Source organism: Xyrauchen texanus, chromosome 39 (genome assembly GCF_025860055.1).
Source record: "Xyrauchen texanus isolate HMW12.3.18 chromosome 39, RBS_HiC_50CHRs, whole genome shotgun sequence".
NCBI classification, from domain to species: Eukaryota; Metazoa; Chordata; class Actinopteri; order Cypriniformes; family Catostomidae; genus Xyrauchen; species Xyrauchen texanus.
The window spans coordinates 10,248,955-10,311,286 of NC_068314.1; the positions used below are offsets into that span (position 1 = coordinate 10,248,955).

At 43.1% G+C, this 62,332-nt stretch overlaps 1 protein-coding gene across 1 annotated transcript; it reads right to left on the reverse strand.

Moving 5' to 3' along the window:
- Nucleotides 1-5,559: 5,559 nt before the first annotated feature.
- pmela (premelanosome protein a) lies at nucleotides 5,560-57,526 on the reverse strand. Its single transcript, XM_052111697.1, has 12 exons — nucleotides 57,430-57,526; nucleotides 55,734-55,829; nucleotides 55,346-55,492; nucleotides 44,191-44,331; nucleotides 43,475-43,636; nucleotides 42,245-42,565; nucleotides 19,141-19,710; nucleotides 17,435-17,614; nucleotides 11,527-11,629; nucleotides 8,758-8,963; nucleotides 7,287-7,374; nucleotides 5,560-7,141 (listed from the first exon to the last, which is right to left on the reverse strand). The coding sequence occupies exons 1-12, from the start codon at nucleotides 57,482-57,484 to the stop codon at nucleotides 6,991-6,993; spliced, it is 2,220 nt and encodes a 739-aa protein (XP_051967657.1). The 5' UTR covers nucleotides 57,485-57,526; the 3' UTR covers nucleotides 5,560-6,990.
- Nucleotides 57,527-62,332: the final 4,806 nt, after the last annotated feature.

Below are 62,332 nucleotides of genomic sequence, written 5' to 3' on the forward strand. Positions count from 1 at the left end.
ATTCTTCTCCTCCTCCTCCGGACGGACGAGGCTGGCAACGTGGAAGGCTCAGGAGACAGAGCAGTGGAATTCAGAGCAATGGAAGGCTCTGGAGACACGGCGTGGAAGGCTCAGGAGACATGGCTGTGGAAGGCTCAGGAGACGGAGCTGTGGAAGGCGGAGCCATGGAAGGCTCAGGAGACAGGGCCATGGAAGGCTCAGGAGACAGAGCCGAGGAAGGCTCAGGAGACAGAGCCGTGGAAGGTGGAGCCATGGAAGGCTCTGGAGACGGAGCCTTGGAAGGCGGAGCCGTGGAAGGGTCTGGAGACGGAGCCGTGGAAGGCGGCGCTGTGGAAGGCTCAGGAGACAGAGTCGTACATGGTGGAGCCGTGGAAGGCTCTGTAGGCGGAGCCGTGGAGGGCTCAGGAGACAGGGCCGTGGAAGGCTCAGGAGCTTAATGCAATTATATTGAATAATAATTTTTTATTCAGCATTATAAATCAGCTGTAATGTCTATATCTGTAATGAGGCAGATGAGGAATGAGGATCTACATGCAGCTTTTAATGAAAACAAAAGATGAACCGTGTATGTCAGAATACACAAAAACACAGGGAACAAAATAAGACATCCACGATGGAAAACAAAACATAAATGGGCAAAAACATCCAAGAAGGGTACAGGCAGAACACGGTAGGTCAAATACATTCAACTACATTCAACAACTGACAATACTGAACAGAAATCAGAGATAGAGCCATGGAAGGCTCTGGAGGCGGAGCCGTGGAAGGCTCTGGAGGCGGAGCCGTGGAAGGCTCTGGAGGCGGAGCCGTGGAAGGCTCTGGAAAAAAGCCGTGGAAGGCTCTGGAGACGGAGTTGTGGAAGGCGGCGCCGTGGAAGGCTCTGTAGGCGGAGTCGTGGAAGGCTCAGGAGATGGAGCAGTGGAAGGCGGAGCAATGGAAGGCTCAGGAGACAGGGCCATGGAAGGCTCAGGAGATAGGACCATGGAAGGCTCGGGAGGTGGAGCCCTGGAAGGCTCGGGAGGCGGAGCCCTGGAAGGCTCGGGAGGCGGAACCGTGGAAGGCTCGGGAGGCGGAGACGTGGAAGGCGGAGACTGGGGAACAGAAGCCATTCTCCTCCTCCGGACGGACGAGGCTGGCAACATGGAAGGCTCTGTAGGCGGAGCCATGGAATGCTCAGGAGACGGAGCAGTGGAAGGCGGAGCAATGGAAGGCTCAGGAGACAGGGCCGTGGAAGGCTCAGGAGATGGAGCCGTGGAAGGCGGAGCCATGGAAGGCTCGGGAGACAGGGCCATGGAAGGCTCAGGAGATAGGACCATGGAAGGCTCGGGAGACAGAGCCGTGGAAGGCGGAGCCGTGGAAGACTCGGGAGGTGGAACCGTGGAAGGCTCGGGAGGTGGAACCGTGGAAGGCTCGGGAGGCGGAACCGTGGAAGGCTCGGGAGGCGGAGACGTGGAAGGCGGAGACTGGGGAACAGAAGCCATTCTCCTCCTCCGGACGGACGAGGCTGGCAACATGGAAGGCTCTGTAGGCGGAGCCGTGGAATGCTCAGGAGACAGAGCAGTGGAAGGCGGAGCAATGGAAGGCTCAGGAGACAGGGCCGTGGAAGGCTCAGGAGACGGAGCCGTGGAAGGCGGAGCCATGGAAGGCTCAGGAGACAGGGCCATGGAAGGCTCAGGAGATAGGACCATGGAAGGCTCGGGAGACAGAGCCGTGGAAGGCGGAGCCGTGGAAGACTCGGGAGGTGGAACCGTGGAAGGCTCGGGAGGTGGAACCGTGGAAGGCTCGGGAGGTGGAGCCCTGGAAGGCTCTGAAGACGCAGCCATGGAAGGTGGAGACTGGGGAACAGAAGCCATTCTCCTCCTCCTCCGGAAGGACAAGGCTGGCAACGCTGGCTCTGGGACGGACGAGACTTCCAGCTCGTTGGCCATGGCAGGTGTTGGCTCCTTGGCCGTGGCAGGCGTGGGCATTGGCTCGTTGACCGTGGCAGGCTTGGGCGTTGGTTCGTTGGCCGTGGCAGGCGTGGGCATTAGCTCGTTGGCCATGGCAGGCGTGGGCGTCGGCTCTCCATCAGTACTCTTAGAAGCGAACATCTCTGAAATTAAATCCACATACTTCTCCCACGTGTAGTCACCGGTCTCTGGCAATTCCCTCCATTCATGGACAAGAAGGTCGATCCGGTAAATGGACTTCAGGTGACTATCAACAAATCCAGTACATCTGGCAATGGTGCTGAAACTACGTGAGTACTCAATTATAGAGAGGTTCACTTGGCTCAACTGGAGGAAGACCGCTGCTAGATCCATCTTTGGTCAGTTGTTCTGTGACAAGGCAGACGAGGAATGAGGATCTACATGCAGCTTTTAATGAAAACAAAAGATGAACCGTGTAAGTCAGAATACACAAAAATACAGGGAACAAAATAAGACATCCACGATGGGAAACAAAACATAAACGGGCAAAAACATCCACGAAGGGTACAGGCAGAACGCGGTAGGTCAAATACATTCAACTACATTCAACAACTGACAATACTGAACAGAAATCAGGGCATTAAATACACAAAGACTAATGAGAACATTAAACAGAGGTGAGGAACAATGAGGGACAGCTGGCAGTGATGAGAGCAGGGAATTATGGGAAGTGTAGTCCGGGAACAGATGATAGGGGAGAAACACAGGGCAGACAACAGTGAATCGTGACAATATCGTCTCAAAAACATGAATAACCAACACTCCTGGAAACATAATAAACAACTTTCTATAGCTTGGTATTATATACAATTTCAAAACTTAGTCCCTCTGTCCAGATATGTAATGATATTTGCTCTAGACATTTTTTTTTTTTTTTTACGTTAGATGCTACTAGTTACTAATGAAAAACACAGCAGTCACGCTCGGGTCTCAGGAGGTTGAACAATTTGCCCTTAAGTTTACAAATTTTATACCATGACTTGCACCACATATAATTAACTAATATTGGCATTATATTCATGCTGTTTAGCCACAGGGGAACTGGCCCCCACATTGAGCCTGGTTTCTCCCAAGGTTATTTATCTCCATTAACCAACATCTTATGGAGTTTGTTGTTCCTTGCATTCGGCTTGCTCGCTGGGTTCCAAATACAATTATTATTTACTTTTTTATTATTTATTTTAAAACAAAATTTATAATCAAATTTTTATCAAACTGCACAATGACTCTAAGGGGGCTTTCACACTTGGTTCGATTGCCTGTTCCGAACCCGAGTTCGATTGCTCCCCCCTCCCCCCTGCCCCCGATGAACTGTGTTCACAATATATATTTGTATTCGAACCGCGGTACGCTTGCGTCATCAAGCTGCAGCTGGTGCGCAATCGTGTTGCTTGATAACCGCGAAATGAAAAGGCGTCAAAATTCAATGAATAGACTTGCTCGGTTCACATTTGTTCTTCTTTTTTTTAACCTTTGGTTTTGTTTTCAACATCAAGATACAGAAACACACTTGCGTCTGTCTGCCGCAAAAATACTGAAATCGTTCAAAAGACAGCGGGCTGTCCGCCGAAGACAATTTTTGCGAAGGCAAGCAGAAATCATCTCTCTGCTTGCAGTGCATGTGCGCGTGTGTTTAGTTTTCACTTTGATGAAATGTAAAATATGTACTGATATTATAATACATAATTTAATAAATGAGCTTACATATGATTCTAAATTCTTGTTTATAGAATAGATCATGTAATGCTTTATTTTCTTTAATGTCATAGGCGAATTTGGATCCGTCATCGATCTGGTGTGTGGTGGGAGCATGTCCTAACCAGCTGGACAGACTATGAATGGTGCAATAATTTTAGGATGAAGAGGACCACATTCATGCAGCTATGTGATATTCTCAAGTAATATATTTAAGTAAATTGTGCATGTTTGAAGGAAAACAGTGTGATGCCATATTTCATTACATGAAAGAACATCTGACACCAAAGAACAAGTCAAACTTTTGCTAACAGCATTTGGCTAATTATTCTAAAATTATGCATGCCTCATATAATGGCTCATGGCTCATATAATCAGACAATAATAAACTGTACTTTCTATGCAGAACTAAATGCAGTAGTAAAGACAAACGTGATTTAACAGTTAACAAGACAAAGAAATGGTGTCCATTAACTGAACCAACACATAATTTCCCTGTTGCGTTTTAAATACATTATCCAGAAATATTGATGATATTGATACATTATCCAAAACGTGTCTGCTACTTATATACAGATGAAAAATTAATTACCATTCTTAAAAAAAAAAAACTCAATAAGCTGCTTTCAGCTACTAACAAAATTAAGAATAGGATTATGCATTCATGATTAATGTTTTTTACATTTTATCAATTGTATATTTTGCTAATAATATTACCAATAACATAAGCCATAGGTTAAAGCAATATAACGTTACTCACTGCTCGTTAGCTCATTTGTAGTTTCGGGTGATGGTTCTGAAACTGACAAATCTTCGTGCTGGTCGTCGTGGGTTGCATGGAAGGATAGTGTAGGTGGATGTGATTCAATTATGTTTTGAGGGTCACTTGTGGGCCTAGAACCAATAATGTTGTCAATCGCATCATACCACGGAAACTTCTCCTTCTCTTCCGTTGAGCTTCCAGTCTTTCTGAGGGAGTCACGTATTTTCAGATATTGCTGTCGGAGTTTTTTTACCTTCACGCGACATTGATCTGGCGTTCTTGTGAATCCCCTCGTTTTCAGGTGCTCGCTAAACATTTTGAAAATGTCAGCATTTTTATGTGTTTTCCAGTTGCGTTTGAATATTTTCATCAGCCCATACAGCTAACAAGGTTTCAATTTCATCGGAAGACCAAAGTAAACCCTTTCCGCTCATTTTGAAAGTGACGCGTGTGAGACTGACGACCACATTATACGTCATCAATAGCGGTTCACTTCCGCGGTTTGGTTCGATTGCGTTCATATCAGCAGCGAACCGTACTGGAGTTCACATGAACCGTACCCCAGACCACCTTTTTAAGCGGACCTGAGTACGGTTCGCGGGTGCGCACCCGAGTTCGGAAGACAGCGTTCACATCATCCAAACGAACCGAACTCTGACGTCATTCGAACCCGGGTGCGCACCAAAAGTGCTAGTGTGAAAGCCCCCTAAGACATTACAGATATTACAGCTTAATTTTCTGTTAAAGCATGACTTTCTGTAAAGCTGCTTTGAAACGAAAGTGCTAAACAAATAAAAATGACTTGACCATAGGCATTTAATTCTCTTTTAAGACAACAAGAGTAAAATAATCTACGAGCTCTTGAAAGTCTTGTCTCTCCTCAAGCTCTCTTTCTCTCTGTTTCTCTGGCTTGCCCTCTTGCTTTCTTTCTTTATTTCTCTCTCTCTCTCTTTTTCTCAAATTCAAATGAGCTTCATTGGCATGACTGAATACAATGTACAATGTTGCCAAAGTATTAATGTAGAGCCAGATTTGTGCCAAATCTAAACAAACAAATAGAACGTTTTGCAAACAAGCACAATCTGCTTTGCAAAGGAGAACTCAACTCTCAAACAAACAGAAAGGGATTTATTTAAGGTAAGCTATCTACTCCTGATACAAGGCACTGTAGACTAGGTGAGTTTGAGTGGTGTTGTGTTCATAAACTGATTTCCGGTTAAAAAACACTGTGGCAGGGCCTAATACGGGACCGGGTGTGTAGTATCACGACCCGGCCCCACCCTCCGCCCTGCCACAAACACATAACACATAACACATAACACAACATCTCTGATGATGCGATTTCATGTTGACAATAACAGTATAATTGTTCACATTTCAGACACAGGGTTTTGAGGAGATAATGTTGTGATGAGTAATTAATTAGTAGTTCTTTTAATTTACCCATATTTAGTTAATAGTTCTCAATGAGGCAAATAAAATGTAATAAATGCTGATTAGCTAACAGTGAACAACCACAGTCATGATATCGCTAATACTTACTGATTAGTTAATTGTGTTTCTAAATTTGTTAATAGTAGTGTCTGAAGTGTCCTGCATTATTTCTTGCATAGTTACCTATTATGTATGAAACAGGAATTCTAAAATGTTACCAGAAAATCGTAAAACATTCAATAGGGTTCCAGCACCTCCAGTGCTTGGACTCCTAAAATGCTGTATGTTTGATGATGTCATCGTAGAAATTAATATTCACTGTCTTCATGTCTTTAGGATCTAAACTTTTTTATCGAGGAAAAAATACTGAGAGCACCTTTTAATATAAATTTGTTAAATAGAGACATCATATATCTTCATGTTGTGTTACATGTTCAATCACCTTCGGCTTGCTCACTGTGGTTATTAATAAAATTATTATATAATTACTTATTTTTAAACACGATTAACAATCGTATTTTATCTAATTACACAATGATGATTCATCGACATTATAGATATTACAGTTTTATTATCTGTTAATGCCTGATATTTTATAAAGCTGCTTTGAAACAATTTGTGTTGTGAAAGGCTCTATACAAATAAAATTGACTTGACTTACTGCTATAAATGTTAATGTTTGTCAAGAAATGTTAGCTCAACATTCTGTGAAGAGCAATTCATATTTTGATATGGACTGTAATAAAGTGACTATTCTCTGATTATTCTAAAGACAGCTTTCCTATTAAGCTCTTTACATGGATTGCTTATAGAATTATCCCATTCACAATCCAAATTAATAACTGATGATACATTCCACCAGCCCCATTATGCATATTTCAGTCAATTTTCAACAGTAATGTCAGGGAATAAAAACACAACAATAAACATCTGCAGCTCTATTTGTATGACAATACACACAGAACATATACAGAGTAGTGTATAATTATGCTGTGAATGTGACACAAAATAGCATGTCATTAAGATAATGTGAAGATTGTTACAAAACACATTTATTTTTAAATGAGGCCCTTTGTCTGATATCTAATTCTCCTGTTGGAAGACTGTATGTGCAGAAGAGTAAAGCTGTTACACCACTTGTCCCTGCAGAAGTGGATGGCTCTCTCCAGCAGACTGACGACTCAGAAGGTTCCACAGCATTAAAGGCACTGATCTCCTTCCAGAAGCCACGCTGCTGCTTGTATAATCTTCTCTTAGTGGAAGGTATTCTTTAAAATGTCTGTATAATATATACATTGAGTGATATTTAAATATCCATTTACTTCAATATTTAATTTAATTTAATTAGGCAGCCTATATGCAAATGTTCTTTATACTGTATGCTTTTTTTAACAATTCCATATGTGTATTGGTGTTTATCTTACTTGTATGTAAAAGCAATGGCCCCCACAGCACAAATCAAAACCAGGACCCCCAGTACAGCTCCAACAGAGTTTCTTGATGAACTTGTGTCTGTGTTTATAAGTTATACAATACAGTAAGTTATACACAAAAGTGTTGTGGGCTTGGGGTGAGATCAGGAAGAGTATTGTTTATTATTTTTGATATGCATTAAGTTGTTCACTGTATGATGATTTATAAACACCAAAATTATGCCACTATTAAACAGTGGTAGAAAGAGTACTGAAAATCTTTACATAATTAAACTTATTACTACTGAAGAAATTATTCTCTTGAATACAAGTAGATGTATTGAGAAATAATCTGACTCTAGTAATAGTAAAAAGTAATTTGCTGAAAACTACTCAAGTAATTACTTTACAAATTGAAAATAAAATGATAAATACTTAATTTTTTTTAAACAAAAAGTGCACCTACTATGCATCAAATTGATCACAAATACTGCAAAAAAAAACATTAGTAATGTTGCAAATTATTATTTCTCTTTAAAAATAAGTGTTTTAAGTGGTATTTATCTAAAATTATATTGTTGTTTTTTGCCAATGATAGCAAAGACAATTTCTACTAAAAATATACTGACACCTAATCTTTACAAAATCATTCTGATGTGCTAATTTGGTTCTCAAGACAATTTTCTTCTTATTAGAACATTTAAAAAAAGGTTGTGCTATATAGTATCACAATACTGTGTGTGTTTTTTTTTGTTGTTGTTGTTGTTGTTTTTTCTGGAGGTATTGCATTCTTACAAGTTGCTTCATACTTGCAAGTCTTTTTTAAATGGGCAATAACATACTAAATTTGGGGGAAAAAAAGGACACAACCAATATGATTACTGTCTCTTTAAGAAAAGCACATCATGTCACATTGAACATGGTTCTGCATAGTTTTGTGGAATTTTTATTTTGATATTTCTTACTGTTGTGTGCTAAATCATACTGTCAAGTATTGTTTTATTTTGTTACAATAAAGATAACAAAACTTTTTTTTATCATCCAATGTGGATTTTAGTTTTGTGTATATTAGGACTGTTAAAGATTATTTAATTAAATGTTGCTTTTTTAAATAAAATGTAGATTTTAAGTAGAGGGAGATGGATTAAAACTGAATGCATTACATTTTAAAGGAAATAAATTTAGGCTACATGTTAAGAAGTCAATTTCAGCAAATTCAGAATATTAACTCCCTCCCCCATTATTTATCTATATAATATAAGTAATTTTATATATAAGGTCTGTATAAGTAATACTGTATTATTAATAACGTTAATAACATTATGGTTATTTAACATATCCAAACATTATTCAGCAATACAAAAAGTAGAAAAATTTGAAATATTTACTCAAGTACTGGAACAAGAGGAGTTGTAATTTGTTACTTTCCACCTCAGCTATTAAATTGTTTTTTTACAGCAAATTGAATGTAGATGACACTCACTGATAGTCACGCTGACCCTGGCACTGGTCACAGCTAAGCTGACGTCGTTGGTCAAGGACACATTGATACAGAAGGTGCCAGAGTCATTGAAAAACTGCCGCAGCACCATCTGACACTCTGGGGTTGGAGTCACTGCATTACACAGGGTCTGTACAGGGCTTGTACAGTCTGCATCAGAGACCACAGTACACACTTGTTTGGGAAGGCTGCAGAGAAAATTATTATTCAGCTTTGCATAATCCTTGCATCTTTCAACAAAGAAACAGTGGTGTCCCAGTCCAACAACTTAAAAATAATGTCTCCTACAAAACAAAACAACAAACAAACAAAAAACACACATGTAACAGGTAAAAGCATGGGCAAGGAGGAGGCGGGAACCGGCTGAGCAATAAACATTAGGTTTAATGTAAAACTCAATTTAGAACAACATAATACATAAAGACACACAGATACACATGCAGCACGGCTGCGTGCACCTCTCTCTCTCTCAAACTGGCGTCTCCGGCCTCCTTTATCTCGCTGTCCCGCTGATCATCTGATTCAGCGCAGGCTGTGCACCCTCACGGCCCGGCCACACCCTTCCCATTACACTCCTCCCTGCCTGATTCAGATGGACCACTGGACTGACTTACTCCCCCCATCTCTGGAGGGTAGACACTGACGTCGCGGATGACTCGACTGGGCTGCCGCCTTCGGGCCAGAGCGCCCAGTCTAAGGCTCACGCCCAGATATCCGACATGCTTGCCTGGGCCGCCGTCAACATGGGGCTGGACTGGAACCCTCCGTCCTCCCCACAGCCTTTGCGGCTGGATGATTGGTTCCTCGGGTCTGTGCACCGCTCACAGCCACGCTAACCCCCCCCCCCAGGTTCCTTTCTTCCCGGAAGTGCATGATGAGCAGACAAGTTCATGGAGGACACCCTTCTCCCCCGTCACAAAGCCTCTCGCTCATGCGCTCTCAATACCCTCGATGGCAGAGCGGCCCACGGGTACACGGCGGTCTTTCATTCCTGCAGGAGAGGTTGGAGGGGAGGCTGTCCCCCTCCACCTTGAAGGTGTATGTAGTTGCTATTGCTGCCCACATGACACAGTAGATGGCAAGTCTTTGGGTTTGCACGACTTAATTATCAGGTTCCTAAGAGGCGCCCGGAGGTTAAATCCCTCCTGGCCAAGCCTGTTCCCCTCCTGGGAGAGGAAGCCACTAGAATCAGTCGGACTCAGGGCCCTCTCCCTGAAGACGGCCCTCCTGATCGCGCTCACCTCCATCAAAAGGTTCGGGAAACATGCAAGCGTTCTCTGTCAGCGACACCTGCCCAAGGTTCCTACCACTCCCTTCAGGGACCAGGTAGTGAACCTGCAAGCGCTGCCGCAGGAGGAGGCAGGCCCAGCCCCTTCGTTGCTGTGGCCAGTACGTGCTCTGTGTATCTGCTTGGACCGCACGCTAGAGCTTTAGATGTTCTGAGCAGCTCTTTATCTGCTTTGGTGGACAGTGTACCCGCATCTCCCTTGGGCAGTTTCCACTGCCCCCTGGTCGCCATGTCTGTAGCAACTCCTCCCTCCCAATGAGGCAGGATCTACCACCGCGCCACTTTCCACATGTGACCTAAAAACCCATGTGATGCATTCACCACGCTTTACCTCCCCCAGTCTGGGAAGGTGTGGTCTCCGCAGGGTCTTTTCCCCCTGAAAGAATAGTAACTGGAAAAGATCGCCTTCCCCGATGCATAAGATAGCGTTAAGATGGCCCCAGCCCCTTTAACTCTATGCGAGAAACATAGAGAGAGAAAAGGCGCGGCTGGCGCGGCCTGTTCCCATGCTTGGCACGTCACCTTGTTCCCCCTGTTGGGGGTAAAGAACCAGAAGGCTTTGATGACTTTATGGGGCGTTGGGGAAGTTTACATGCAGTAAAATACCTGCCCGCTCCTGTGTCAGCAGTACACATACACGGCTCAGCGCATGGCGTGATTTAAATTGGACCCCTAGTGTCGCTTCTTCGACAGAACGTCGAAGTGAGCGACAGATGGGGAACGTCTATGTTACATATGTAACCTCCATTCCCTGATGGAGGGAACGAGACATTGTGTCCTCCCGGCCACGTCGCTGAACCGAGCCACTGTTGCGGCCGAACTTCATTGTTGGCTCCTCAGAAAAATCCTGAATGAAACAGACGCATTTCCCTCCCTTTATACCTGTTTGTCCGGGGGCGTGACATGCAAATTCTGTCTGCCAATTTCTCATTGGCCTTTTCTCATAGATCAGAGATGCGAAAGGCTCTCAAGCGAGACCCCTAGTGTCGCTTCTTCGACACAACGTCTCGTTCCCTCCATCAGGGAACTGAGGTTACATCCGTAACCTAGACGTTTTTGATGCTATTTTGTTTTTTCAATTAAAGGAGCCGTTTACCCCAAGGAGCCTTTAGGCCTGTTGTACCCTATTGAATTTTGAAGGTGTTATGAACAAGCAAGTGACTTTTGATATATGTTTCCTTTGTACGGTTTACTGACAAATTGTCTGAAAATCTGACGGTTTGTCTGGCTACTGCCAGACTGGCACCCCACTTTTTTTTTTTTGCAAAATGTTACATCTTGTCAGTACTTGGGTCAAATGGGACTAATTTCAGGGTGCCAGAACATTCAGAAATTTTGTTTTGATTTCCAGTATGAATATCTTAATAGGATTTTGTCTGTTTATGTTGTCATTTGAATAAGCATAGCTTATAGGTTAAATTAACCTCTTCAACAATAAGAGAGAATAACAGACAAATATTTACCTTCCCTGGCATGTGACTGTGAAATCTACTGCATTCTGTTCCAGCTCTGTGGTCAGTGACAACACATTATTCACCTCCACAATCTCAACACTCTCTATTCCATCTGACAGAAGAAAAAAGAACATATGTAGAGAATACTAAATTTAAATGAAACATTTTATTTGCCAATGCAAGAGAATAGTGGCTTTTGTCTTTTAAGCTTGAAAAATGACAACAGGTCTTCTGAAGCAATATGATCACTTTGCGTGATGAACTGAATGAAAAGATCCAAACAAAAGTTTGGGAGGAGCTTGTTCATCTAATCCTGTCAATCATATTTCAAGGATAAATGAACAGCTACTTACCTCACCCTGGTGACAATTCTTCTGGCATCCCTCTCTTCCCCATCACCTCCTTTGTTTTGACAGCATCATTTATAATAATAAAACACTATATTCACATGTATTATTTGTATTATTATATGTATTATTTCTAAATATATATATATATATATTTTTTTTTTTTAACTAGGGGTATTATTATTTGGTTACCACGAACAATAATCATAATCTTCAAAGTGAAATAAAATGGATTAGCCTATATTAGCAAATACTTGTGTAGGATGGGAACTGTTTCTTCTTCCGCTCATCTTAACAGATTTCAAACAAGAGGGATCAGTGCCTTGTAGAGGTAATGATACAAAATCTGAGAAACAGCTTCTAGTGTGTAGTCTAGGGCATATATATACGTTGTATGTCCTCTTATCAGTTTCATGATTTTGCATATGCCCACATGAAATAACCGATGATACGTTAGATACAGCTAGAACATCGAGCATTTGACCCAGAACTTTTTCAATCTAATAACTCGATGCGATGAGTTGTGTTTTATTATTATTATTTACAAAAATGTACAGAGATTCTCTCTAATATATAATATTACACAAATAAATGAAAAAACATACATTTTTATGTAGGCTATATATGGTAATACAAGATAAAGTGGTAACGTGAACATTACTACACTCATATTAATACTTAACAGTTTATTGCGTATTATGAATTTGTTTATTAGTTAGAATAATAATCAAGTATTAACAATTTTCATAGTAGCATAATAAAAGGAACAATAATGACACCTATTAATTTAAATACATATTTAATATGAAGTTACTGTACCATTGAACCCATTGATTTACTACAGTAATATTGTAGTAGTAACCATGGTTAATTGTGTGGTAACTATGGTTTAACTAAATACCATGGTTAAACTATACTGTATTACTTCACTCATCTGCTCTCACTACCCTCGACCGCGGAGCGGTCCCGGGTACTCGGCGGTCCCCCAGGTGGACAGAGCGGTTGCAATCCACCTGTGTACCGAGAACGCCGCCACCTGGCGGGATCACCCGGTGCTCCCCTCCATGGCCTGTAGGATGACATCATCACTGACCTCCAAAGCCTACAGCGCCGCCGGACAGGCCGCTTCCGTCTTGCATGCCATGGCCCTCCTGCAAGTCTACCAGACTAAGGCACTTAAAGATCTGCACTTGGGTATTCCTGACCCCGACATGTTGCAGGAACTGCGGTCAGTGACCGACCTCGCCCTCAGGGCCACGAATGTCACAGCGCGGACACTCAGGTAGGCAATGTCCAGGAACGACATCTGTGGCTGAACCTGGTCGAGATGCTGGACGTGAACAAAGCACGTCTCCCAGTTTGGTCTCTTCGGCGACACCATCAAGGACTTAGGCCAGCAGTTCTCAGCGGTTAGGAAGCAGACGAGGGTGTCCGCCGAGGGTGTCCTGTTTTCTTTGCTGCACCCCCTTTGGGCTGCGGTACCCACATTCTCAATAAAAGAGCAATTTCCTCTTTCTCTGGGTTACCCGGCCCGCAAATGCTGTTCTCACGGCATCCCAGTGCCACACCTTAACAGTCCCGGCACACCGGACGCTGCAAAGCCCTGCTGGGTACGTCAAAAACGATCGTCCCCTTAGTGCCCCTAGCATGGAGCTTGGATTCACTTCCCAACCCGTTACGCTGGCTGGCCAGGACCATCCGACTCGGTTATGCAATTCAGTTTGCCAGGTCCCCGCCCCCTTTCGGATGCATCCGCTTTACCCCGGTGCACAGCGAAGACGCCAACACCCTGCGTGCGGAGATCGGTTTCTACAGCCCTTTCATCATCATACCCAAGAAAGGCGGCTTACGACCGATCTCATACTTGAGAGTTTTCAACCAGGCTTTGCACAAACGCCCGTTAAGATACATCTTAACTTGCGTCCAGCATCAAGATTGATTCGCAGCGGTAGACCTGAAGGACTTCTACTTCCACATCTCGATCTTGCCTCGACATCGACCCTTTCTATGGTTCGCATTCGACGGCCAGGCATATCAGTACAAGGTCCTCCACTTTGGCATGTCCCTGTCCCCTCGCATCTTTACGAAGGTCACAAAGGCAGCCCTCACCCCGCTAAGGGAAGCAGGCATTCGCATACTCAACTACCTCAACGACTGGCTCATCCTGTCCCACTCCCGAGAGTTACTATGCATCCACAGGGACCGGGTGCTCAGGCACCTCAGCCGCCTATGTCTTCAGGTCAACTGGGAAAAGAGCAAGCTCGCCCCGGTTCAGAGCATCTCTTTTCTCAGCATGGAGTTAGACTCAATGATAGCATGCCTCACCATCGAGCATGCGCAGTCAGTGCTTAAATATCTCACTTTGTACAAGCCAGGCACAGCTGTTTCTCTAAAACATTTCCAGAGGCTCGGGGTTGATGCATATGAGACCGCTTCAGCACTGGCTCCAGACTCGAGTCCCGAGATGGGCATGGCGCCACGGCACGCACCGTGTGTTCATCACCCCCGCCTGCTGCCAGACTTTCAAACCCTGGACAGACCTCTGTTTTCTACGGACAGGTGTCCCTTTACGATCTGGTCGCCACAGACACCTCCAAACAGGGTTTGGGCGCCGTGTGCAATGGGTACGCAGGCGCTGGCCTATGGAAAGGGACCCCCACTGCATTGGCCAATCAACTGCCTAGAGTTGCTGGCTGTATTTCTTGCCCTTCAGAGATTCCTCCCGCTATTTCAGGGCAAGCACGTCTTGATCCGTTCAGACAGCACCGTGACGGTAGCGTACATAAATCGCCAAGGCGGCGTGCGCTTGTGTCACATGTTACAACTTGCCCGCCATCTCCTCCTTTGGAGCCAGCAGCGACTCAAGTCAATGTACGCCCAGCGGAGAGTGGAGGCTTCACCCACAGTCGGTCCAGCTGATTTGGGAACGGTTTGGCAAGGCACAGGTAGACCTGTTTGTCTCCTGAGAGATCTTCCACTGCCCGCTCTGGTACTCCCGAAAGGAGGCTCCACTTGGGGCAGACACGCTGGCACACAGCTGGTCCAGGGGGATGTGCAAGTATGCATTTCTCCCAGTGAGCCTTCTTGCACGGGTGCTGTGCAAGGTCAGGGAGGATGAAGAACAAGTCATTCTGGTGGCCCCCTACTGGCCCACTTGGTTCTCGGATCTCGTGCTCCTCGCGACAGCCCGCGAATTCCCCTGAGGAAGGACCTTCTTTCTCAGGGATGGGGCACCCTCTGGTATCTGCGCCCAGACCTCTGGAACCTCCACGTCTGGCGCCTGCACAGGATGTGGAAGATCTAAGTGGCCTACCACCTGCCGTCGTAGACATGATCAACCAAGCCAGAACTCCCTCTACCAGACAACTTTACGCTCTGAAGTGGCGCTTGTTTGCAAATTGGTGTTCTTCCTACTCTGAAGACCCACGGAGGTGCACAGTCGGGTCAGTGCTGTCATTCCTGCAGGAGAGGTTGTAGGGGAGGCTGTCACCCTCCACCTTGAAAGTATATGTTGCCGCTATCACGGTCCACCACAACGCAGTAGACGGCAAGTCTTTGGGTAAGCACGACTTGATTATCAGGTTCCTTAGAGGCACCCGGAGGTTGAACCCTCCCCAGCCAAGCCTGTTCCGCTCCTGGGATCTCTCAGTGGTCCTTTCAGGCCTTCAGAGATCCCCATTCGAGCCGCTAGAATCAGTTGAGCTCAAAGCCCATCTCCCTGAAGACGGTCCTCCTTATCGTGCTCACTTCCATCAAGAGGGTCGGGGACCTGCGAGCGTTCTCTGCCAGCGACACTTTGGAGTTCGGTCTGGCAGACACTCACGTCGTTCTAAATCTGTGACCGGGCTACGTGCCCAAGGTTCCTACAACTCCCTTCAGGGACCAGGTAGTGAACGTGCAAGTGCTGCCCCGAGAGGAGGCAGACCCAGCCCCTTCGTTGGTGTGTCCAGTGCACGCCCTGTGTATTTATGTGGACCGCACGCAGCGCTTTAGACGTTCTGAGCAGCTCTTTGTCTGCTTTGGTGGACAGTGGAAAGGGAACACTGTCTCCAAACAGAGGCTTTCCCACTGGGTAGTTGACGGCATAGCATTGGCATATCACACCCAGGCCGTGCCCGCCCCCTTGCGGGTCCGAGCACACTCGACGAGAAGTGTGGCATCCTCGTGGGCACATGCCAAATGTACCTCCCTACCAGACATATGCCGAGCAGTGGGTTGGGCAACACCCAATACCTTTACGAGATTTTACAATCTCAGGTCTGAGCCGGTAGAACACGGTAACAACTGACCGGGTGTACCGCTGCATCTAGTGCCTTTCCCCTCTACTGTGGTGATCTCGTGCACTCTTATCCTAGGAGATCCCACTAACTCGGCTCCCTGGATGACTAATCCCTAGCCCTCTGGTTCGCAAATTCAGTGGAGGAATTCCCCGACCAGACCCACTACGAGTACTCAAACTACTCTGTACTGGAATAGGTGCTCCACAGGACGGGCCCCCATGTGGACTTATCCCCCTGTGTGTATTTTCCGCAGTTCAGTCCCCTTGCAAGGGGACCCACATCTCCCTTAGGCAGTCCCTGCTGCCCCCCGGTGACCGTGTTTGTAGCAACTCCTCCCTCTCAATAGGTAGGATCTACCACCGTGCCATTCTCCACATGTGGCCTGAAAACCCATGTGATGTATTTCACCACGATTTACCTCCCCCAGGCTAGGCAGATGTGGTCTCCATGGGGTCTTTTCCCCCTGAAAGAATAGGAATTGGAAAAGAACACCTTCCCCGATGCGTGTGATAGCATTAAGATGGCCACGATATGATAGGTGTAGCTGAGAAACAGATCAATATTTAAGTAATTTGTTATAATAAATTCTCCTCCCTGCCCAGTGTATTGATTTTGGAGCTTCAAAATTTTGTCACCCATTCACTTGCATTGTGAGTACCTACATAGCTGAGAAATTCTTCTAAGAATCTTTTTTTGTATTCTACTGAAGAAAGAAAGTCATACACATCTGGAATGGCATGAGGGTGAGTAAATTATGTGAGAATTTTCATTTTTGGGAGAACTAACCCTTTAAGTTATGGTTATGGATGTCTTATTTGATTGACCTGCACATGTTAGATCTGAATTACTGGCCAAGGTCAATGTTATACTGCCATACTTAGTATTTATGGAAGCTACAGATGGCTTTAATTTATGAATCAGCACATTGTGTTTGAATAAAACGCTGAATTTTACAATGGATTCATTAAAAGAAATAGTATAGTTATAATCACTAAATCTGAGCATGATATTTAATGTTGCCTATGTTTGTAATTGCATAGCAGATAACAGATAGGTAAAATAATAATTCTGACTCACATATGTAAACTAGGGTTATTAATGCAAACTCTTTTTTTTTTACATAACAAAATAGCTACTAACTAAATGTGACAACAATTACCTCTCATTATCAAGATAAATTCCTGGAATGTCAAATAAAAAGATTTATAAATTAAATAAAAAAATAGCCCATGTATGCACTGTACAGTTAAGACATAATATCAAGGTTAAATGAGATTAAGATGTACTTACGGACAACATTAAGAGTTGTGAAGAAGGAGCCGTAGCGATAGATCATACAGTTGCTTTCTTCTGGCATCTCTGGTGCTTGTCGCTTTGCAATAACTAGATCAGCTTGAGTTGCTTCTGTTGCCTCTACCTCCACTTCAGCTGCTACACCTCTCACTGTTGCTTCAGGGACATTAGTTACTCCTGCAAATAAAGAAAAAAATTACTCAAAACGTATACTCTCTCATCAGTTACTCACCCTCATGCCGTGTCAAACTCACAAGACTTACTTTATTTTGCGGAACACAAAAATGTTTTGTCCAAAAAAGGACATGAATGTTACATAAAAGTCATCCATCCAATTTGAGTATGGGATATCATCCAGTGTCTTGTAAAGGGATATAGTAGCTTTGGCAGCAAAAATTATTTGTTAATTTAAAACAACTAAGATATTCTTTAAAAATAATATATTTTGTTCCACAGAAGAAAGAAAGTCATACAAATTTGAGATGGCATAAGGGTAAGTAAATATTGAGAGAATTATCAGTATTGGGTGAACTGTTCCTTTTAAGTTATGACATAACTTAAATTCACAAGTTCCCTATCTGTCACTCACTCGACGGTTTGTCGATGTAGTGACACTAGGGGTCACTCTTGAGAGCCCAGAAACACCTCTGATCTTTGATAAAAGGCCAATGGGAATTGGCGTGTGGTATTTGCATGCCCCTCCCCTGAACATACGGGTATAAAAGGATGGGGCGTGCATACCGCTCATTAGATTTTCTCTTCGGAGCCAAGCGGTCGATGGTTCAAGCTGAGCAAGCGATTTCCATCCCTTACCTCTGCTGGATCCTTACGGCACATTGCAGGAGCTTTCTCCCCTCTCTGCACGGGTGCACTGCTGAGATCGCCCCTGGGCGCTTCAGCAGATCTAAAAGAGTATATTCTGAAAGAGCATTTTCCCTCGTAAAAGAGAATATATTCCTAAAAGAGATCGAGACTGGGCAGTGAAAGGTGCCTCCCATGAACTCGTCAGCTCCTATTGCACTCTGGGAAGAAAGACACTGGGGCGGGGAGTGGCTGCGAGCGCAGATACCAATCATTAAGCAGCGAGGGTTCAGGGGAGAGCGGAGGGAGGCGAACAGGTCTACCTGTGCCTGTCTGTATCGACTCCAAATTAGCTGAACCATCTCCCTTGCGGGTGACCTGATGCAACAGCGTGTCTGTCGTGGTGTTGAGGTTGCCCTGGATGTGAGTAGATCATAGCGATTTGAGGTGCTGCTGACAGAGGAGGAGACGGCGGGCACTCCCATTGACACAACGTTCAGTGAGTGACAGATAGGGAACATCCTGCTTACTTTCATAACCTCCGTTCCCTGATGGAGGGAACGAGATGTTGTGTCCCTCCTGCCACAACGCTGAACTATTGCTGAAATGGCCGGGACGTTATTCTCGGCTCCTCAGCACAAAACCTAATGAGTGGTATAAACGTCTCCTCCTTTTATACCCGTATGTCCAGAGGAGGGGCATGCAAATACCACTCGGAAATTCCCATTGGCTTTATATCAAAGATCAGAGGTGTTTCCGGATTCTCAAGAGTGACCCCTAGTGTCACTACATCAACACAACGTCTCGCTCCCTCCATCGGGGAACGGAGGTTACGAAAGTAACCAGGACTTTAATAACCTTATGTTATGTTAAGTTATGGTTGTCTTTTTAAAGCATCTCACCAGCAATGACTTCAGTCACCTCATCGACTCCAGCAGTGGATTCATTAACTGTCTCTGATGCAGGAACTACAGATGCTACAACATCATCCACTGTTGCCTCCATGACCAAAACACCTAGCATATCACCAGCAGGTGCAGCTGTTTCTATTACTGTCTGCATAGTGGTAGTGTTATTGATAGCAGCAGGGGATTCTTGGAGAACAGTAGCAGCCTGGTTGATTAGAACCTCATTTTCTGCAGCAGGTACAGCATCAGCATCAGGAAGTTCTGCTGTAGGTTCTACATCTACAGCTGCAGGTGCAGGTGTAGTGACTGTAACTGCAGCCATATTTCCAGCTTCAGCCACAGCTGCATCTAGAGCAACAGTGGACACTTCTGCTGCAGCATCTAATACTACTTCTGTGTTAGTTTCTGCCACTGCCAAGTCATTGGTCACTACAGTGGCACCAACTGAAACTCCCTCCTCTGCCATGGGTGTGACATCAACAGGTGGCAGAGAAACAGCCAGGCCAATGTCTTCCACTGCTGCAGCTTCATCTGGCACAATGGAGGAGAAAGCAACTGATGCATCTAAAAAAAAATATTTAAAAAAGAGAAGTTGTGGTATAAGTGCAAATAATAAAAACAAATATCAAAGTCTGGGAGGAAAATGTTTTTCCAGGGTGATCCTTTAGTATTTGTAGGTATCTGCATGCAATTGTGTACATGTGCTTTTTTTACATTTGGATAAAAATTTTAACAAACAATATAAAGATATTGACAACATCTTAACTGTGAACACATTGAAAATGGAAATGAAATCTTTACGAGAATATGTCAGAATCTGTTTCTGACCACCTCTAATTGTGGTTTCAGTGATCCAAACACAATCTGTTTTCAAAACATCTTGGGTGCATTTACACCTGGCATTTATTGTGGTCAAGTCCTATCCAACTGTGATCCGATTATTGAAAATGTATTTTAATGCCTGGTACAATCAGATACAATCTCATAGTGCTCGTAATTATTTTATCAGTAAATGATGGAGAATTGTTTTTTGTTGTGGTTTGTTTGCTTTCAAAATGGTTCTGACCATTCTTTAGAAGTCAAACATATCAAAATGAAATGCAAACCCCTGAGACGAAAGGAACAAGACATTGTATTCTGCTAATGCATATGGGGAGTGTCCTTCTACATGACCTAGTTGAAACCTCTCTACAATAACACCAATATTCTAACATTGGCTATGGTGTTTGATCCCCGCCCATTTTGTCTGCTATAAAAGCAGGCATGCAAACACCATTCCTCAGAATTTTCTAACTGAGGGACAGAGAGTGCATCGCTCGCACCTCAAAGAAGAGTCTTGTAGTGCGGCCAGCATTCACAATGTCTCGTTCCATTCATCTCAGGGAACCGAGGTTATGTACATAACTGAAACATTCCCTTACAATTCAGTACACTTGACATTGTGTTCTTCTATTGCATATGGAGAACAGAGTCCCATCTTCACGCCGCACTATACAACATAACCTTCCCAGAGAGGAAACATGATTCCACAGTCTTGCGGGACGGCAACCGACAAGAGAATGCCGCAAGTGAATGACCCTCATGGTCAGCCAGGATGGGAACACTCAGAACATATATATGAACTATGGTCATAAAGTATGGATTAACCCCTTCAAGAACCCAATCGGATATTTATAATGAAGTGCCTGTAACTTTAGGAGCACAACGGTCCAAATGCAGGCGGTTGTGTAAAGTGACAGGGAGCCAGAACTTAAAAGAGTGGTATAAGTATACAGTATATTTCACCAATAAAATAGCAAGCACTCTAGATAGAGAGGACTTGTTTTGAGAGAGAAGTTATGTCTAGGTTGTAAAACCTTTCAAATTTATTTTGAGAAGACCATCCTTTTGCAAAACATGTCTTGTAAGGACACACTCTTCGTCCATGCACATTAAGAGGCCACGCCTCTTATTGAGTGTACTTTAACACCAATTGGGCAATTCACACCCTGTGACTTGTAAACCAGTCTTTGCTCGGAGATGGATGCTTGGAGAGGGAAAAAGTCTTGAAGGTGAACCACCTGCACTCTGAGGGTGTGTTTATAACCTTAGACACATAGCCTTTTCTGGATTTGACAGTAGTTTTGAAAGGCTCAGACCAAACTCCAGACATGAATTGTCAACTGACAGTGCTTGCAAATCCCCAACCCCTATAACTGAAGCCAAAGCCAGCAGTGATGCAGCCTTAAGAGAAAGCCCATGCAATTAAACTTAGTCCAGATGCTCGAAGGGAGGCCCTGCAAGCACGTTTCGGTCCAGTTTTGGTCCCAAGTCATAGCTGTAGCTGGGCAAGGGGGGTTTAGCTGCTCCACCCCCAGGAATTATTATTAAATCATGTTTTCCTATAGAGGTGCCGGTTTCAGGGGCGTGATATGCAGATATAATCGGCACATACACTTTGAGCATAGATGGAGGTGAGCTCTGCATCTGATCGCTCTAATGAAAAGCACCAATTAGTGAATACAGTACATTTCAGTGTGTAAATCTTGTTGACAGTGCTCTAGCCTGTAATATGGTGATCATAATCGACCGAGCCAATTCTGGCTCATCTGCTGTGCTCTGCTCAAAGGCCACACATGTATAAATGTGCTATTAAGAATCTGTATTAATATACCAAAAAAATAGTGAGTGTGTGAGTGCATTTTATCTTGACCACTATAACAAATTCATAGACATGTTCATGTTACCTTCTTAATGGCAAATAAATGAAAATGGATTGGGTAGTACTCTCAAAGTTATAAAACAATCACTCTTGATGTAACGTTAATTGAACAATCTTTCAACGCTCTCTGTCATTGACAAATGTTCTCACAACATTAAAGTGAAAACTTTATATATACATTGTTAGTATAAAATTTTTAAAATGTTTCTTCATTAAAAATAATTATAATTAAACATTGAATAAATATTACTATAAAAATGTACCAATGTGTTACATTTCAAATATGTAAACACTATAATATTTTCTGCAGAAATACATGGTTTTACTGGAGGGCCTAATTTTCCAAAAGCATCGTAAGCCTATAGCAGCCAATAATGTAATAACTACCGTTAATGTAATAACTGCTAATAATGTAATAATATATATATATATATATATATATATATATATATATATATATATATATATAGTTTTTTTATAAAAAATAAATTAATTATTAACCCAGCCAATAATGTAAAAGCCAGCCAATAATGTAAGAACTTTTTAAATTGTGGGCAAAAAAGTTATTACGTTATTGGTTCAGAAATGTTATTACATTATTGGTAAGTTATTACATTATTCAATTTTATTACATTAAAATTGGAAATTGTAGGCAGTTATTACATTAATGGAAGTTATTACATAATTGGCTGCTAAAAACCCTAAGTAGATCATAGAATCCATTTTACGATTTAGCTTAGTTGTGAAGTTAGTTTCGCAAAAGCATTGTAACTTCAGTAGTGCTGAATGCTCATAGATTAACGAGTGCTCTGGAGTAGTCGTACAGCACTAAGAATATTGTAAGGACACAGACTTATGCAGACACTTACAGGACAATCATGAAATTACACCTGATCCCATTTAAATACCTATTGCAACAATTTGTGCTAATTAGTTTTATTTTATTATTATTTTTAACCGACAAGGCTAATGATAATAATAATAATAATAATAAATGCATCAATACTGGATGAATAGATACATTAATAAGTTAACAAAAAAATTATTTGTGGACTAGTTGGTCACAACAAAGTTGTGGCATGATGGTTGTAGAGAACTGTAAAAATTACAATCAGAGAGAGAAGGAAAAAAGTCAATAACATGCTGTCGTGCATGAAAATCATCTGTATAATATATTGGGTCCCCATTCTCATCTTCTCTTCCTCTCTGACACACAAGGGCACTCTCACCCACATTGCACGTTGTGTTGAATTGCTGTTACCATAATCACTTTTGGGAGTAAATTGCAGTCTTCCCTTTGATTGGTAAATGTCCCTAAAGCACAGCTTTAACCATTCAAGAAAAAAGATCTTATTTTGCGCTCCACAATAACACGGTGAACCTCGTGATATTCAATTATGTTGGTGTCATTAGCAGAACCATAAACAGGGCCTCCGCTATCTTCACTGATCCTGGACGCTTTCATCTCGACCCACACAGCAAATTTCAAATTCAAAATGAAAATTCTATCAAATTTTCTCACCCGCTATTCCAGATTTTCTTATTTCTTTCTTCTGTTTAACACAAACAGCTTTGTAGGTCTATATTAATGCAAGAGAAAGGTGTCCAGAACAAAAAAGCTCAAAACGAAAATAAAGGTAGAATAAAAGTTATCCAAAAGTCCCCAGTGGTTAAATATATTTCTTTAAAGGCAATATGATAGGTGTGGGTGAGAAACAGATCAGTATTTAAGTCCTTATTTTATTATAAATTCTCCTTCCTTGGCCAGCAGGTGGTGATATGCATAAAGAATGTGAATCAACAAAAACAAGATCTCTTAGAAGTGAACAGCCCGTAAGAAAGAGAAAGTGGAAATTTATAGTAATAAAGGGCTTAAATGTTGATCTGTCTCTTACCCACACCCATCATATCACTTCTGAAGACATGTATTAAATCACTGGTGTAATTTGGATTACTTTCATGCTGCCTTTATGTGCTTTTGGGAGCTTCAAATTTATAGTCACCATTCACTAGCATTGAATGCACTACAGAACTGAAATGAATGAATTAATCAATTAATGTATGTACGATACACTTATGTAGTGCATTTCAGACACTACACTCAAAGCACTTTACATTGCCAACAGGGGACTCACCTCAAACACCACCAGTGTGCACATGGTTACACCCATACTCTTTAGAGGTTTATCTTTTGTGGGTTTGGCCAATACCGAAGTAAGGTGGAAAAAATACAATAGCCGATTAATCGGACTATAGTTTTAAAAATGTATAGTATGAATGAAAACTTTCCACACTATTTACAATAATGTTGAACTTTAGTAAGTATGACTTTCCATGGAGATACTTCTTCAAAGCCTTTGCCATCTGAAATTAATGAATTAATAAATATTACAGGTCAAATGTGTTTGTTGTTCAGCAGTAACATAAAACACTGCCTTACAAAGCCAAATAGTGACTGTATATGCTTCATCATTACTGACAATATTTGTTATATTATTTTATTGCCATATCAAATCACAAATGGTTGATGTACAAGAAAAAAAAAAGAGAGAAAAAGTCTTGTCTTTTTAAAGATAATTTTAGAATGGCATTATCTAAATTATTTCCATGTGCCTTCAAATTAACCTGTTGTATGATATAAAAATGTGCCCTCTCATGAATATCAAATTTATTTCAGATGGATATCATGCTCTTAAGTTCCCTATCAGTCACTCACTCGATGTTGTGTGGCTGTAGTGACACTAAGGATCGCTCTTGGGAGCCATAAACAGTACAAAATACAAGGGCGTATCAGTACAAGGTCCTCCCTTTTGGTCTGTCCCTGTCGCCTTGCGGCTTTACAGAAGACACAGAGGTAGCCCTTGCCCCACTAAGGGAAGTGGGCATTCGTGTCCTCAATTATCTCGATGACGGGCTGATTCTAGCTCACTCTTGACACCTGTTGTGTGCGCACAGGGACCTGGTGCTCAGGTACCTTAGCCGGTTGGGTCTTTGTGTAAACTGGGAAAAGAGCAAGCTCTCCATGGTTCAGGACATCTCTTTTCTCGGGATGGAGTTAGACTCAGTCTCTATGATAGCACGCCTCATGAACGAGCATGCACAGTCGGTGCTGAACTGCCTGAATTTGTTCAGGCAGAGAACGGTGATCCCATTGAAACAGTTTCAGAGGCTCCTGGGGCATATGGCGTCCTCGGCGGTTGATGCATATGAGACCGCTGCAGCACATGCTTCAGACTGGAGTCCCAAAATGGGCATGGCGCCGCGGCATGCATCGAGTGGCCATCAAGCTAATCTGCCGCCACATGTTCAGCCCTTGGATGGACCTTGCATTTCTGCGGGCAGGGGTCCCCTTAGTGCAAGTGTCCAGGCAAATCGTTATTATGACCAAGTTGGGGGGGTGCAACGGCTTTGGCATGTAAACTGCCTCAATTTGCTGGTGGTTTTGCTGGCTATGTCTGCCCCCTGGATGTGACGCGGAAGACCTAAGTTGCCTACCACTGGCTGTGGTAGACACAATCACTCAGAAGTGGCATTTGTCACAAATTGGTGTTCTTCCCGAGTTGAAGACCCCCAGAGATGCGCAGTCGGATCGGTGCTTTCCTTCTTGCAGACGCATGTGGCCCAGCTGTTTGATTTTGGATTGGATTGATTGATTTTGTATGGATTGATGGATTGTGGACACTTGTGGGGCATTGGGGTAGGTTAGGTTACGTGGGGGCCGGGTACACTTGCTACGATGCACGCAGTGGTATGCCTGCACCTGCACCGCCAGTCCACGTAACATAGTTCAGCTGGTATTGGCATTTTGTATAGAGACCACTAGTGTCACTACATTGACACAACGTCGAGTGAGTGACAGATAGGTAATGTCTTGGTTACTGTCGCAACCTCCATTCCCTGATGGCTGTAAAGAGACACTGTGTCCCTCTTGCCACAAAGCTGAGCTACCCACTAAAATGGCCAGGACCATGTCTCGGCTCCTCAGTGCAAAACCTGAATGAGTGGTTGCGAGCCAGCTCCTTTTATACCAGTATGTCCGGGGTAGTGGCATAAAAATTCCACTCGCCAATTCCCATTGGCCTTTTTTCAGGGGTGTTTAGGGCTCTCAAGAGCGACCCCTAGTGACACTACATCGACACAACTTCTCGTTCCCTCCATCAGTGAACAGAGGTTATGACAGTAACCAAGACATTTTTTGTACATAACTACGTCATAATATTAGGACGTTTGGACAGAAGTTAATTTTGTCTGGAGAAAAGTTTGGGAAAATGTATAGTAAAAAAAAAACGGAAAACTATGAAAGAAATCTATGTAGAACCCTCCAGCACTGGCCACGGGGAAAAGAAACCAAAAATATCTATCGGAAACTATCTTCTATTTCAATAATCAACTATTCTTCTTTAAATCTTTGCTTATACCATACCATACCAACTTTATTTGTTAAGCACTTTACAACAACCAAAGTTGACCAAAGTGCTGTACAGAAAAATATACATAAACATAAGTACAATTAATAACCATACAATAAAAACATTCAAAGTAACAAATACAATCAAGTAAATAAAATCGACATCTTACTATGTGTCAAAAGCCATAGAGAAAAGATGGGTTTTAAGAAGGGTTTTAAAAACAGATAAAGAAGAGGCCTGCTTAACATGCAAAGGCAGATCATTCCATAGTCTAGGTGCAGACACAGCAAAGGCACGGTCCCCTCTGATCCAAAAGCACAAGGATAACACAGTCACCAGAGTCAGTCGCTAAAAGGATATCATTAAAAACTCTTAAAAGAGCGGTTTCGGTGCTGTGCAAGGTTTTAAAGCCGGACTGGAAAACCTCTAGTATATTATGTTCTTCCAAAAAGACCAATAATTGACTGTGCACAATCTTCTCCAGGATTTTTGAAAGGAAGGGCAATTTGGAAATAGGCCTGAAATTAGCAAGAACTGACGGATCCAGAGCAGGTTTTTTAATCAGAGGTTGAACCACTGCATGTTTCAAAATTTCAGGGACCACACCCGAGGTCAGACTACTGTTTATAACTGCAACAACAGATGGTCCTACAGTGGGGAAAACCTCCTTAAATAGTCGAGGGGGAACAGCATCATTTGGAGAACCCGAGGGCTTCAAGTGACCAACTACCTCCTCTAAAAAAGAAAAAGTCACCGGCTCAAAATGATCAAAAACAACTGAGCAAGGGACAGAGATTGAAGGGTCTGAAGCTGAAGGTGCAATTTGAGACCTAATAGAAGTGACCTTATCAATAAAAAAGCAAAGGAAATTTTCACACATAGCAGGGGATGCCTCCATACAAGCATTCTGTGGTGCATTTAAAAGTGAGTCAATGGTGTTAAACAAAACACGAGGCTTGAGACTATTTGCCAGAATAATATCTGAGAAATGTTTTCTTTTGGCATCTTTCACAGTTTCCTGGAAATGACGCCAGCAATCCCTTAACATTTGAAGAGACACCTACAGTTTGACCTTCTTCCACTTGCGCTCAGCTCTACGGCACTCACGTCTGGCAGCATGAGTCATGTCATTTAACCAGGGCTCAGATTTAGTTTTAGGCTGCCTGGATTTTAATGGAGCCACAGTGTCTAAAACAGTTTGGCAGGTGGAGTGAAACCATGAGCTAAGCTCTTCTGTGTGCAATACAGACTCAGGGGTGATGGTGTTCTGACTGAAAGCAGCCGAGAACTGAGCAGCAGTGGAAGGGTTAATCATGTGACAGCACCTTGCAGCAGCGCGAGATTTAAATGTATGACAGGCAAGAGCAGTCTCAAATAATACAGGCATATGGTCAGAAAACACTGCGTCACATATCTCTAGATTAAAAACAGGCAAACCATATGATAAAACAAGATCAAGTGTGTGTCCATGTTCTTGTGTGGGTCCAGACACAGATTGCACAAGATTAAAAGAATCAATGAGGTTTAGAAAACCCTTTGTCATTGGCTTATCAGGACAACACACATGAACATTAAAATCCCCAACAATAAGAACACGATCATATTTAGGCATGATTTCAGCCAGAAAATCAGAAAAATCATTTAAAAAGTCCTTATTAAGTTGGCTTGTGAGAGCCAACTTACTGAAATCCTATTTAAACTTATTAAGTTGGCTTGTGAGAGCCAACTTACTGAAATCCTATTTAAACTTATTATTATTATTATTAGTGGTGCTTGCAAAGCATCACTATTGTAATCTCACATACTTATTATTTTTATTAGTGGTGCTTGCAAAGCATCACTATTGTAATCTCACATACTTATTAGTGGTGCTTGCAAAGCATCACTATTGTAATCTCACATACTTATTAGTGGTGCTTGCAAAGCATCACTATTGTAATCTCACATACTTATTATACTTTTTATTAGTGGTGCTTGCAAAGCATCACTATTGTAATCTCACATACTTATTATTTTTATTTTTATTTTTATTAGTGGTGCTTGCAAAGCATCACTATTGTAATCTCACATACTTATTTTTTATTTTTATACTTTTTATTATTCTATCTCCGTAACAAAACTTGGCACCTAACTCGTCCCGCACCGTTTGGCGTAGACCCACGAATGAGGTGTCAAATCGAACGGCCTATTGAGGACACGTGTGCTATGACTTTTATAAGCTGATCGGGTACGGTAATTGCCCCAGGGGCAAAAAAGCGGCCGAAAAATCCCATAGACTTAACATTGCGACAAACTTTGACGCGTCACAGCTCCGAGCGAGGATTTCAGCAGAAACGTGTGATTTGCCACATTTGAAGAGGCTGGCAGGCTCTGTAAGAGCATACCTCAAAATGGGGTAAAAGTTGCACCCTGGGGGCAGGAGCTGCCCAAAAATGCCCCAATTGACTTACAATGGTGTAGGACGGCCCATGAAATGAAATGGCATTGGGATTTGTATTCAACATAGCTCTGGATCACAGTGTCATAGAGACAATGGGGCGGGCTCATTTTACTCAGACGACCAATCAGTATCTCAGGATCATTTTGAATCTATCAAGCCACGCCCTAGCAACAATTTAGAGCACCTTAGCAACAAGTCCCATAGACTTCTAATGAAAGACATCAAAGGGATATCTCCGGATAGAAGTTTCATAGAAACACAAGGGTGGTCTCGTTTCACTCGGGGCAGCAAACAGCCAATCATGAATCACCTCAACACTTCCTAGCCCCTCCCTAGCAACCATTGTCGAGCACCTTAGCAACCAAAATCCATAGAGGATATCTTCCATTCTGAATGTCACAGAGGCATGGGAGTTGGTTTATATCATTCATACTGACAAGCAGCCGTTGGAGATTAATGATTGGCAGCTGCCAAGCCACTCCCTAGCAACTAAACAGAGTACCCTAGCAACCCTTTAGCAGTAACTATATCTCTGCACCAGAAAATCAGAGAAACTTCTGGGTTGATTTATTTCAATCAGGATGGCAAGGAGACTTCATTAGTATCACTAAGGTAACTGCCTAGCAACCAGATGGGGTTACCCTAGCAACCGAGTAACAAATCACATATCTCTGCATCAGAAAAACGTAGAGACTTCGGGTTGACTTATTTCAAACAGGATGGCAAGGACACTTGATTACTATCACTATGATTACTGCCTAGCAACCAGATGGGGTTACCCTAGCAACCGAGTAACAAATCACATATCTCTGCACCAGAAAATAGTACTGACTTCCGGGTTGATTTATTTCACTCAGGATGGCAAGGACACTTCATTACTATCACTATGGTAACTGCCTAGCAACCAGATGGGGTTACCCTAGCAACCGAGTAACAAATCACATATCTCTGCATCAGAAAAGCGTAGAGACTTCCGGGTTGACTTATTTCAATCAGGATGGCAAGGACACTTGATTACTATCACTATGATTACTGCCTAGCAACCAGATGGGGTTACCCTAGCAACCGAGTAACAAATCACATATCTCTGCACCAGAAAATAGTACTGACTTCGGGTTGATTTATTTCACTCAGGATGGCAAGGACACTTGATTACTATCACTATGGTAACTGCCTAGCAACCAGATGGGGTTACCCTAGCAACCGAGAAACAAATCACATATCTCGGCACCAGAAAAGAGTACAGACTTCCAGGTTGATTTATTTCAACCAGGATGGCAAGGACACTTCATTAGTATCAATATGGTAACTGCCTAGCAACCACATGGGGTTACCCTAGCAACCGAGTAACAAATCACATATCTCTGCATCAGAAAACGTAGATACTTCTGGGTTGACTTATTTCAATCAGGATGGCAAGGACACTTGATTACTATCACTATGGTAACTGCCTAGCAACCAGATGGGGTTACCCTAGCAACCAAATAACAAATCACATATCTCTGCATCAGAAAAACGTAGAGACTTCCGGGTTGACTTATTTCAATCAGGATGGCAAGGACACTTGATTACTATCACTATGATTACTGCCTAGCAACCAGATGGGGTTACCCTAGCAACCGAGTAACAAATCACATATCTCTGCACCAGAAAATAGTACTGACTTCGGGTTGATTTATTTCACTCAGGATGGCAAGGACACTTGATTACTATCACTATGGTAACTGCCTAGCAACCAGATGGGGTTACCCTAGCAACCGAGAAACACATCACATATCTCGGCACCAGAAAAGAGTACAGACTTCCAGGTTGATTTATTTCAACCAGGATGGCAAGGACACTTCATTAGTATCAATATGGTAACTGCCTAGCAACCACATGGGGTTACCCTAGCAACCGAGTAACAAATCACATATCTCTGCATCAGAAAAGCGTAGATACTTCTGGGTTGACTTATTTCAATCAGGATGGCAAGGACACTTGATTACTATCACTATGGTAACTGCCTAGCAACCAGATGGGGTTACCCTAGCAACCGAGTAACAAATCACATATCTCTGCACCAGAAAATAGTACTGACTTCGGGTTGATTTATTTCACTCAGGATCGCAAGGACACTTGATTACTATCACTATGGTAACTGCCTAGCAACCAGATGGGGTTACCCTAGCAACCGAGAAACAAATCACAGATCTCGGCACCAGAAAAGAGTACAGACTTCGGGTTGATTTATTTCAACCAGGATGGCAAGGACACTTCATTAGTATCAATATGGTAACTGCCTAGCAACCAGATGGGGTTACCCTAGCAACCAAGTAACAAATCACATATCTCTGCATCAGAAAAGCGTAGAGACTTCTGGGTTGGTTTATTTCACTCAGGATGGCAAGGACACTTCATAAGTATCACTATGGTAACTTCCTAGCAACAAGGAGGGGTTACCCTAGCAACCAAATAACAAATCACATATCTCTGGATCAGAACATCGTAGAGACTTCCTGGTTGACTGATTTTACTCTGGATAGCAAGGAGACTTGATAAGTATCACTATGGTAACTGCCTAGCAACCACATGGGGTTACCCTAGCAACCGAGTAACAAATCACATATCTCTGCACCAGAAAACAGTACAGATTTCTGGGTTGACTTATTTCACTCAGGATGGAAAGGAGCCATGTATTGTATTACCTTGGTAACTGCATAGCAACCATATGGGCTTACCCTAGCAACCTAGTAACAAATCACATATTTCTGCACCAGAAAATTATACAGACTTCTGGGTTGATTTATTTATGACCACAATTTCTGTTCTTTTCAAGCAGGCTATTTGATCGAGTTTTGCCACGGCAAGCACCACTCACATTTTCTTCAGGAAATGTACCTATCTAGTTATTATTATTATTCTTCTGAGACTAAAATTACCAAGACTAACTCCTCCTAGAGCTTTTAAGCTACAGGCACCAAACTCGGCACAGACCTTCAGACTAATCCCGAATAGAGTGCTATATCTTTTCTAACTGATCGGACTTACGGTTTTCCTAAAAATGGCGATCAAACTCGGAAAAAACTCCCATTGACTTAACATTGCGGAATGTTCAGAAATTTAAATCTCAACTGACATTTTCACACACACAGACAAAAAGGGCCTGTCAGCCCTGCATCTCTCCTCTCTCTCTCCCTCATTGCATAGATATTTTGTATTGAACATAGCTCTGGATCACAGTGTCATAGAGACAAGGGGCGGGCTCATTTTACTCAGACGACCAATCAGTCCCTCGGGATCATTGTGAAGCTATCAAGCCACGCCCTAGCAACAATTTAAAGCACCTTAGCAACAACTCCCATAGACTTCTAATGAAAGACATCAAAGGGATATCTCCGGATAGAAGTGTCATAGAAACACAAGGGTGGTCTCGTTTGACTCGGGGCAGCAAACAGCCAATCATGAATCACCTCAACACTTCCTAGCCCCTCCCTAGCAACCATTGTCGAGCACCTTAACAACCAAAATCCATAGAGGGATATCTTCCATTCTGAATGTCACAGAGGCATGGGAGTTGGTTTATATCGTTCATACTGACAAGCAGCCTTTGGAGTTTCATGATTGGCAGCTGTCAAGCCACTCCCTAGCAACTAAACAGAGTACCCTAGCAACCGTTTAGCAATAACTATATCTCTGCACCAGAAAATCAGAGAGACTTCTGGGTTCATTTATTTCAATCAGGATGGCAAGGAGACTTGATAAGTATCACTATGGTAACTGCCTAGCAACCAGATGGGGTTACCCTAGCAACCGAGTAACAAATCACATATCTCTGCACCAGAAAATCAGAGAGACTTCTGGGTTGATTTATTTCAATCAGGATGGCAAGGAGACTTGATAAGTATCACTATGGTAACTGCCTAGCAACCACATGGGGTTACCTTAGCAACCGAGTAACAAATCACATATCTCTGCATCAGAAAACGTAGAGACTTCCGGATTGACTTATTTCAATCAGGATGGCAAAGAGACTTCATTAGTATCACTATGGTAACTGCCAAGCAACCAGATGTGGTTACCCTAGCAACCAAGTAACAAATCACATATCTCTGCACCAGATAATCGTAGAGACTTCTGGGTTGATTTATTTCAATCAGGATGTCAAGGAGACTTGATAAATATCACTATGGTAACTGCCTAGCAACCACATTGGGTTACCCTAGCAACCGAGTAACAAATCACATATCTCTGGACCAGAAAATCGTAGAGACTTCTGGGTTGGTTTATTTCAATCAGGATGTCAAGAAGACTTGATAAGTATCACTATGCTGACTGCCTAACAACCAGATGGGGTTACCCTAGCAACCGAGTAACAAATCACATATCTCTGCACCAGAAAATCAGAGAGACTTCTGGGTTGATTTATTTCAATCAGGATGGCAAGGAGACTTGATAAGTATCACTATGGTAACTGCCTAGCAACCACATGGGGTTACCTTAGCAACCGAGTAACAAATCACATATCTCTGCATCAGAAAAGCGTAGAGACTTCGGATTGACTTATTTCAATCAGGATGGCAAGGACACTTCATTAGTATCACTATGGTAACTGCCTAGCAACCAGATGGGGTTACCCTAGCAACCGAGTAACAAATCACATATCTATGCACCAGAAAATCATAGAGACTTCTGGGTTGATTTATTTCAATCAGGATGTCAAGGAGACTTGATAAGTATCACTATGGTAACTGCCTAGCAACCACATTGGGTTACCCTAGCAACCGAGTATCAAATCACATATCTCTGGACCAGAAAATCGTAGAGACTTCTGGGTTGGTTTATTTAAATCAGGATGTCAAGAACACTTGATAAGTATCACTATGGTGACTGCCTAACAACCAGATGGGGTTACCCTAGCAACCGAGTAACAAATCACATATCTCTGCAACAGAAAATCGTAGAGATGTCTGGGTTGATTTATTTCAATCAGGATGGCAAGAAGACATGATAAGTATCACTATGGTAACTGCCTAGCAACCATATGGGGTTACCCTAGCAACCGAGTAACAAATCACATATCTCTGCAACAGAACAACATAAAGACTTCTGGCTTTGTTCATGGGACTCAGGGTAGCAAGGATCAATCAATCAATCAATCAATCAATCCATCCATCCATCCATCCATCCATCCATCCATCCATCCATCCATCCATCCATCCATCCATCCATCTATCTATCTATCTATCTATCTACCTATCTACCTATCTATCTATCTATCCATCTATCTATCTATCTGAGGGTCAATATCTATCTATCTATCTATCTATCTATCTGTCTCTCTGTCTGTCTGTTGTCTATCTATCTATCTGAGGGTCAATGTCTATCTATCTATCTATCTATCTATCTATCTATCTATCTATCTATCTATCTATCTATCTATCTATCTATCTGAGGGTAAATATCTATCTATCTATCTCTCTATCTATCTGAGTGTCTGTCTGTCTGTCTATCTATCTATCTATCTATCTATCTAGCAACTAAGTTAAACTTTAAACTACTTTAAACTAATTTAAACTAAACTAATTTAAACTATAAACTACTTTAAACTAATTTAAACTTCAGACTAATTTAAACTACAAACTAATTTAAACTTCAAACTAATTTAAACTATAAACAAATTTAAAATTCAAACTACTTTAAACTTCTTCAAACTTTCTGGTCCAAACTTTCACAAGCCAACTTAAAGTTTGTCTCGATCGAACTTTTTTTCTAGTTATTATTATTCTTCTGAGACTAAAATTACCAAGACTAACTCCTCCTAGAGCTTTTAAGCTACAGGCACCAAACTCATCACAGACCTTCAGACTAATCCCGAATAGTGTGCTATATCTTTTCTAACTGATCGGACTTACTGTTTTCTCAAAGCGGATGATCAAACACTTGAAAAATCCCATTGACTTACATTGACGGAATGTTCAGATGAGCCAACACCAACTGTCAAAATTCAAATATGAGCCACCAACAGAAGGCTTTAACATGCTTCAGGCTTCGTTTCTATCAAATCTCTATTTCTATCTGTCTCTTAAAGTGAAGAGGGCCACTCTGTTCAATCTTTATTTCTAACAAATTCAATCAAACTTTATTTAAATCACTGTTTTTACAATATTGCTATGTCAATACAATGTTTATATATATCTCTCTCTATCTATTTCTTTCTATTCATCCTTTTTCCTCATATCTGTCTATCTGTCTGTCTGTCTGTCTATCATTTAGTGCAACCTAGCAACCAGAACCCATTGACTGCCATTCACAATTGCTTAGATGGATATCACCTGATCAGTATGTCCTACAGACATGAGAGTTGGCTTGTTTGAATTGGGTGAGCAGTCAGTCTTTAAGTATCATCATGAAAAATACTAAGCCATGCCCTAGCAACCATTTAGAGCACCCTAGCAACCAAATCCCTTTAACTTCCATTCTATCTATCTATCTATCTATCTATCTATCTATCTATCTATCTATCTATCTGTGGGTAAATATCTATCTCTCTCTCTCTCTCTATCTATATCTATCTCTCTATATATCTAAGGGTAAATATCTATCTATCTATCTATCTATCTATCTATCTATCTATCTATCTATCTATCTATCTATCTATCTATCTATCTATCTATCTAGCAACTAAGTTAAACTTTTTTAACACTACACTGTAGAACTGGCTCATTAGAGTCATTCATTTGGGAATCAGACTACACTGGTCACACTGTATGTTTCACATTGTAGAGTCAAAAGAACTGGCTCATTAGAGTCATTCATTTGGGAATCAGACTACACTGGTCACACTGTATGTTTCACACTGTAGATTCAAAAGAACTGGCTCATTAGAGTCATTAATTTGGGAATCAGACTACACTGGTCACACTGTATGTTTCACACTGTAGATTCAAAAGAACTGGCTCATTAGAGTCATTAATTTGGGAATCAGACTACACTGGTCACACTGTATGTTTCACATTGTAGAGTCAAAAGAACCGGCTCATTAGAGTCATTAATTTGGGAACACACACAGACAAAAAGGGCCTGTCAGCCCTGGATTTTGTATTGAACATAGCTCTGGATCACAGTGTCATAGAGACAAGGGGCGGGCTCATTTTACTCAGACGACCAATCAGTCTCTCGGATCATTGTGAAGCTATCAAACCACGCCCTAGCAACAATTTAAAGCACCTTAGCAACAACTCCCATAGACTTCTAATGAAAGATATCAAAGGGATATCTCCGGATAGAAGTGTCATAGAAACACAAGGGTGGTCTCGTTTGACTCGGGGCAGCAAACAGCCAATCATGAATCACCTCAACACTTCCTAGCCCCTCCCTAGCAACCATTGTCGAGCACCTTAACAACCAAAATCCATAGAGGGATATCTTCCATTCTGAATGTCACAGAGGCATGGGAGTTGGTTTATATCATTCATACTGACAAGCAGCCTTTGGAGTTTCATGATTGGCAGCTATCAAGCCACTCCCTAGCAACTAAACAGAGTACCCTAGCAACCGCTTAGCAATAACTATATCTCTGCACCAGAAAATCAGAGAGACTTCTGGGTTCATTTATTTCAATCAGGATGGCAAGGAGACTTGATAAGTATCACTATGGTAACTGCCTAGAAACCACATGGGGTTACCCTAGCAACCGAGTAACAAATCACATATCTCTGCACCAGAAAATCAGAGAGACTTCTGGGTTGATTTATTTCAATCAGGATGGCAAGGAGACTTGATAAGTATCACTATGGTAACTTCCTAGCAACCACATGGGGTTACCTTAGCAACCGAGTAACAAATCAAATATCTCTGCATCAGAAAAGCGTAGAGACTTCCAGATTGAATTATTTCAATCAGGATGGCAAAGAGACTTCATTAGTATCACTATGGTAACTGCCTAGCAACCAGATGTGGTTACCCTAGCAACCAAGTAACAAATCACATATCTCTGCACCAGATAATCGTAGAGACTTCTGGGTTGATTTATTTCAATCAGGATGTCAAGGAGACTTGATAAATATCACTATGGTAACTGCCTAGCAACCACATTGGGTTACCCTAGCAACTGAGTAACAAATCACATATCTCTGGACCAGAAAATCGTAGAGACTTCTGGGTTGGTTTATTTCAATCAGGATGTCAAGAAGACTTGATAAGTATCACTATGGTGACTGCCTAACAACCAGATGGGGTTACCCTAGCAACCGAGTAACAAATCACATATCTCTGCATCAGAAAAACGTAGAGACTTCCGGATTGACTTATTTCAATCAGGATGGCAAGGACACTTCATTAGTATCACTATGGTAACTTCCTAGCAACCAGATGGGGTTACCCTAGCAACCGAGTAACAAATCACATATCTATGCACCAGAAAATCATAGAGACTTCTGGGTTGGTTTATTTCAATAAGGATGTCAAGAACACTTGATAAGTATCACTATGGTGACTGCCTAACAACCAGATGGGGTTACCCTAGCAACCGAGTAACAAATCACATATCTCTGCAACAGAAAATCGTAGAGACGTCTGGGTTGATTTATTTCAATCAGGATGGCAAGAAGACTTGATAAGTATCACTATGGTAACTGCCTAGCAACCATATGGGGTTACCCTAGCAACCGAGTAACAAATCACAAATCTCTGCAACAGAACAACATAAAGACTTCTGGCTTTGTTCTTGGGACTCAGGGTAGCAAGGATCAATCAATCAATCAATCAATCAATCCATCTATCTATCTATCTGAGGGTCAATATCTATCTATCTATCTATCTATCTATCTATCTGTCTGTCTGTTGTCTATCTATCTATCTGAGGGTAAATATCTATCTATCTATCTCTCTATCTATCTGAGTGTCTGTCTATCTATCTATCTATCTATCTATCTATCTATCTATCTATCTAGCAACTAATTTAAACTTTAAACTACTTTAAACTAATTTAAACTAAACTAATTTAAACTATAAACTACTTTAAACTATAAACTACTTTAAACTAATTTAAACTTCAAACTAATTTAAACTACAAACTAATTTATACTTCAAACTAATTTAAACTACAAACTAATTGAAACTATAAACTACTTTAAACTTTAAAATAATTTAAACTAATTTAAACTTCAAACTACTTTAAACTTCTTCAGACTTTCTGGTCCAAACTTTCACAAGCCAACTTAAAGTTTGTCTCGACGAACTTTTTTTTCTAGTTGTACTTGGGGGGCCGATAGACCACAACACACAACACTGTGTGAGAGTGACCAATCTCAAATAAAATCAGCTCAAAGCTGCTGAAAGCGGATGACAGCAATATCTGCTTACATTTATAATGACTCTTATATACAGTCGCTATTCCTCCTCCTCGGCCAGATTTTCGCGGGGAGTTAAGGTAGCTGCAATCATGGTGTAAAAATTCTGTGAAAGCGCTGGACTCACCATCACTCAGCCATGTCTCAGTTACACAGAGGAAATCCATTCCTCGGGACGTGAAAAAATCCTTTAAGACAAAAGTCTTATTTGCTAGAGATCTAGCATTTACCAGCCCAAACCTAGCAGGAACCGGCGGATCCGCAGCGCTGGATGTTCGTGAAACCCGACACAGAGACCGCAAGTTGCTGTGATTGACTCCGCGCCAGCGGGGACGAGGAGAGCAGGGGCCGCGGGGCTGGAACACCTCTTCCGGGCCGACGACAGGTATCAGCCAGGCGCCGACAGGGTCCAGCAGGGTCGAGGAATAACGAGGCTAGTCACGACTCCAAACTCCATCCAAAAAGGCATACAGCACCATGCAAGACGGGCCTTCAACCTCACCAGCCGGCCACCACGACTTCCCCGGCGGCGGGTGCGCTTTCGTCGGCGCTCACGCCGAGAAGGTGAAGCCGGGGCGTGCCAAAGGTGAGCCGGGAGCCTCGCCAGGAGTGGGGGCAAGGTTTCACGTCCACCATCATACAATTTTACTAAATTTTCAACAGAAAATCGCAGATCCAGCAGTGTTTGGCGATCATACACCAGCAGAGAATCGACATCCCGAGCAAAAAGCAAGACAAACAGCAAAAACACACACGGCAATGACAGCGACAGACGGCAAGCCACACACAATGGCGCCATCTTATGTTCAGCAGAAGTAAAAAAGTCATTCACATCTGGGGTGGCATAATAGTCGAATTAGTTTAATTTTTGGGTGAACTATTCCTTTAAGTTCTTCAAAAAAAAGTGTGCGCGCACATGACATACCCATTTCTGTTCTCATTCTATACATTTATCAGTGTGTGTAAGCCGGACTTCCCCTTCCTGCTTCAAAAATTCTGTATTCACCCCGCTTAAACTCTGGGTTTTTCATATACCAATCCTCCCTCACTCCCTGCTCATTGTGTGAGTGTAACCCCGCTACAAGTTCAGTCTATAGCAACATTTAAAAATGAAAGCTTAGTAAAGGAAGAAAAAACTATTTTCATAAAAGCACTTTATTTGAAACTTCCGCTCTATTATTTTACTTCAAAGACCTCATGAAACCAAAATTAAACTTGTGTTGTTTTTATGGTGTGTTCACGTCATGTCGTAATTACAGTAATTACAATATTCTGACTGTCTTTTTTAGAAATCAGAATTGCAAGTTTTAACTTGGAATTCTATGAAAGCTTCATGACAGTCATGACATCATCTAAAAAGCCCCAGAATATCAATATTATATGCCACCCGGTCCCTGTAAAAGCATTCCAGGTGTTGGAGGCCTCAGGGATGCATCTCTGCTATTTGTAGATGCACTGGGATGGTTTTCGGCTGAGTGTGAAGCAGTTGGGATGAGAGCACCGCCAAATCTGAGGCCATGGTTCTCTGTTGGAAAAGGGTGGATCGTCCCCTCCGGGTATCGAGTGAGCTGCTTCCCCAAGTGGAGGAGTTTAAGTATGTCGGGCTCTTGTTCATGAGTGAAGGTAAACTAGAGCATGAGATTGATTGGCAGGTCAGTGCATTGGTGGCAGTAATGTGGCTATTTTACCAGACCGAGCTGACTCTGCAGGCGAAGCTTTCAATTTATCAGTCGATCTATGTTCCTGCCCTCAACTATGGTCATGAGCTTTGGGTAGTGACCAAAAGAATAAGATCACGGTTACAAGTGGCTGAAATTAGCTTTCTTCGCAGGATGGCTGGGCTCACCATAAGAGATAGGGTGTGAAGCTCAGACATCAGCGTCCTGTTCACCTTCCTAGAGAGGTGTTCCAGGCATTTCCAACTGGGAGGAGACCACAACTATTGCAAGGGAATGCAAACTATTGCGAGTGCACACAACTTATTAAGAGGGAACTCAACACCTTTTCAGATTTAGTACTTGAACAACATAAATGTAAGAAATATTCCAGGTGGAACACTGAAAGAATTTACGATGAGAAAATAATAATTGAATAACCTTTTCCAGAACGCTCCTATAACCAAGGAAAAACAATGAGAATACATTTGCATACTGAGAAGATTGAATGTTCCAGTAATGTTTTGCATACCGTTTTTATAACCATTGAAAAATATTGAAAGAACATTTATATAACAAGAGCATAGAATGTTCTAATAACGTTCTACAGAACATTCCTATAACCAAGAAAGAACATTAATACCACATTTAAAAAAAAACTGGATGTTTTTAATGTTCTTAGACATTTCTGAAATAAAGTTTTCACAACCTAATAGAAATGTTAGGAAAAAGGTTGTTAGATTGTTGTTATTTTACTTGATCTTTTGGCATAAAACCATACTGTACGTTTCAGAACTAAAAACGTTTTCCCCAATACAAAAAGAGCAATTTAAACCAAGCTGAAAAATGTCTCGTTTGGATTTTTTTCTGCTTTGTGATGAAATACACACGGATGAATACAGCAGCACATGACATCAGCAAGGCATCAACACCTAGTTTTACATCATCTCAACCTTGTCCTGCATGTGTTCTGCTCATTTTAGTGTGTATAATACGTGTTTTTGGCTCATGGATTACTTGTGAATCATTCACAGTATAATTCTAGATTTGCAAAGGAACTTTTATTGATAGATGGGGCAGTTAAGAACTCTATTAGAGCCGACCGGAAAACCACAAGTAACCAATTCCACTCAAGAAAGTTTCTTATGTCATGACTGTTTTATAGTTTATGCAGCTGTTGTTTTAAATTAACAATTTTATAAATTCAGATGCAATGAGTTGGATGTGTAAACCCTATGTGTAAACCCTTAAATGTAGTTTTTTATTGTTGTGGAGATGGTTCATTCTCTTCCAGTTGAATTTCAAATTGATATTGCTCTATTCGAGGGGCTGGACTTTGTAAGACAATCATAACAGTAGGCATTTACATTGAAGTTTAGAGGAGATGCTGAGGCCAAAACCAAACGTTTCAGTCAGAGGGCCAGAGACAGGGTGAAAAATGATTGGACGTTTTGGTGCAAAGACTAAAAATGTACTAACATTATAAGTGTAACTAAGGGAAAATAATAAAATGATTAAAAAAGGAGTATGTCATGATCCTTTTAAATATGTAAGGATGTGAGTGTATTCATGAACATTTACATGTCCGGCAAATTTGAATCAAGTGAAAAGTGGTTTTGTCAATAGTTAAAAAGGAACCTATATATAGCCTATTTCTTTATTTTAAAAGGGATAAATGTCCCTATATGATAGCTGTCATTAGCATTAACAAACATTATTAGAGTATATTATGTTTAAAAGATAATTAACACTGCAGCATTGCACAGATCCACCAATAAAAGCAGCTGCTTTGAAGATCCCGGCAGTGTGGTTGCCTACTGTGTGATGTCACGGTAATTTCATCTACACATAAACTATGCAAGTCATGTCAGGCCCTTATGCTATCAAATACGTTTTAAGTAGTCCAGTAATACATTTGTCATTTAAGCATAATGGTAAAACTGTCACATAACTATATATAAATATATTGAAATGTCAGCTGTGGAGGCTAGTCTTTGATTGGTTTATTATAATTGCATGAAAGTCTCACATGTTCCCCTGTTTATGTTCCCTCCAGACTTTCTTTAGTGATGCAGCAGCAGAATGTGCGAGAACAGGGGGTGAGCAGCATCAAGTTTAGAGTTGTGTGTGTGTGTGTGTGTGTGTGTGTGTGTGTGTGTGTGTGTGTGTGTGTGTGTGTGTGTGTGTGTGTGTGTGTGTGTGTGTGTGTGTGTGCATGTGTGGATTAAAAACGTTTTACCAATAAACATTCACAATTCAGATACATATATTATTATTTCCTGCTCTGTAAAGATTTTGTGATAAAGTTTAACAGTGCTCATCAGTTATGACATTTATGTGGCTGTAAATTTAGTCACACATTATGAAGGTTAATTAATGTTCACAGTTTCACTGTATTTCTTTGTACTGATGTTCACGTAGATGCAAAGTTTTGCTTTGGGCCCCACAAAAATAGGATTGGTAGTACTAATGAGATCATATTGGTTATAATGAAATCTCTTTAAAACAAGCCTTGGACTGCAAGCTGTTCTTGAAATGCCATGTATTGTGAAATGTTCTACCTGTAGCTGGAACAGGTGGAGTGACACTGGCTGCGGGGGTCAGCTCACGCTGGCAACCAGTTGAAATGGCTGCTATCAGAACCACTTGGGGCCTGAAGGAACCAGTTGTGAGGTACGTGTGGGTCACAATAGTTTCCCGAGAGATAAGAGTTCCGCTGTTGTCCCCGAAGTCCCAGTTGAAGGTGATGTCTGATCCACTCATGTAGTGGCTGGGGTCATGCAGGTCAATGCTAAAGGACACAGCTCTGTTCTGGATAAAGCTTTGATCACCCTGGTTGATGTCACCAACCTGGGACAATGTAACTACGAATGGGATCTGGTCTAGAGAAAGAAAAGGAAATTATTGGACCCTTGCAGGATTATTCTTAGTAAATTACATGTTCTCCAATTAATTTATTTACTTTTTGTGCAAGGGAGTGCTCTAATAACATAGTTGCCATTTGTTATTACAGCTACTACAGTTTTGACCCAAGCTTTATGGTGTATTTCTTTAAAAACAGGTGTATTTCTTTAAAAAAGTAGTACTCTGACATATATCCTTGATTCTGACATATATTCTTGATGTATTTCTTAGATATCTCTTATATGATATGTTTCTGGCATGGTGTCTTGCCTTGATGAGTTGGATGTATGATGAATATCTTTGGAGCTTGTATTTTCTTTCATTAATCAAATGATAATGTGTAGGAGCAAACAAGGCCGCCTCATTATGAGGGTACACTGAAATGTAGGTGAATGATAAATGGTATGTGATGAGGACACGGCTGTTTGTCTCTTACACAGATGTTTCTAAGTTGATGTGTTCTTTCCATGAACTGTGATATATGTCCAAGATATGTGAAGTTACCAGCTGTATATGAAAGATATATGTTTTTAAAAAAATTATTTTCCACCAATATTTAAATAACAAAGAAAATAAAACATATTTGTGGCGAGGGAAAGAGACAAGGGCAGTGATCCCATTGGTCAGAGATAGTGGGTAAAAAGATAACAAAAGGTATATAACTGAGAACTTAGGTGGATGTAGTCAGAACGGACAGCTGACCTGACTCATGTTTGTTGGTGTTCAATAAACTACAACTTTGGCATCTGGAACTCAAAACTCCGAGAGTTTTCTTATAACTTAGAGATATTCATCGCGATTTTCCACGACAGCTTCTGTGTTTTTCTCAATTTCACTGTGATGATAGAGGATACATAACTGAATTGTGCAATCATCAAATTACTCACCAGTGATGGAAAACTGGGTAGATGCATAACCAAGAGGAATGAACTTGTCTTTGCCACGGCAGTGATAAATTACCACCTCCATGTTAAAAGAGCCAAGAGGCACATTGTCTGTGCCAATGGTAAGGAGAGATGAAGGACCATCAGCCACCTGCCAATATTTTCCTTAAAAAAAAAACAGAAATAATGAAGGAGTCTCCAACTAACATATCAACCAATCACAGACCTGATCCTGTCCCTAACCCTAAAAATCAGAGAGAAACTATTTGATGTTGTTCAAGCCCTCAAACCCTGCCCTAAACATTAAAATCGGATTGGTTGATAGGAATTATACTACAGGACTAACAATGGGGCTGATTTAGGATTTCTATATATATATTACACTAAACATTTAAAGACCCAGTAAAATTCCATGATATATAGTCATAAAAACAGCATCAAAAATTGGGAATCATTAATGTTTTATTTTGTTTGTTTGTTTGTATGTTTGTTTTTCAATTCCACCTAAGAAATATGTGTAAATGGGTGTAAATTTCAATAATTGTTACAAAGCTCAGAACCACAAAGGAGCACATTTATATAATTTGTTAGTCAGTGTTGATTACAATATCTATAAAAAAGAAGCAATTGGAGTAGATTAGTGATAGAGACATCTCTCAACTAGATTTGTGTGTTTCTACTATATTTGTAAAAGACTACAGGTTTAAATCCACTCTTACCCCACGTCTTCCACACATAGATGAATTGGGGCTTTCTGTTAGAGATCTTAGTGAAGAGTGTCCCATCAGGGAAGACACCAGTCCATTCTTGCAGAATGTCAGACTCGGGGTATACAGCCTGGTTCATAGTATATGCTGTATCTAAAATAAATCCCCAAAACAGAAGATCCCGTAATCAATCATATTTTATCTTGCTTTGCATTAAATAAAAAAAAGGAAATGACAACTGCTAAAGTATGATAATTTTTTCATATTGGACTGAATATTTCGGCACTAGATGGGCTCCAATCAGGTAAATGGCCTAGGACTAGTTCAAATAGCTGCTAAAAGTTCATTCAATGGCAGCCATGTTTTTTAAGATATGAAACTGTCCTCATAGACCTTGATGTCACCTTCGACAAAGAAACTGCAGGCAAAAGTCAATCGGTTCCATAGATAGAGACATTTCATTTTTTTTATATTATTATGGCGCCAACATAATAAGGTTTTTTTGCGTGTTTTTGTGTGTATGCTCAGAATGACCCCATACATAAGTGTACCAAATTTGGTAATAATATCTCAGTCCGTTCAAAAGTTATATCCATTTTTGTAAAATTGGCCATGGCCACTATTTATGTATTGGCATACCGTTTATGAAAAGTTCAAAATTCTTTTGATAACTTTTAACATTGAAACTCTGCTAAATCTTCCTGCAGTGGTTTGGTCCCGATCAGTCGAACGGCCTATGACTAGTTTTACAAAATTAGTACATAAGTGTACCAAATTTGGTGATAATATCTTGATCTGTTTAAAAGTTTTAAAAGTTTAAAACAGTTTTAGAAAAAGTGGTCCCACCCACTACGTACATTTTGGCATAAGGTTTGAAGATGAATCAAACTTTCAAAATGTCTTTGAAAACTTTTGAAATTTTGACACTGCTGAATCTATCTGCACTGGTTTGGTTCCGATCAGGCGAACGGCCTACAACTAGTTTTAAAAAGAAGGTTTTTTTCAAATAATCTCAAGTATATAATGAATGTTTTATTTCACACCAATGGTACATGAGGCACAATTGTTCAGAATGAGGAACATATGAGATGATGAGATCTACAGAATGGTATGAACAAAGTGTTTCTTTGTGAAAACTGTAGTATATACAATTATTTAGTTATAGCACCCCCAGGAGGCAGAGGTGTGCAATGTTTTTGTGTCCCAGAATGACCTCTTACATAAGTGTACCAAGTGGTTTAGTTTGGAAGGAACAAACGACCTACAACTAGTTTGAAAAAGTATTTTTTTATATAATCTCAATTATTTAATGAATGTTTTGTTTCATACCAATGGTCCTGAAGGCAAACTTGTTCAGAATAAGGAGATCTACAATATGGCATGAATAACATGTTTCTTTGTTAAACACAGCGGTATATACAATGATTTACATGCATGTAAAACACAATAGCACCTCCGGTAAGCCAAATTTTTTTTCACATTTTGCACAGACATCTTGAGCCAAGAGACAAATAGGCCTACGAAGTTTAGTTCCGATCAGCCCATGGCGGCCATGATTTAAAGATATGTGACTGTCCTCATAGACCTTGACACTACATGCAAAATTTGAAGTCGATTGGACCAACGGTTCCATAGTTATTGACATTTTCTATTTTTTTATTATTATAGCACTCCCAGGAGGCAGAGGTGTGCAATGTTTTTGTATCCTCAGAATGACCGTCATTCTGAGGATACAAAACATTGCACACCTCTGCATCCTGGGGGTGTTATAATAAGTGTACCAAATTTGGTGATAACATCTCATTCTGTTCAAGAGTTATTACCATTTAAGTACAAGTGGCCCAGCCCAATGCGTACATTTTGGCATACTGTTTAATGATGAATAAAAATTTCAAATATCCTTTAACAACTTTTCATATTAGGACTTTTCTGAATATTTCTGCACTGGTTTAGCTCTGATTGGACGAATGGCCAAGGTTAAACGAGTTTGTTTTTAATCTTTTTCAAACAATCCAAAATAGCAGGAAAACCTAGGGGTGGAGCAGAAATCTGACTGTGGTAAAACTCTTCGACATAGCGCAAGGAATCACTAGTAAATATTGCTGCAAGCAGCAATACAGGGGTCGAGCCAATTATCGGAACCATGAGCAGCATAGCATTTTTAGAAATATCATGTTATTTTTTGACCACAAGGTGGCACTGTCCTGAAACTTTTTGAGTCCCTTCAGAGCATGGTGCCAAAGACACAAACCGAGTTTCATAACGATGCGATTTGATTTGATTTCATTGATTATATGACAAACTGTTCAGAAGGTATAAGCAAAAATTTGCTTTTTCATGTCTCGTGACCACTTAGTGACACTGTTCCGAAAATAAGCAGGCACCCTCGAGTATGGTCTGAATATGCTAAAGTATTACAGCGTTATACCCTCACGTCCTTTTTGGCGTACTCTTCATCAAATTTATTGAAATGCCATTCGAAAACGATATGGTTTATACAAATTCTGTGAATAACTTTTGTCGTGAGTGCCTCTAGATGATGCAGGCCAATTTCCGTGCAAATCAGACAAACGGCCTAGGACGATTTAGAAAAAGTAGTTTTTTCAGAAAATTCTAAATGGCGGAAAGTTTTTCAGTACGGAATATGACGACATAGGGTGCAATCGACTCATGGTTAAAAAGTTATTAACATATGCTAGAGGGTTTGAAGTAGAGACGCCAAATTTGCTGTGGTAACAGATCTGAGTGTCATATTCTCTATCTGTGTGCCAAATTTCATAACTTTCCCGCAAGCGGTTCTATGGGCTACCATAGACTCAAGAGCGGAAGAAGCTGAATAATAATAATAATAGGAAAACTAGCAAAAACAATAGGGGTCTTTCGCTCCTTTGGGGCTTGACTCCTAAATATAGCAAACAGCAATTATCGGGGTTCAAGCACCATAGGGCCTTTAAGCCCATGTTCTGGACTATATTCAGCATTTCTCAAACATTATTAACCAAGACAATGCACAAATTGCATACAACATGTCAACTCAATCAGAAAAGAGGTAACGTTGTTACATCCACTTTAAATGTTGTTATTGTTATAGCGCCACCAAGTAGCTGAGCAACTCAGCCTGCCCATGCCATGTCAAAGCAACGCCTCAGCCTGCACCATGCCATGTCACAGCAACGCCTCAGCCTACTCCATGCTATGTCACAGCAACGCCTCAGCCTGCTCCATGCCACGCCACAGTCACGCCTGAGTCTGTTCCATAACATGTCAAGGCCACATGCAGTTGGACCTGGAGATGGTTCCCTCCCTTGTACCCTTAGATTTCCTGAGCAGGCAATGGGAACTTTCAACCCTCTGACTCTGCCTTGGCCTGTCGGTCCCTCGACATCGCTGTTCCCTCGGCTCTACTGTGGTCCTTCAGCCTGTCAGCTTTGCCGGTGTCCCTTGTCCCTCCGGACTTGGTTCTCCGATCCTCCAGCTCTCCTTGATCCTCCTAGCTTCCATTGCAGCCTTGGTCCTCCATGCCTCCGGCTCCACCCTGGCCCTTTGAGTCTTCAGGCTACTCTCCGGGTGTCCAGTTCTCCATGGCTCCGCCCCCGATTCTCTCATGGCTCTGCCTTCCATGGCTCCACCCCAACAGGCTCCACCCTGATCCTATTCTCCACACCCTGCCAAGCTACAAGACCCCCTCCCCCAGCTCCCTATTGAACTTTGAAATTTATGTAATGTTTTATGTGTTTTGTTCATGTGTTGGGGTGTCTGGAGCCACCCCTTAGTGGGGGGATTTGTCATGTGTATTTTGTGGGTTCATGTATTTCATGTATTTTATTTTGAAGTTTATTTCCTGTTTCATGACATGTGTCCCTAGTCATGTGATTCCTGTTCCTTCCATGTTCATGTGTCTTGTTTTCATTGGTTCATTGTTTAATTATCTTGTGATCAGTTCTGTCTTTTCATTGGTTAACTTGTTTGTCTTGTTCTCCCATGTCATGAATTTAAGCATCATGTTTGCCATTGTCCAGAATTGAACGTGTTTGGTAACATTGTTCCAGTCAAGTCATGTTATGTCAAGTTCATGTTTATGTTTATGTTTCACATTTATAGTTAAGGTTTTTGGATTTCACGTTTGTAATTAAACTGCACTTGGGTTCTTCATCTCCACGTCATCGTCTTCATCTTCATCATTGCCATTGTCAGCAGCTACTTGTTACAAGGGTTCCAGCACTTCATGCATGGACCCCTAAAAATGCCAATCCTAACAAAAAACAATATGGTTTCCATTCAGGCTTGAACCCCTTATAAGCTTAAATATAATATCAATATTTTGGCTTTCTCAAGCCAACATAATAAAGTTCTATAAGTCAACATGCAACAGCTAATGTGAAATAACAATTAACAATACTTTTACAGCATTTATTAATCTTGATTCATTTTCATGTCTATCTATACATTTACGTATATGAGGCAATATAGTATGAATGAACACCAATTCCCCTTCTGTCGCTCTCTTACGTTGTGTCAGAGAACGACACTAGGGGTCTCTCTTGAGCGCCGATATTCACCTCTGTACTATGAAAAAAGGCCAATGAGAGTTGGCAGCCAGTATTTGCATGTCCCGCCCCCGGACATACGGGTATTTAAGCGGCGCAAATACGGGAGTTCATTCAGAAAATTTCTTCGGAGCCGATGGTCGTGTTTGCAGTTTTCTGCGTGACTACACACCGAGTTCCTGCTATCCTCTGCTGCATGCTGTTGGATTCTGCGGCGCACAACAGCGGCTTTCTCCTGGTTGCACGGCTGTGCACTTCCTGCCCCTGAGCGCATCGACAGTTGCAGAAATAAGAAAGATCTCTCACGAGTCTTTCTTTCATAAAGAGTTATTTCCTTCTAAAAGAGTAATTTCTCTAAAAGAGCAAAAACACAGCGGCGTGAAGGTCCTTTTAAGGACACGTCTTTTTAAAGATGCCCTTCCGCCCCTGTGTTGTTCCTGGATGCGGTAGAGTACTCTCCGCTTCCGACGGCCACAGGCGCTGTCTCGTGTGTCTGGGCAGTGATCACACCGAGGCTGCGTTTGTGGATGGTTCATGTTCTCACTGCGAGAACATGACCATGACAACGTTGCGGTCGCGGCTTGCTTACAATCGTAAGCAAGCCACTCCAGCCGCCCCCCGCGTCGCTCCTTCTTCCCACGGGATTGAGGACGATGCGGCTGGCGATGGAGGCGATTTGGGGATGGCAGCGGGTGCAGCTCCGCCGAGTACGCCCCTCGGACCACCCGTGCCCGGCACGCTCGTTGACTCCGTCCTCGCTCGAGGTGGCGGCGACTCGCCTCACAGCCAGTCTGCCTACCCTCAGGCGATGGAAGCAGATGAGTTCGCCGCGACATCGAGGGCGTGGGCTCTGGCGCTGAGGGCTCCTCTGGGCTGCCGCTCGGGCTTGCACGCCCAGCAGGAGGCCGGCAGCGCAGATGTCCGATATGCTTTCCTGGGCAGCCAATAGCGTGGGCCTGGATTGGAACCCTCCATCCTCCCCGCAGCCATCACGGCTAGACGATTGGTTTTGGGCGTGGAGCGCGCTCACAGCCTCGCCCCCAGTACCTTTCTTCCGGAGGTGCATGATGAGCTGGCGTCTTCGTGGAGAGCACCCCTCTCCACTCGTCGTGCCACCTGCTCATCCGCCCTCGCCACCCTCGACGGCGGGCGCGCCACGGGTACATGGAGATCCCCAGGTGGATAGAGCTGTTGCGATCCATATATGCCCGGAAGCACTACCACCTGGCGGGGCCGCCCTGTACTCCCTTCCGGTCCTGTAGAGCAACATCCTCGCTCACCGCGAAGGCCTACAGCGCTACCGGACGCGCCGCTTCCGCCCTGCATGCCATGGCTCTCCTGCAGGTCCATCAAGCCAAGGCACTCCGCAACATGCAGCGGGGTGGCCCTGATCCCGACACGCTGCAGGAACTGCGCTCAGCGACCGACCTCGCCCTGAGAGCGACGAAGGTCACAGCGCGGGCACTCGTGCAGGCGATGGCCACTCTGGTGGTCCAGGAATGTCAGCAATGGCTGGACTTGGTTGAGATGCATGAAGCCGACAAGACTCGCTTCCTCAACGCCCCTGTCTCCCAGTTCGGCCTCTTCGGCGACACCGTGGAGGACTTTGCCCAGCAGTTCTCCCTGGTGAAGAAGCAGACGGAGGCCATTTCTCACATCATGCCGCGCCGCAAGCCTGCCGCCACGGCCCAGGCCCCATCTGCTCGCCGAGGGCGTCCTCCTGCGGCCAGAAGATCTTCTGCTCCGCCCCAACCTGGGCCCAGCTCTCAGTCCCAGTGTCGAGCAAACCGCAGGAAGCGTCGCCCCTGCTTCCACGGACCCCGTCGAGGACCGGAAGGCTCCCAAACGTCCCTGAGACAGCGGACCCAGAGGACGAGAAGTTAGCTCCGGAGATGGTGAGACCGCTCCGTCCCCCGGTGGAGGGCCGGGAGGAGAATCTTGTGTTTTTTCATTTGCCGCACCCCATGACGGGCAAATTCTCAATAAAAGAGCTATTTCCTTTACCTCTGGGTCACATGGCCCGCAAATGCCGTTCTCACGGCACTTTTGTTTCAGGCCTCAACAATCCCAGGATGTGGTGCTCCCGCCCTCAGCCCCACGACTGTTCCCCGGCCGGCCGGTTCAGACGAGTCCAGAGGACGCCGACATCAGACCTCCTCCTCTGTCACGAACCCGCCCCCTGCCGGGTGCGCGGAACAAGGTAAGTGCTTTGAGCTTATTCTCAGCACCAGAGCCTCGGGACGCCACAGAGCCTCCCGACGCTGCGTTACCTGTTCCGCACCGCTGCGAAGCCCCGCCGGGTATGTCCAAAATACTTGTCCCCTTGGTGCCCCTAGCACAGAGCGCAGAGGCATGGCTTTCTCTGTCCAGCTTGTCACGCTGGCTGCACCGGACCATTCGACTCGGTTACGCAATTCAGTTTGCCAGGTCTCCGCCCCCCTTCTTGGGCATTCGTTCCTCCGCAGTGCACGGCGAACATGCCCTCTCCCTGCGTGAGGAAATCGCCTCCCTTCTAATCAAGGACGCGATAGAGCCTGTCCCTCCAACCGAAACGAAGAAGGGTTTCTACAGCCCTTGCCGTTGTACCCAAGAAAGCGGTGGCATACGACCCGATCTTGGACCTGCGAGTTTTCAATCGGACCCTGTCCAAACTCCCGTTCAAAATGCTCACCCAGAAACAAATCCTATCTGGCGTTCGGCATCTAGATTGGTTCGCAGCGGTAGACCTGAAGGGCAGCGTACTTTCACGTCTCAATTCGCCCTCGACACCGACCCTTTCTACGGTTCGCATTCGACGACCAGGCGTATCAGTACAAGGTCCTCCCCTTCGGCCTGTCTCTGTCCCCTGCGTCTTCACGAAGGTCGCAGAGGCGGCTCTTGCCCTGCTACGAGGAGCGGGCATACGCATACTCAATTACCTCGTCGATTGGCTCATTCTGGCCCCTCGCAGGAATTACTATGCGCACACAGAGACCAGGTGCTCGAGCACCTCCGCGCTGGGGCTTCAGGTCAACTGGGAGAAGAGCAAGCTCACCCCAGTCCAGAGCATCTCTTTTCTCGGTTTGGAGTTAGACTCAGTCTCAATGACAGCACGTCTCTCCAACGAGCATGCTCAGTCAGTGCTGGAATGCCTCGCTTCCTTCAAGCCAGGCACCGTGGTCCCGTTGAAGCGTTTCCAACAGCTCCTGGGGCATATGGCATCCTCCGGCGGTCGCGCCACTAGGGTTGATGCATATGAGACCACTTCAGCATTGGCTCCAGACTTCGAGTCCGAGGCGAGCATGGCGCCACGGCACGCACGGTGTGGAAATTACCACTGTCTACCTCCAAACCTTCAAACCCTGGACAGACCTCTGCTTTCTTCGGGCAGGGGTACCCTTGCAGCAGGTGTCCCGTCGGCGTTCTGGTTACAACCGGCGCCTCCAAATTGGGTTGGGCGCCGTGTGCAACGGGCGCGCAGCCGCAGGCCGGTGGAACCAAGGCCGCTGCGCTGGCACATCAACTGCCTAGAGCTGCTGGCCGTTCGTCTTGCCCTGAAGAAATTTCTTCCGATGATTACGTGGCAAACATGTCCTGGTCAGGACAGACAGCACCACGGTGGTGGCTTACATAAACCGCCAAGGCGAGTACGCTCCCCACATGTCACAGCTCGCCCGTCGTCTCCTCCTTTGGAGTCAGTAGCGACTGGAGTCGCTGCGCACCACTCACATCCCGGCAACCTCAATGTGATAGCGGACGGCTGTCAAGACAAACCTTGCCTGGCGGAGAGTGGAGGCTCCACCCCAATCGGTCCAGCTGATTTGGGACAGGTTCGGCAAGGCCCAGGTAGACCTGTTTGCCTCCCAGGAAACCTCCCACTGTCCGCTCTGGTATGCCCTCACAGAGGCTCCATTGGGGACAGATGCTCTGGCACACAGCTGGCCCGTGGGGCTGCGCAAGCACGCTTTTCCCCAGTGAGCCTTCTTGCACAGGTGCTATGCAAGGTCAGGGAGGACAAGGAGCAAGTCACTCTGGTGGCCCCCTACTGGCCCAACCGGATGTGGTTTTCGGATCTCACGCTCCTTATGACAGCCCCTCCCTGGCGAATTCCCTGAGGAAGGACCTTCTTTCTCAGGGACGGGGCACGCTCTGGCACCCGCGCCCAGACCTCTGGAAACTCCACGTCTGGTCCCTGGGCCGGGACGCGGAGGGTCTAGCCGGCCTACCTTTAGCCGTCATAGACACTATTAACCAAGCCAGAGCCCCTTCGACCAGGCATCTTTATGCCCTGAAGTGGCGTCTGTTCGCGAACTGGTGTTCTTCCCGAGCCGAAGACCCGCAGAAGTGCGCAGTTAGGTCAGTGCTCGTGTTTCTTCAGGAGAGGCTGGAGAGGAGGCTGTCCCCCTCCACCCTCAAGGTGTATGTTGCTGCTATTGCGGCCCACCATGACACGGTAGACGGCAAGTCTCTTGGCAAGCACGACTTAATCGTCAGGTTCCTAAAAGGTACCCGGAGGATGATTCCCTCCCGGCCTAACCTATTTCCCTCCTGGGATCTCCGGAGACCCCCCTTCGAGCCGCTTGACTCAGTTGGACTCAGGGCCCTCTCTCTCAAGACTGCCCTGCTGATCGCGCTCGCCTCCATCAAGAGGGTCGGGGACCTGCATGCGTTCTCTGTTAGCGACGCCTGCCTGGAGTACGGTCCGGCAGACACTTTCGTGATCCTAAGACCGCGACCGGGCTACGTGCCCAAGGTTCCTACCACACCCTTCAGGGATCAGGTGGTGAACCTGCAAGCGCTGCCCCGGGAGGAGGCAGACCCAGCCCTCTCACTGCTGTGTCCGGTACGTGCCTTACGTATTTACCTGGACCGCACACAGAGCACCAGGCGCTCTGAGCAGCTCTTCGTCTGCTTTGGGGGACAGCAGAAAGGAACGCTGTCTCCAAGCAGAGACTACGCCCACTGGGTTGTCGATGCCATTTCCCTGGCTTATCACACCCAGGCCGTGCCCCCCTTTGCGGGTCCGAGCCCACTCCACCAGGAGTGTTGCGTCCTCATGGGCACTGGCTAGGGGCACTGCCCTAGCAGACATTTGTAGAGCTGCGGGCTGGGCAACACCTAACACTTTTGCGAGATTCTACAATCTCCGAGTTGAGTCAGTTTAGATCCCGTGTTCTCTCAGGTACCGAGCCCGTGAGAACTTCGGTGGCACGCCGACGATCTGACCGGGTGGATCGCTTGCACCCAGCGCCCTTCCCCTAACCAGGGGAAACAGTGCGCCTTCTTCCCAGGAGATCCCAGGCTTGGGACACTGGTTGGCTCCTCCCTAGCCCTTGCGGGTCGCAGTTCTCGTGGAGGGACTCGCCGACCCAAACCACTGCGGGTACCGCTAGCTACCCTGTACTGGTATAGGGGCCCCGCAGGTAAGGCCTCCTGCTCGGACTCCCCCTGTGTGTAAACCACGGTTCTGTCCCCTCACGTGAGTTGACGCCGTGTTTCCCTTAGGCAGTCACAGCTACCTCAGGTGCCGTGCTGTGTGCTCCCCCCTCTCTGAGGCTGGTGCTACCACCGCACTACTGTTCCGCATAAGGCCTAGGTATAGGCCATGCGATGTATGTGCCACTCAAATTTGCCTCCCCTCCGGGTAGGTGTGGCCTCCGCAGGGTCTTCCCCGCCCTACCAGGGCTAAGACCCCCTTCCCTCAATGCGTGTAAGGGCCCCGGCCGTAGTTGCTCTATGCGAGAAACATAGAGAGAAAAGAGGCCCAGCCAGGCTGGCCCGTTCCCATGTTGGCGGCCGTCACCTTGTTCCCCCCTCCGGGTAACGATAAGGAATCCTGATGGCTTAAATGGGGCATTGGGGAAGGGTACGTCGCGGCCTGATACAGTTGGTCGTTCTGCACGTAGGAATACCTGCTCGCTCCTGTATCAGCGGATCACGTACACGGCTCAGCGCATGGCGCTTTTTAAGTGGACCCCTAGTGTCGTTCTCTGACACAACGTAAGAGAGCGACAGAAGGGGAACGTCTAGGTTACGTACGTAACCTCAGTTCCCCGATGGAGGGAACGAGACGTTGTGTCCCCCTTGCCACGTCGCTGAGCCGAGCCCCTGTTGTGGCCGGACTATTTCCGGCTCCTCAGAAAAATCCTGAATGAACTCCCATATTTGCGCCGCTTAAATACCCGTATGTCCGGGGGCGGGACATGCAAATACTGGCTGCCAACTCTCATTGGCCTTTTTTCATAGTACAGAGGTGAATATCGGCGCTCAAGAGAGACCCCTAGTGTCGTTCTCTGACACAACGTCTCGTTCCCTCCATCGGGGAACTGAGGATACATACGTAACCTAGACGTTAACAATGAACAATAGTATATTTAAATTAAGTTAATTTACATTAACCTTGATTAATGCTGTAAAACAAATGTCATTGTTAGTTCATTATACCAAATGTATTAACCAATGTTTACGAATTTAACAACTAGCAAGAGCAACTAGTGGATGGATTGTGTTGTGTTTGAATCACTTTGACAAGGTCTTTGTAAGTGCCGCTTGCCTCCGGTATACTCTGGCCTCCATTGTTAAGGGAGTGGATTGGGTACTGTTCTTAGAACCAAAGATATGCTTAGGCTTGCACAACTAACCATTAATCGTAAAGTTTCTTGCCCACACCACCTGTCCATCAGATAGCACTGTCTGATTCTGGGGAAAACGAATGTCAATGCTGAAGGTGGCTTTTGCTCCTGTCATTGTTGGAGAATCACTTCTGACCTCAAATGTCACCTCTCCACCTGTGAAATACACAAAAAATAGATACAGTTAAAGAGATCAATCAGGAAATGTAGCAGGTGTCATAGGCATTGGAATTGGAACATACTTTCAGATAGGTTTATTTTTTTATAATGCAGATATAATTATTAGTTTGGGAAACAATAATATTTAAAACATCTCAAACAATAAAATGCATTTTTAATCAAAGGGTGACTTAAACTGTAGTCATGTTTCATAATGTACAATATTGGCTCAAAATACCTTTCCAACAATCTCTGTATCTAAGATCTCCATCCCTCCAGATCGGATACATTTGAGAATTCCATGAGGGATAACGTGAAAAGTGAGTTCTGGATTCTATAGGAATAAGGGAGGAAGTAGTGAAGAAGGATTATACTCTAGAAGTCAAAGTTTGGAAATGTGTACTCATTCTTTATTATTAATCTGTCCCACATTTTAAAATAATAATAAAGTCATCAAAATAATGAAATCATGCAAATGGGAAAAATGGAATGGGAAGTATGCAGTGACCAACCAGAACTATATTGATCTTCTTTAGAGTCACCCACTATTTTAAATTTGTCCACAGAACTAGCATAACCATTAGATAAAAATTTTTTTTTTTTTACTTCCTGATGATATAAAGGCAACCATGTGAGAGTTTTAAAATTAGAAATTCATTAAACTACACTGGTCCACACATTATCACGGATGTTCCTTAAAACCCTTGCAAGGCCAACTCTGTTATTTTTAAAAGTTATCCAACAGGACCAGATAATGGTTCTCATTAAATACATGTAGTGTACATGTTCTTTAGTTGAAGCCCTAAAAACGCAGATAAACTTATTAATAAATATTAACTATTAAAGAAATTGCCCAGAAGTCAGATTAGTGTAGATATTATGGATAAATAAACATTACAATTCTAAACCTGTTTTCTTCAGTTAAGGGGTTAAGTTGCAAGAAATTGACTTCATAAGGGTGTTGAGGTGAGAAAGCATGAGGCTGGGGGTAAGCAGTCACACGATCTGCTCAGTCCTTTAAAATCCATTTCATGTGACTTTCAGCTGAGGTTACTGCTGTAATCCTGAAAACAGGGATTAGGTAAAACCCCTTGGTATTCTTATATCTAGTCAACCTTTTGTTTTCCACATAGTACTGGTGCAAGTGACTGAACAGTACGTGTCTCTGAATATGTAAGTTTAATTTACAGAGGACAAAGCATTCAAGGTATACATTTTAACAAAGAGTTTTCTCAGGGAATCAAACCCAAATGAAATTAAATGAAAATGAAATTGCCATTGCTAGTGCCATGCTAGACAGGTTGACATCATGCACCAATATTGCCAATGATTAATAATTAATAATTCAAAGGATGATCAATTATCACTTAAATAGGGACCCTCGTTACAGGCCACATGAAAGCTTCAACCATACAGTGCTTGTTTGTAGTTACTTGTAGGATGTTACTAATTATATTATTACTATTGTGATATTTTGAAATAATGATGTGTTTGAGCTATGTTTATTTATGTGAAGTTTACAATGATTATTCATTCATTAGTAAACAGTTACTCAGGGTTCATAGAGGACTGCACTTAAGTTCTGGACATTATTAGACAGTCACCAGTTTTTAGCTTTACCAGATGCATTTCTACAGCCATCTTTCAGTTTTGGACTGTGACAAAATGCCTTGTGAAAATTCATATGACAATTATAGCAAACGCAATTGTTAAAATAATTAGAAAAAAGAAAAAAAAGAACGAATATACAACAAAGAATAAAAAGAAAGTAAAACTGTGGTGTGTGAAATTAAATGTATAAACCTTTCATGTATAACTTATTCTTCCATCTGATGTTTTTTGGAAGGAACTCAATACTTCTTATTAACAATATTTTCTCATGTTCATAACATGTTTATGAGTATGTGAAGTATGTAAAGTACAGAAATACTCACTTGAAAATGCTGATGATGAGAGCGAGAGAATCAGAGCAATCAAAACAGTCCTCATTGTAGTAATGATCTCTACAGCACAGTCACTGCTGGTCAGATTTAATACAGAAACTTGTGTGATATTTTAGACATTCTTCAACATATTTAAGCACCCAAACCAAGCCCCCAATTTATGACATCATAGGTATATGCATAACAGGTTCCTCCCACAGGAAACCTTTAAAGAGTTGTAGTTTAGCAAAGTTTACAAATAATTAATTACAATTAGTGAAGAGAAATATTAAAATAAATATAATTTTCTACAAGATCTATTTTTCTGTCAGCATAATGGTCAAACTTCCATTATGTAAACTTCAATGTAGAATGTTTATATATATATATATATATATATATATATATATATATATATATATATATATATATATATATATATAAAGTCATCAATTACAAAACTTTTTTAAATTATTATTATACAATTTTAATTTTATAATGAAATAAATTAATATGGTGGCACAATTATATTTTTGTCTACAAAACTAATATCAAACATTTAAGCATACTCCTTCAGATCAAAAGATTTTTAAGATCATGATAAATACTTCAGTCAAGTGTTTCAAAACGTTTGACCGCTAGTGTATATATAAAATGTCTAAATTTATTTGGCAAATCTGCAGCAATGAAGTTTTTAATTCACATAGGTTTGTGAATTTGTGCACTGTGGTTAATGAAATTTGATGGAAAACAGAAATACAGATACTCTTTTCATTTATCCTATAATGACATTCCTATGTTCAATATGTTTCTAACCTTTTACATGCTTCTTACACTTTTTTCTAATTGCATTTATTACGGTTTAGCTCTTTCATTTCCAGATAGAATTATTCATAATTTTCTGCACTTTTGACTTTTCCCAACAGCCTAAACACAAAAAAAAGACATACCAAGTCTTACAATTGAATGTTGATATATTGTACATTAGTAAATACTGCTTTAGTACACAGCACAGCTAAAAATAATTACATTGAAATTTAAAGCTGAACCAAAAATTCTATGTCATATTCATGGATTTGTTAATGTTTGGGAATTTGTATTCTGCCTCAGCAGTCATTTGTCTTGTGATCGTACATGGATTCTGTGAGAATACTAGTACATTGTTTTTATGGATAAAGACAAGAAAGAGGTAGATATTCTCAGAATACATGGACACAGGATGGCTTTTGTGTGTATCATGCATGTTGGGTCATTTCTACTACTCTCAAGAGAAAAGCCTCTGAGCTGCATTGATGGAGAGTCACAAGATGGGAGTGTACGCAAAGCCCATCAATAATGCTCTTTCATTATTATTCTCTTATTCCTCATGACTTTACCTTAATATATTTTTTATTTTCATTCTTTGCATTCTTGAGTTTGTGTTAAAGTTGCAGTAACAATTCTTAGATTGTAATTTTCAGGGGTATCTTTTTTATAAGAATTCTCTGGATTTGTGTAAAAATGATTTGATTATTTCTTCTTACTAGAAACACAGCACAATAGAAATAGCATCAAATATTTCAAATGTATACATCAAATACACTTGGCAATTTGAATTAATTTTAACATTTGTAATTTTTATATTAAAATATAACTTTACAGTAAATATGTCAATATCTTGTACATGTATAAACATGTTAAATAAAAATATCTGAAAAGTAGTATTCAAATAAACACCAAATACCAAAACAGCTAATCAAATTATCTCTTGCTTGTGTAATGTAGCCAGCTGGTAAGTAATAGCTGTGCAATGTGTAAACCTCACTCTCCTGACCTTAAGAGATGCAGTAGTGACCAAGGCTATTTAAGCCTCCCTGTTAGTGCGTCCGACTCCCTTGCCAAGGATCGCTGGTTTGAATCCTGCTTGGGGTGGGTGGAAATTAAATATTTAAGAGCCTGATGAAAGATCAGTATTACACAAAAAGTCCTACTGTCAGAATGATACATAAATTGAGTGTTGATTAAACTTTTAACAAGTATAATTAGTGGCCCAAGCACTGAAGGTGCTGTAACTGTATTGTATTTTTACAGATTTTTTCTTTGTCTTTATTAGGGATTCAAGCCCAAAGGGCTAGAAACCTATTGTTTTTGCTAGGAGTTTTATTAGGGTTTCAAGGCCGAAGGGTTAGAAACCCTATTGTAATTGCTAAGATTTTTATTATGGGTTCAAGCCAGAAGGGCTAGAAACCTATTGTTTTTGCTAAGATATTTATTATTATTTGGGGTTCAAGCTTGAAGTGTAGAAACCTATTATTTTTGCTAAGATTTTTATTATTATTATTATTAGGGGTTCAAGCCCAAAGGGCTGGTAACCGTCTCGGTTACTGACGTAACATCCGTTCACTGATGGAGGGAACGAGACGTTGTGTCGATGAGTTGACACTAGGGGTCGCTCCTGCGGAGCCCAGACATCTCTGATTTTGAGAAAAGGCCAATGAGAATTGGCGAGTGGAATTTGCATGCCACGCCCCCGGACATACGGGTATAAAAGGAGTGACGCTGCAAATACACATCAGGTATCGCACTGAAGAGCCGAGCCAAAGACCCGGCGCTTTCAACGGTTGGTTCAGTGTTGTGGCCGGTGGGACGTTGTGTCGATGAGTTGACACTAGGGGTCCCCATGGAAAACGCCACAGAGCTGAACCGAGTTACGCAGACTGGCGGTGCGAGACTGGCAAACCTCTGTGTGCCTCTTAGCCAGTGCAGCAAGCCGTCGCATAACTACCCCCAGCACACTGGCAATGAAGCGGTCCCCTGCACCCTGTCCTCTCTGTAGACTCGACGGCCACTAGGCTAGAGAGAAAGAACATCCAGGGTTCACACTTCCTGCGAACGCAACTGGGAAAAGAGCACACGTCTTCGCCTCAAGGGAGGGGAAAGGCACTATGCACAAGCAATACACCCGGCCAGCTGACCCGAACTTACCTGTTTGTGTCACCTGATAACACACGGGACGAAACTGACTCAACCCTGAGGTTATAGAACCTCGCAAAGGTGTTAGGTGTTGGCCAACCCACGGCTCTACATATGTCTGCTAGAGAGGCACCATGGGACAACGCCCACGAAGCCGCAACGCCCCTGGTAGAATGGGCTCGTAGGCCAGCAGGGGGGCGGCATGTGATGGGCGTGGTATGCCATTGTGATGGCATCGACGACCCAATGGGTGATCCTCTGTTTGGAGACAGCGCTTCCCTTCCGCTGTCCGCCGAAGCAAACAAAGAGCTGCTCGGAGCTTCTAAAGCTCTGCGTGCGGTCCAAGTAGGTGCGAAGAGCACGCACCGGACACAGCAACGCCAAGGCTGGGTCTGCCTCCTCCTGAGGCAGCACTTGTAGGTTCACCACTTGATCCCTAAAAGGGGTCGTGGTAACCTTGGGCACGTAGCCCGATCGGGGTCTCAGGACGACATGAGAGTGAGCTGGACCGAACTCTAGGCACAGTTCACTAACAGAGAACGCCTGCAGGTCCCCTACCCTCTTGATGGAGGTGAGCGCCGTCAGGAGGGCGGTCTTCAGAGAGAGCGCCTTTAGCTCTGCTGACTCAAGGGGCTCGAAGGGAGCTCCCCGAAGGCCCCGAAGGACCACGGAGAGGTCCCACGAGGGAACGAGGCGTGGGCTGGGGGGTTTTAACCTCCTCGCGCTTCTCAGGAACCTGATGATCAAATCGTTCCCTAAATTCCATAAATACTTACCTTCCACTGCACCGGGAATGTGCCGATATAGTGGCTACATACTCCTTCAAGGTTGAGGGGGACAGCCGTCCCTCCAACTTTTCCTGCAGAAAGGAAAGCACTGATCCAACTGCGCATCTCTGGGGGTCTTCACCACGGGAAGAACACCACTGAGTGAACAGATGCAACTTCAGGCCGTAAAGGCGCCTCGTTGAGGGGGCTCTCGCCTGAGTGATCGTGTCTACCACCGCGGGTCGTAGGCCACCTAAGTCTACTGCATCCCGTCCAAAGGCCAGACATGGAGATTCCAGAGGTCTGGTCACGGGTGCCAGATGGTGCTCTGACCCTGAGAAAGAAGGTCCTTCCTCAGGGGAATTCGCCGGGGGGGGGGCTGTCGCGAGGAGCATGAGGTCTGAGAACCAAATCCGGGAGGGCCAATAAGGGGCCACTAAGAGGACCTGCTCCCCGTCCTCCCTGACTTTGCACAACGTCTGTGCAAGTAGGCTCACTGGGGGAAACGCATATTTACGAAGCCCCGGGGGCCAGCTGTGTGCCAAAGCATCTGTGCTGAGGGGGGCCTCGGTCAGAGAGTAACAAAGTGGGCAATGGGAGGATTCCGGGGAAGCGAACAGGTCTACCTGTGCTTGGCCAAATCGACTCCAGATCAGCTGAACCACCTGGGGGTGGAGCCTCCACTCTCCCCTGGATGTAACCTGCCGCGACAGCGCGTCCGCTGTGCTGTTGAGGTAGCCTGGGATGTGAGTGGCTCGCAGCGAATTGGTGACCCTCTAGGGCCACCAATTGCCCAAACTTACAGTGAGTCCTAGAAATGAAATTCCATGGCTCAGGACAATTCGAATGCACCCTATGACGTCATTTTCCGTCATGAAAATGTTTCCGCCATTTTGAATTTTTTGAAAAACCTACTTTTTCGAACTCGTCCTAGGCCGTTTGTCCAATTGACACGAAAATTGGTCTGCATCATCTAGAGGCAGTCACGACAAAAAGTTATTCACAGAATTTTGATAAACCATACCGTTGTCAAATGGCGCTTCAACAAATTAGACAAAGAACGTGCAAAATTGAACTTGTATCTCTGTAATGCTTTGAGTGATTGTGACGAAACTTGTCACGAGATATGAAAAAAGCCAATTTTTGCTTATAACTTCTGAACAGTTTGTCATATTAGATTCAGTAGGGCATAGCTG

Bases quoted from the DNA above. Each gene is read 5' to 3' on its own strand.
- pmela (XM_052111697.1), bottom strand. From the start codon at position 57,484: ATGAGGACTGTTTTGATTGCTCTGATTCTCTCGCTCTCATCATCAGCA. The intron at 8,964-11,526 runs GTAAATATTTGT...TTTTCTCTGCAG, and splicing joins ACAGTCACATGCCAGGGAAG to CCTTCCCAAACAAGTGTGTA. The intron at 7,142-7,286 runs GTAAGATAAACA...TATATTATACAG, and splicing joins GCCATTGCTTTTACATACAA to ACATTTTAAAGAATACCTTC.